The 63,428-nt window shown below is 52.6% G+C and overlaps 2 protein-coding genes across 2 annotated transcripts; both read right to left on the bottom strand.

Moving 5' to 3' along the window:
- Positions 1-11,889: 11,889 nt before the first annotated feature.
- On the bottom strand, positions 11,890-14,749 carry LOC148133960 (uncharacterized). The gene is made up of 2 exons (XM_087985726.1): positions 12,796-14,749; positions 11,890-12,189 (listed from the first exon to the last, which is right to left on the bottom strand). The coding sequence occupies exons 1-2, from the start codon at positions 14,097-14,099 to the stop codon at positions 12,048-12,050; spliced, it is 1,446 nt and encodes a 481-aa protein (XP_087841852.1). The 5' UTR covers positions 14,100-14,749; the 3' UTR covers positions 11,890-12,047.
- A 22,483-nt stretch (positions 14,750-37,232) lies between these two features.
- On the bottom strand, positions 37,233-39,334 carry LOC122545641 (uncharacterized). Its single transcript, XM_087985727.1, has one exon. It carries the CDS (start codon positions 38,844-38,846, stop codon positions 37,338-37,340), a length of 1,509 nt encoding a protein of 502 aa, XP_087841853.1. The 5' UTR covers positions 38,847-39,334; the 3' UTR covers positions 37,233-37,337.
- Between the last annotated feature and the right edge of the window lie 24,094 nt (positions 39,335-63,428).

The following is a 63,428-nucleotide window of genomic DNA, read 5'->3' as shown; positions in this document are numbered from 1 at the left end:
GTTTATATAATATTTACTGATATATTTATTATCACACACACTCACTGTCTCTCTCTGGATTGTTTATATAATATTTACTGATATATTTATTATCACACACACTCACTGTCTCTCTCTCTGGATTGTTTATATAATATTTACTGATATATTTATTATCACACACACTCACTGTCTCTCTCTCTCTCTGGATTGTTTATATAATATTTACTGATATATTTATTATCACACACTCACTGTCTCTCTCTCTCTGGATTGTTTATATAATATTTACTGATATATTTATTATCACACACACTCACTGTCTCTCTCTCTCTGGATTGTTTATATAATATTTACTGATATATTTATTATACACACACTCACTGTCTCTCTCTCTCTGGATTGTTTATATAATATTTACTGATATATTTATTATCACACACACTCACTGTCTCTCTCTCTCTGGATTGTTTATATAATATTTACTGATATATTTATTATTACACACACTCACTGTCTCTCTCTCTCTGGATTGTTTATATAATATTTACTGATATATTTATTATCACACACACTCACTGTCTCTCTCTCTCTCTGGATTGTTTATATAATATTTACTGATATATTTATTATTACACACACTCACTGTCTCTCTCTCTCTGGATTGTTTATATAATATTTACTGATATATTTATTATCACACACACTCACTGTCTCTCTCTCTCTGGATTGTTTATATAATATTTACTGATATATTTATTATTACACACACTCACTGTCTCTCTCTCTCTGGATTGTTTATATAATATTTACTGATATATTTATTATCACACACACTCACTGTCTCTCTCTCTCTGGATTGTTTATATAATATTTACTGATATATTTATTATTACACACACTCACTGTCTCTCTCTCTCTGGATTGTTTATATAATATTTACTGATATATTTATTATCACACACACTCACTGTCTCTCTCTCTGGATTGTTTATATAATATTTACTGATATATTTATTATTACACACTCACTGTCTCTCTCTCTCTGGATTGTTTATATAATATTTACTGATATATTTATTATCACACACACTCACTGTCTCTCTCTCTCTGGATTGTTTATATAATATTTACTGATATATTTATTATCACACACACTCACTGTCTCTCTCTCTCTCTGGATTGTTTATATAATATTTACTGATATATTTATTATTACACACACTCACTGTCTCTCTCTCTCTGGATTGTTTATATAATATTTACTGATATATTTATTATCACACACACTCACTGTCTCTCTCTCTCTGGATTGTTTATATAATATTTACTGATATATTTATTATTACACACACTCACTGTCTCTCTCTCTCTGGATTGTTTATATAATATTTACTGATATATTTATTATCACACACACTCACTGTCTCTCTCTCTCTGGATTGTTTATATAATATTTACTGATATATTTATTATCACACACTCACTGTCTCTCTCTCTCTGGATTGTTTATATAATATTTACTGATATATTTATTATCACACACTCACTGTCTCTCTCTCTCTGGATTGTTTATATAATATTTACTGATATATTTATTATCACACACACTCACTGTCTCTCTCTCTCTCTGGATTGTTTATATAATATTTACTGATATATTTATTATTACACACACTCACTGTCTCTCTCTCTCTCTGGATTGTTTATATAATATTTACTGATATATTTATTATTACACACACTCACTGTCTCTCTCTCTCTCTCTGGATTGTTTATATAATATTTACTGATATATTTATTATCACACACACTCACTGTCTCTCTCTCTCTCTGGATTGTTTATATAATATTTACTGATATATTTATTATCACACACACTCACTGTCTCTCTCTCTCTCTGGATTGTTTATATAATATTTACTGATATATTTATTATTACACACTCACTGTCTCTCTCTCTCTGGATTGTTTATATAATATTTACTGATATATTTATTATCACACACACTCACTGTCTCTCTCTCTCTCTGGATTGTTTATATAATATTTACTGATATATTTATTATTACACACACTCACTGTCTCTCTCTCTCTGGATTGTTTATATAATATTTACTGATATATTTATTATCACACACACTCACTGTCTCTCTCTCTCTGGATTGTTTATATAATATTTACTGATATATTTATTATTACACACTCACTGTCTCTCTCTCTCTGGATTGTTTATATAATATTTACTGATATATTTATTATCACACACACTCACTGTCTCTCTCTCTCTGGATTGTTTATATAATATTTACTGATATATTTATTATCACACACTCACTGTCTCTCTCTCTCTGGATTGTTTATATAATATTTACTGATATATTTATTATCACACACTCACTGTCTCTCTCTCTCTGGATTGTTTATATAATATTTACTGATATATTTATTATCACACACACTCACTGTCTCTCTCTCTCTCTGGATTGTTTATATAATATTTACTGATATATTTATTTTCACACTCACTGTCTCTCTCTCTCTGGATTGTTTATATAATATTTACTGATATATTTATTATTACACACTCACTGTCTCTCTCTCTCTGGATTGTTTATATAATATTTACTGATATATTTATTATCACACACTCACTGTCTCTCTCTCTCTCTCTCTGGATTGTTTATATAATATTTACTGATATATTTATTATCACACACACTCACTGTCTCTCTCTCTCTCTGGATTGTTTATATAATATTTACTGATATATTTATTATCACACTCACTGTCTCTCTCTCTCTGGATTGTTTATATAATATTTACTGATATATTTATTATACACACTCACTGTCTCTCTCTCTCTGGATTGTTTATATAATATTTACTGATATATTTATTATCACACACTCACTGTCTCTCTCTCTCTCTCTCTGGATTGTTTATATAATATTTACTGATATATTTATTATCACACACACTCACTGTCTCTCTCTGGATTGTTTATATAATATTTAATGATATATTTATTATCACACACACTCACTGTCTCTCTCTCTGGATTGTTTATATAATATTTACTGATATATTTATTATCACACACTCACTGTCTCTCTCTGGATTGTTTATATAATATTTAATGATATATTTATTATCACACACACTCACTGTCTCTCTCTCTGGATTGTTTATATAATATTTACTGATATATTTATTATCACACTCACTGTCTCTCTCTCTCTGGATTGTTTATATAATATTTACTGATATATTTATTATCACGCACACTCACTGTCTCTCTCTCTCTGGATTGTTTATATAATATTTACTGATATATTTATTATCTCACACTCACTGTCTCTCTCTCTCTGGATTGTTTATATAATATTTACTGATATATTTATTATCACGCACACTCACTGTCTCTCTCTCTCTGGATTGTTTATATAATATTTACTGATATATTTATTATCACACACACTCACTGTCTCTCTCTCTCTCTGGATTGTTTATATAATATTTACTGATATATTTATTATCACACACACTCACTGTCTCTCTCTCTCTGGATTGTTTATATAATATTTACTGATATATTTATTATCACGCACTCACTGTCTCTCTCTCTCTGGATTGTTTATATAATATTTACTGATATATTTATTATCACGCACACTCACTGTCTCTCTCTCTCTGGATTGTTTATATAATATTTACTGATATATTTATTATCACACACACTCACTGTCTCTCTCTCTCTCTGGATTGTTTATATAATATTTACTGATATATTTATTATCACGCACACTCACTGTCTCTCTCTCTCTGGATTGTTTATATAATATTTACTGATATATTTATTATCACGCACACTCACTGTCTCTCTCTCTCTGGATTGTTTATATAATATTTACTGATATATTTATTATCACACACACTCACTGTCTCTCTCTCTCTCTGGATTGTTTATATAATATTTACTGATATATTTATTATCACGCACTCACTGTCTCTCTCTCTGGATTGTTTATATAATATTTACTGATATATTTATTATCACACACACTCACTGTCTCTCTCTCTCTCTCTGGATTGTTTATATAATATTTACTGATATATTTATTATCACACACACTCACTGTCTCTCTCTCTCTCTCTGGATTGTTTATATAATATTTACTGATATATTTATTATCACACACACTCACTGTCTCTCTCTCTCTGGATTGTTTATATAATATTTACTGATATATTTATTATCACGCACTCACTGTCTCTCTCTCTGGATTGTTTATATAATATTTACTGATATATTTATTATCACACACACTCACTGTCTCTCTCTCTCTCTCTGGATTGTTTATATAATATTTACTGATATATTTATTATCACACACACTCACTGTCTCTCTCTCTCTCTGGATTGTTTATATAATATTTACTGATATATTTATTATCACACACACTCACTGTCTCTCTCTCTCTCTCTGGATTGTTTATATAATATTTACTGATATATTTATTATCACACACACTCACTGTCTCTCTCTCTCTGGATTGTTTATATAATATTTACTGATATATTTATTATTACACACTCACTGTCTCTCTCTGGATTGTTTATATAATATTTAATGATATATTTATTATCACACACACTCACTGTCTCTCTCTCTGGATTGTTTATCTAATATTTACTGATATATTTATTATCACACACTCACTGTCTCTCTCTGGATTGTTTATATAATATTTAATGATATATTTATTATCACACACACTCACTGTCTCTCTCTCTGGATTGTTTATATAATATTTACTGATATATTTATTATCACACACTCACTGTCTCTCTCTCTCTGGATTGTTTATATAATATTTACTGATATATTTATTATCACGCACACTCACTGTCTCTCTCTCTCTGGATTGTTTATATAATATTTACTGATATATTTATTATCTCACACTCACTGTCTCTCTCTCTCTGGATTGTTTATATAATATTTACTGATATATTTATTATCACGCACACTCACTGTCTCTCTCTCTCTGGATTGTTTATATAATATTTACTGATATATTTATTATCACACACACTCACTGTCTCTCTCTCTCTCTGGATTGTTTATATAATATTTACTGATATATTTATTATCACACACACTCACTGTCTCTCTCTCTCTGGATTGTTTATATAATATTTACTGATATATTTATTATCACGCACTCACTGTCTCTCTCTCTCTGGATTGTTTATATAATATTTACTGATATATTTATTATCACGCACACTCACTGTCTCTCTCTCTCTGGATTGTTTATATAATATTTACTGATATATTTATTATCACACACACTCACTGTCTCTCTCTCTCTCTGGATTGTTTATATAATATTTACTGATATATTTATTATCACGCACACTCACTGTCTCTCTCTCTCTGGATTGTTTATATAATATTTACTGATATATTTATTATCACGCACACTCACTGTCTCTCTCTCTCTGGATTGTTTATATAATATTTACTGATATATTTATTATCACACACACTCACTGTCTCTCTCTCTCTCTGGATTGTTTATATAATATTTACTGATATATTTATTATCACGCACTCACTGTCTCTCTCTCTGGATTGTTTATATCATATTTACTGATATATTTATTATCACACACACTCACTGTCTCTCTCTCTCTCTCTGGATTGTTTATATAATATTTACTGATATATTTATTATCACACACACTCACTGTCTCTCTCTCTCTCTCTGGATTGTTTATATAATATTTACTGATATATTTATTATCACACACACTCACTGTCTCTCTCTCTCTGGATTGTTTATATAATATTTACTGATATATTTATTATCACGCACTCACTGTCTCTCTCTCTGGATTGTTTATATAATATTTACTGATATATTTATTATCACACACACTCACTGTCTCTCTCTCTCTCTCTGGATTGTTTATATAATATTTACTGATATATTTATTATCACACACACTCACTGTCTCTCTCTCTCTCTGGATTGTTTATATAATATTTACTGATATATTTATTATCACACACACTCACTGTCTCTCTCTCTCTCTCTCTGGATTGTTTATATAATATTTACTGATATATTTATTATCACACACACTCACTGTCTCTCTCTCTCTGGATTGTTTATATAATATTTACTGATATATTTATTATCACACACTCACTGTCTCTCTCTCTCTCTCTGGATTGTTTATATAATATTTACTGATATATTTATTATCACACACACTCACTGTCTCTCTCTCTCTGGATTGTTTATATAATATTTACTGATATATTTATTATCACACACACTCACTGTCTCTCTCTCTCTGGATTGTTTATATAATATTTACTGATATATTTATTATCACACACTCACTGTCTCTCTCTCTCTCTCTGGATTGTTTATATAATATTTACTGATATATTTATTATCACACACACTCACTGTCTCTCTCTCTCTGGATTGTTTATATAATATTTACTGATATATTTATTATCACACACACTCACTGTCTCTCTCTCTGGATTGTTTATATAATATTTACTGATATATTTATTATTACACACACTCACTGTCTCTCTCTGGATTGTTTATATAATATTTACTGATATATTTATTATCACACACTCACTGTCTCTCTCTCTCTCTCTCTGGATTGTTTATATAATATTTACTGATATATTTATTATCACGCACACTCACTGTCTCTCTCTCTCTCTGGATTGTTTATATAATATTTACTGATATATTTATTATTACACACACTCACTGTCTCTCTCTGGATTGTTTATATAATATTTACTGATATATTTATTATCACACACTCACTGTCTCTCTCTCTCTCTCTCTGGATTGTTTATATAATATTTACTGATATATTTATTATCACGCACACTCACTGTCTCTCTCTCTCTGGATTGTTTATATAATATTTACTGATATATTTATTATTACACACACTCACTGTCTCTCTCTGGATTGTTTATATAATATTTACTGATATATTTATTATCACACACTCACTGTCTCTCTCTGGATTGTTTATATAATATTTACTGATATATTTATTATCACGCACACTCACTGTCTCTCTCTCTCTCTGGATTGTTTATATAATATTTACTGATATATTTATTATCACACACACTCACTGTCTCTCTCTCTGGATTGTTTATATAATATTTACTGATATATTTATTATCACGCACACTCACTGTCTCTCTCTCTCTCTGGATTGTTTATATAATATTTACTGATATATTTATTATCACACACACTCACTGTCTCTCTCTCTGGATTGTTTATATAATATTTACTGATATATTTATTATCACGCACACTCACTGTCTCTCTCTCTCTCTGGATTGTTTATATAATATTTACTGATATATTTATTATTACACACACTCACTGTCTCTCTCTCTGGATTGTTTATATAATATTTACTGATATATTTATTATCACGCACACTCACTGTCTCTCTCTCTCTCTGGATTGTTTATATAATATTTACTGATATATTTATTATTACACACACTCACTGTCTCTCTCTCTGGATTGTTTATATAATATTTACTGATATATTTATTATCACACACACTCACTGTCTCTCTCTCTGGATTGTTTATATAATATTTACTGATATATTTATTATCACGCACACTCACTGTCTCTCTCTCTCTCTGGATTGTTTATATAATATTTACTGATATATTTATTATCACACACTCACTGTCTCTCTCTGGATTGTTTATATAATATTTACTGATATATTTATTATTACACACACTCACTGTCTCTCTCTGGATTGTTTATATAATATTTACTGATATATTTATTATTACACACACTCACTGTCTCTCTCTGGATTGTTTATATAATATTTACTGATATATTTATTATCACACACACTCACTGTCTCTCTCTCTGGATTGTTTATATAATATTTACTGATATATTTATTATCACACACACTCACTGTCTCTCTCTCCGGATTGTTTATATAATATTTACTGATATATTTATTATCACACACACTCACTGTCTCTCTCTCTGGATTGTTTATATAATATTTACTGATATATTTATTATTACACACTCACTGTCTCTCTCTGGATTGTTTATATAATATTTACTGATATATTTATTATCACACACACTCACTGTCTCTCTCTCTCTCTGGATTGTTTATATAATATTTACTGATATATTTATTATCACACACACTCACTGTCTCTCTCTCTCTCTGGATTGTTTATATAATATTTACTGATATATTTATTATCACACACACTCACTGTCTCTCTCTCTCTGGATTGTTTATATAATATTTACTGATATATTTATTATCACACACACTCACTGTCTCTCTCTCTGGATTGTTTATATAATATTTACTGATATATTTATTATCACACACACTCACTGTCTCTCTCTCTCTGGATTGTTTATATAATATTTACTGATATATTTATTATCACACACACTCACTGTCTCTCTCTCTCTGGATTGTTTATATAATATTTACTGATATATTTATTATCACACACTCACTGTCTCTCTCTCTCTCTCTGGATTGTTTATATAATATTTACTGATATATTTATTATCACACACACTCACTGTCTCTCTCTCTCTGGATTGTTTATATAATATTTACTGATATATTTATTATCACACACACTCACTGTCTCTCTCTCTGGATTGTTTATATAATATTTACTGATATATTTATTATTACACACACTCACTGTCTCTCTCTGGATTGTTTATATAATATTTACTGATATATTTATTATCACACACTCACTGTCTCTCTCTCTCTCTCTCTGGATTGTTTATATAATATTTACTGATATATTTATTATCACGCACACTCACTGTCTCTCTCTCTCTCTGGATTGTTTATATAATATTTACTGATATATTTATTATTACACACACTCACTGTCTCTCTCTGGATTGTTTATATAATATTTACTGATATATTTATTATCACACACTCACTGTCTCTCTCTCTCTCTCTCTGGATTGTTTATATAATATTTACTGATATATTTATTATCACGCACACTCACTGTCTCTCTCTCTCTGGATTGTTTATATAATATTTACTGATATATTTATTATTACACACACTCACTGTCTCTCTCTGGATTGTTTATATAATATTTACTGATATATTTATTATCACACACTCACTGTCTCTCTCTGGATTGTTTATATAATATTTACTGATATATTTATTATCACGCACACTCACTGTCTCTCTCTCTCTCTGGATTGTTTATATAATATTTACTGATATATTTATTATCACACACACTCACTGTCTCTCTCTCTGGATTGTTTATATAATATTTACTGATATATTTATTATCACGCACACTCACTGTCTCTCTCTCTCTCTGGATTGTTTATATAATATTTACTGATATATTTATTATCACACACACTCACTGTCTCTCTCTCTGGATTGTTTATATAATATTTACTGATATATTTATTATCACGCACACTCACTGTCTCTCTCTCTCTCTGGATTGTTTATATAATATTTACTGATATATTTATTATTACACACACTCACTGTCTCTCTCTCTGGATTGTTTATATAATATTTACTGATATATTTATTATCACGCACACTCACTGTCTCTCTCTCTCTCTGGATTGTTTATATAATATTTACTGATATATTTATTATTACACACACTCACTGTCTCTCTCTCTGGATTGTTTATATAATATTTACTGATATATTTATTATCACACACACTCACTGTCTCTCTCTCTGGATTGTTTATATAATATTTACTGATATATTTATTATCACGCACACTCACTGTCTCTCTCTCTCTCTGGATTGTTTATATAATATTTACTGATATATTTATTATCACACACTCACTGTCTCTCTCTGGATTGTTTATATAATATTTACTGATATATTTATTATTACACACACTCACTGTCTCTCTCTGGATTGTTTATATAATATTTACTGATATATTTATTATTACACACACTCACTGTCTCTCTCTGGATTGTTTATATAATATTTACTGATATATTTATTATCACACACACTCACTGTCTCTCTCTCTGGATTGTTTATATAATATTTACTGATATATTTATTATCACACACACTCACTGTCTCTCTCTCCGGATTGTTTATATAATATTTACTGATATATTTATTATCACACACACTCACTGTCTCTCTCTCTGGATTGTTTATATAATATTTACTGATATATTTATTATTACACACTCACTGTCTCTCTCTGGATTGTTTATATAATATTTACTGATATATTTATTATCACACACACTCACTGTCTCTCTCTCTCTCTGGATTGTTTATATAATATTTACTGATATATTTATTATCACACACACTCACTGTCTCTCTCTCTGGATTGTTTATATAATATTTACTGATATATTTATTATCACACACTCACTGTCTCTCTCTCTCTGGATTGTTTATATAATATTTACTGATATATTTATTATCACACACTCACTGTCTCTCTCTCTGGATTGTTTATATAATATTTACTGATATATTTATTATCACACACTCACTGTCTCTCTCTCTCTGGATTGTTTATATAATATTTACTGATATATTTATTATTACACTCTCACTGTCTCTCTCTCTGGATTGTTTATATAATATTTACTGATATATTTATTATTACACACTCACTGTCTCTCTCTCTCTCTCTGGATTGTTTATATAATATTTACTGATATATTTATTATCACGCTCTCTCGGGTTGGTTATCTCACGGTTACATGTGTTGTTACTCACTCTCTGTCTCTCGGGTTGTTTCTGGAAGTCTCCTCCCGGTTTTATTCCTATTTTCTGCTTCAGTCGCGAAATGGCGCCGGCTCCAACCGTCACCTTCGGCGTCTTCGCCTTCACTTCCGGCGACGCCCGCCAATCCGCGTCGGCTCCGGCCCGTCAGTCATCCTCCGTCACCGCCTCCTGGTGTCGTCATTGCCTTCTTCCTCCCCCCCCCCGTTCTCGCACGTCCGTCCACCCGCTGGCCTCCTCCTGTCGCTCTATGCTCCGCCCTCTACCTCTCCTCCGATTGGCCTCTCCCGCCCGTCTTTCAACGGCCCTCTCCACTGGGAACCGCGTCTCACCATTGTCCCGCCTATTCGTGCTTAAACGTTGTTTCCCCGCCTCATGCCCTTCCCCGTCTGATTGGATCTCCTACACGCTTGTCATCCTGTGTTGACCTTTCACCCTTTTTCGCCACCATTGTTACGCTCTTTTGCCCATTTTTTTGAACCCCCTGAAGCCCCTGCTCGTGCTATTGGCCATTCCGTCTGTCCATTTTCCTTACCTCCAATCGGTGCTATTCTTCCTTTTTTTCGTCATCCATAATTTGTACCACCCCCATGCCTCAATCCCGTTGGCTTCGGCCAGATGCATTTGGCGAATCATGGGCTCTTCCCTCCCTGTCCCGCCCTCTCCGCATTGCCATTGGCCGAGCCTCACGCCATTCTTCCCGCGATCCGGCGCCGCAGCATTCCCTTTTATCCCGCCTCCGTCTCGCTGCCATTGGACCAGAGACGTTCCGACTGGCATTCCGTCAGCCAATCGAAACTGCGCACCGTCTGTCCTCCAACCATTCACCTCCCTCGACCTTACGTCCATCATCAGCCTGTTCCCACCCACTATCCTCAATGGGTCTTTGCAATGATGTTGAGGTGCTGGGTGTTGGATGGGTGTGGGTGTGGGTGTGGGTGGGGGTGGGGGGGGTGGGGGTGGGGGTGGGGGGGGCGGTGTACAAAGTTCAAACCCTCACCCCACCAGGTTATAGTCCAACAGGTTTCATTGGAAAGACTAGCTTTAGTGATAGTGGAGGGCTCAATCCTAACACACAGACTTTACAGCAAAAACTTAGTGTGATATCACTAAACTTAACAGAAAATCAATGTATGTTTCTATGTATGAGTCTGTCATCTGTTTGAAAACCCTGGGAGCTTCACTTCTTTCACGTTCAAATCACAACACCTTCTTTTATAATAAAACCTTGCACTCTCGGGTTAGCTGTTGACAATGGGTGATAGCTGGACAATGTGTTGAAGGTGTTAGCCCCCTCTGTTCTCGGTCTATGCCATGATGGGAAAATTGATTCCAATCTGAAAAGTGAGATAACAGAGTTTTACATGACTTCACGCAGTTTGTGAGCAAAGTGAAATGTAACCCTGCAAGTGCAAATTCACCCCACAAAATATATGCGTGCATGTGGGTCTTTGTGTGTGTGTGTGTGTCTGTCTGTCTGGGTTGGGGGTTGTGAGTGTGACAAAGTGTGTGTGCATTGAGTGTAGAGTTTCTTAAGTCTGTGAGGGGGTGCATGTGAGAGTGTGGGAGTGTGTGTGTCTGTAAGGGCGTGTGTGGGTGTCTGTGTGTACGTCTGTGTATATGTGTGTGTGTGTGTGTGTATAGGAGTGCCTGTGTGTGTGTGCGTGTGTGAGAGAGAGAGACTCTGTGTGTGTGTATGTCTGTGTCTGTGTGCGTATAGGAGTATGTGTGTGTGTATAGGAGTGCCTGTGTGTGTGAGAGAGAGCCTGTGTGTGTGTAGGAGTGTGTGTGTGTGAGAGAGAGAGTCTGTGTGTGTGTACCTGTGTCTGTGTGCGTGTGTGTAGGAATATGTGTGTGTGTGTGTGTGTGTGTGTGTGTGTGTGTGTGTGTGTGTGTGTGTGTGTGTGTGTGTGTGTGTATATAGGTAGTGCAATGGTGATCACCTGTAATGTGACATGAACCCAAGGTCCCGGTTGAGGCCCTCCCTATGGGTACCGAACTTAGCCATCCGCCTCTGCTCGGCCACTTTCCTCTGCTGTCTGTCCCAAAGTCCACTTTGGAGGATGGTCACCCGAAGGTCCGAGGCTGAATGTCCTGGACCACTGAAGTGTTCCCCAACTGGGAGGGAACCCTCCTGTCTGTTGATTGTTGTGCGGTGCCCATTCATCCGTTGTCGTAGCCTTTGCTCGGTTTCCCCAATGTACCTTGCCTCCGGGCATCCCTGTCTGCAACGTATAAGATAGACAATGTTGGCTGAGTCACATGAGTACTTGCCATGTACAAGGTGGGAGGTGTTCCCACGCCTAATAGTGGTATCTATGTCCACAATCTGACACGTCTTGCAGCGTCCACCGTGACAGGGTTGTATGGAGTTGTCCTGAGAGCCGGGCAGTTTGCTACGAACAATGATCTGTTTGAGGTTTGGCGGTTGTTTAAAGGCAAGTAGTGGAGGTGTGGGGAAGGTCTTGGTGAGGTGCTCATCCTCATTGATAATGTGTTGCAGGTCACGAAGAACATGGTGTAATTTTTCAGCCCCTGGGAAGTACTGAACAACGAAGGGTAGCCTGTCAGTTGCAGCCCGTGTCTGTCTCCTGAGGAGGTCATTACGGTTCCTTGCTGTGGCACGTCGGAACTGGCGGTCGATGAGTTGAACATTGTACCCCGTTCTTGTGAGGGCATCCTTCAGTACTTCCAGGTGTCCGTCACGTTCCTCCTCATGTGAGCAGATCCGGTGTCTGCGTAGGGCTTGTCTATAGGGAATGGCTGTTTTAATATGTTTTGGGTGGAAGCTGGAGATGTGTAGCATTGTGAGGTTGTATGTGGGTTTGCAGTAGAGTGTGGTGCTGAGGTGTCCGTCTTTGATGGAGACGCACGTGTCCAAGAATGAGACAGACAGTCGAGAGTAGTCCATGGTGAGTTTGATGGTGGGATGAAACTTGTTGATGTCACTGTGTAGTTGTATTAGTGACTCCTCGCCATGGGTCCAGAGGAAGAAAATGTCATCAATGCACCTGGTGTACAATGTCGGTTGGAGATCCTGCATTGAGAAGAAATCTTGTTCGAACCTGTGCATAAAAATGTTGGCATATTGGGGTGCAAATTTGGTCCCCATGGCTGTTCCATGTGTCTGGATGAAGAATTGGTTGTCAAAGGTTATGATCGAGCATAAAGCGGATGAGTTGTAGGATGGTGTTTGGAGACTGGCAGTTGTTGGTGTTGAGTACTGAGGCTGTTGCCGCAATGCCATCCTAGTGGGGGATGCTGGTGTAGAGTGCGGAAACGTCCATTGTGACTAGGAATGTTCCCAGTTCGACTGGTCCGTGGGTGCTGAGTTTCTGTAAGAAATCCGTAGTGTCGCGACAGAAGCTGGAGATCCCCTGTACAATAGGCTTCAAGATGCCTTCCACACAGCCGGAGAGATTCTCACATAGGGTCCCATTGCCCGACACGATGGGACGTCCCGGTGTGTTGGCTTTGTGTACCTTTGGAAGGCAGTAGAAGTCGCCTACATGAGAAGTACGTAGGATGAGGGCGCACAGGGAACTCTGAAGGACTGGATCCAAAGTTCTGATCAGTGTGTTTAATTCTCGGGTGTGATCTTTGGTCGGATCAGCTGGTAGTTGCCTGTAGTGTTCTTGGTTATTCAGTTGTCAGTACACTTCCTGTTCTATTCTGAATGACAATGGCTCCTCCTTTATCTGTTGGTTTGATGACAATGTTGTGATTGGTTTTGAGAGCCTGGATTGTGAACGGCTGATGAATCTGGCATTTATATATTTCCTGACAGTTTGAGCATACATGTCAAGCCCAGGGCAGCGGCCCTCCGGTGGGGTCCAAGTTGACACCTTCTTTGGTCTTTGCAACGCCTCTTGTCCGGCCTTCCAGGCTTTCGGCCAATCGCCGAGCTGTCCATCCTTTCCCCCCGAGCCAATAAGCCGCTTGGAGGGACACAATGTGGCCATTCAGTCCGTCTTCCAACCCTACCCCAGTACTGTTCCCCAACCCTCCCGCCATGACACTGGTGACTGTATCGGTGCACCGGGGCACATCGTCCACTCCCACCGCTCCATCCACTCCACTCGGAAAGCTTCCTCCCTCACTCCCTCCCTCACTCCCTCCATCCCCATCCCTCACTCCCTCCGTCCCTCACCCCCACCCTCACTCCCACCATCCCCATCCCTCACACCATCCGTCCCTCACTCCCACCCTCACTTCTTCCATAACCATCCCTCACTCCCTCCGTCCCTCACTCCCACCATCCCCATCCCTCACTTCCTCCGTCCCTCACTCCCACCATCCCCATCCCTCACTTCCTCCGTCCCTCACTCACTTCTTCCATCCCCATTCTCCACCTCTCTCACTCCCTCCATCCCCATCCTCCACCCCTCACTCCCTACGTCCCTCACTCACTCCCACCTTCACTCCCTGCGTCCCTCACTAACTCCCTCACTTCTTCCATCCCCATCCTCCACCCCTCCCTCACTTCCTCCATCCCCAGCCTCCAACTCCCTCACTCCCTCCATCCCTAACTCCTACCATTACTCCTTCCGTCCCTCACTCACTCCCTCTGTCCCTCCCTCACTCCCTCACTTCTTCCATCCCCATCCCTCACTTCTTTCGCCCTTCACTCCCCTCCCTCACTCCCTCCATCCTTATCCTCCACCCCTCACTCCCTCCATCCCTAATTCCCACCCTCACTCCCTCCATCCCTCACTCACTCACACTCTCGGTCCCTCACTCACTCCCACCTTCACTCCCTCCGTCCCTCACTCCCTCCATCCCTCGCTTCCTTCGCCCCTCACTCCACCTCCCTCAGTCCCTAATTCCTAACTCCCACCTTCACTCCCTCCGTCCCTCACTCAATCACACCCTTGGTCCCACACTCACTCCCACCTTCACTCCCTGCGTCCCTCACTCACTCCCTCGCTCCCACCCTCACTCCCTTGGTCCCTCCCTCACTCCCATCCTCCCCTCCTCCACCTCCCTCAGTCCCTCCCTCAGTCCCTCCGTCCCTCACACCCTCAGTTCCTCACTCACTCCCTCACTCCCACCCTCGTTCCCTGCTTCTCTCACTCACACCCACCTTCACTCCTTCCGTCCCTCACTCTGTCCTTCACTCCCATCCTCACTCCCTTGGTCCCTCCCTCACTCCCACCCTCCCCTCCTCCACCTCCCTCAGTCCCTCCCTCACTCCCTCTGACCTTCGCTCCCTCCGTCCCTCACTCCCTCTGTCCCTCACTCCGTCCACACACCCCCCCCACTCCCTCCATCTCCCTCCCTCCGCACCCTCCTAGCATCCCGTCAGAACCCCATCCCGCTCTCCTGGCTCCTCCAGCCGCCTGCGCCCGGACAGATTCCAATCCCAGGCGCCCTTCTCTTTCACACAATGCACTTTTCCCTCCGTCCCCCTCATCCAGGACCCCGCGCCCCCTCCCTCCGTTCCCCACTCTGCACCTCGAAACCCTCCCAATGCCAGAGTGACAATAGACAATATACAATAGGTTCAGGAGTAGGCCATTCTGCCCTTCGAGCCTGCACCGCCATTCAATATAATCATGGCTGATCATTCCGAATCAGTATCCTGTTCCTGCCTTATCTCCATAACCCTTGATTCCACTATCCTTGAGAGCTCTATCCAACTCCTTGTTAAATGAATCCAGAGACTGGTCCTCCACTGCCCTCTGGGGCAGAGCATTCCACACAGCCACCACTCTCTGGGTGAAGAAGTTTCTCCTCATCTCTGTCCATATTTTTAAGCTGTGTCCTCTGGTTCGGTGCACACCCATCAGCGGAAACATGTTTCCTGCTGCAAGAGTGTCCAATCCTTTAATAATCTGAAATGTCTCAATCAGATCCCCACTCAGTCTTCTAAACTCAAGGGTATACAAGCCCAGTCGCTCCAGTCTTTCAGTGTAAGGTAATCCCGCCATTCCAGGAATTGACCTCGTGAACCTACCCTCAATAGCCAGAATGGCTTTCATCCTGCCTGACCTGCTGCGCTTTTCCAGCAACACATTTTCAGCTCTGATCTCCAGCATTTGCAATCCTCACTTTTTCCAGCGAAGCGGGTTACCTCAGATTACAACAGGATCTGGACCAGATGGGCCAATGGGCTGAGAAGTGGCAGATGGAGTTTAATTCAGATAAATGCGAGGGGCTGCATTTTGGGAAAACAAATCTCAGCAGGACTTATACACTTAATGGTAAGGTCCTAGGGAGTGTTGCTGAACAAAGAGACCTTGGAGTGCAGGTTCATAGCTCCTTGAAAGTGGAGTCGCCGGTAGATAGGATAGTGAAGGCAGTGTTTGGTACGCTTTCCTTTATTGGTCAGAGTATTGAGTACCGGGATTGGGAGGTCATGCTGTGACTGTACAGGACATTGGTTAGGCCACTGTTGGAATATCGCGTGCAATTCTGTTCTCCTTCCTATCGGAAAGATGTTGTGAAACTTGAAAGTGTTCAGAAAAGATTTACAAGGATGTTGCCAGGGTTGGAGGACTTGAGCTATAAGGAGAGGCTGAACAGGCTGGGGCTGTTTTCCCTGGAGCGTCGGAGGCTGAGGGGTGACCTTATAGAGGTTTACAAAATTATGAGGGGCATGGATAGGATAAATAGGCAAAGTCTTTTTCCTGGAGTGGGGGAGTCCAGAACTAGAGGGCATAGGTTTAGAGTGAGAGGGGAAAGATATAAAAGAGACCTAAGGGGCAACCTTTTCACGCAGAGGGTGATACGTGTATGGAATGAGCTGCCAGAGGATATGGTGGAGGCTGGTACAATTGCAACATTTAAGAGGCATTTGGATGGGGATAGGAATAGGAAGGGTTTGGAGGGATATGGGCCGGGTGCTGGCAGGTGGGACTACAACCCTTTAACTTCAATCCATGTCTAAGACTGTATGACTGCAGAACTCACGTGACTATCTACGAGGGGAACGCGGTTGATGTGCTAATGACTCTAATATTGTCTCCAGATCCACCTTAAAACTCTGTCTTCCATATTTTTTAATGAAAGTGTAACTCCTCCACTTAAGGAACAAATGGGAAAGTCTGAGGTGATTTTCCTCAATGGTTAGGTTTAGGTTTTGTGTCTTGTATTAAGGATCAGACAGAGAAGCTTTACAAACTGCCGGCACTTTCCGTGTGGACCCTGTTGAGTACAGACACGAGTAACCTGCTGCTAAATTACCCATAGTGCTCAGGGATGAGCAGGTTAGGGTGGGATTGGCCGTGCTAAATTACCCATAGTGCCCAGGGATGTGCGGGTTAGGGTGGGGGATTGGCCGTGCTAAATTACCCATAGTGCCCAGGGATGTGCGGGTTGGGGGGGGGATTGGCCGTGCTAAATTACCCATAGTGCCCAGGGATGTGCGGGTTAGGGTGGGGGGATTGGCCGTGCTAAATTACCCATAGTGCCCAGGGATGTGCGGGTTAGGGTGGGGGATTGGCCGTGCTAAATTACCCATAGTGCCCAGGGATGTGCATGTTAGGATGGGGATTGGCTGTGCTAAATTACCCATAGTGCCCAGGGATGTGCGGGTTAGGGTGGGGGATTGGCCGTGCTAAATTACCCATAGTGCCCAGGGATGTGCGGGTTAGGGTGGGGGGATTGGCCGTGCTAAATTACCCATAGTGCACAGGGATGTGTGGGTTAGGGTGTGGGATTGGCCATGCTAAATTACCCATAGTGCCCAGGGATGTGCATGTTAGGATGGGGATTGGCTGTGCTAAATTACCCATAGTGCCCAGGGATGTGCAGGTTAGGGTGGGGGATTGGCCGTGCTAAATTACCCATAGTGCCCAGGGATGTGCAGGTTAGGGTGGGGGATTGGCCGTGCTAAATTACCCATAGTGCCCAGGGATGTGCGGGTTAGGGTGGGGGGATTGGCCGTGCTAAATTACCCATAGTGCTCAGGGATGTGCATGTTAGGATGGGGATTGGCTGTGCTAAATTACCCATAGTGCCCAGGGATGTGCGGGTTAGGGTGGGGGATTGGCCGTGCTAAATTACCCATAGTGCCCAGGGATGTGCGGGTTAGGGTGGGGGGATTGGCCGTGCTAAATTACCCATAGTGCTCAGGGATGTGCATGTTAGGATGGGGATTGGCTGTGCTAAATTACCCATAGTGCCCAGGGATGTGCGGGTTAGGGTGGGGGATTGGCCGTGCTAAATTACCCATAGTGCCCAGGGATGTGTGGGTTAGGGTGGGGGGATTGGCCGTGCTAAATTACCCATAGTGCTCAGGGATGTGCAGGTTAGGGTGTGGGATTGGCCATGCTAAATTACCCATAGTGCCCAGGGATGTGCATGTTAGGATGGGGATTGGCTGTGCTAAATTACCCATAGTGCCCAGGGATGTGCAGGTTAGGGTGGGGGATTGGCCGTGCTAAATTACCCATAGTGCCCAGGGATGTGCATGTTAGGATGGGGATTGGCTGTGCTAAATTACCCATAGTGCCCAGGGATGTGCGGGTTAGGGTGGGGGATTGGCCGTGCTAAATTACCCATAGTGCCCAGGGATGTGCGGGTTAGGGTGGGGGGAGTGGCCGTGCTAAATTACCCATAGTGCACAGGGATGTGTGGGTTAGGGTGGGGGATTGGCCGTGCTAAATTACCCATAGTGCCCAGGGATGTGCGGGTTGGGGGGGGGGATTGGCCGTGCTAAATTACCCACAGTGCCCAGGGATGGGCGGGTTAGGGTGGGGGATTGGCCGTGCTAAATTACCCATAGTGCCCAGGGATATGCGGGTTAGGGTGGATTGGCCGTGCTAAATTACCCATAGTGCCCAGGGATGTGCGGGTTAGGGTGGGGGTTGGCCGTGCTAAATTACCCATAGTGCCCAGGGATGTGCAGGTTAGGGTGGGGATTGGCCATGTTAAATTACCCATAGTGCCCAGGGATGTGCAGGTTAGGGTGGGGATTGGCCATGTTAAATTACCCATAGTGCCCAGGGATGTGCGGGTAAGTGTGGGGATTGGCCGTGCTAAATTACCCATAGTGCCCAGGGATGTGCGGGTCAGGGTGGGGTTGGCTGTGCTAAATTACCCCTAGTGCCCAGGGATGTGCAGGTTAGGGTGGGGTTTTACCGTGCCAAATTACCCATAGCGCCCAGGGATGTGCGGGTCCGGGTGGGGTTGGCCGTGCCAAATTACCCATAGTGCCCAGGGATGTACGGGTTAGGGTGGGGACTGGCCGTGCTAAATTACCCATAGTGCCCAGCGATGTGCAGGTGAGGGTGGGGGATTGGCCGTGCTAAATTACCCAGAGCGTTCGGTGCATTAGCCACAGGGGGAATGGGTCTGGGTGGGTTACTCTTCGGAGGATCGGTGTGGATTGGTTGGGCCAAAGGGCCTGCTCCCACACTGCAAGGGAATCTAATCGAATTGTAACATCCTCCCCTTCCCCCACATGGCCTGGAAACAGCAAAGCAGAGGGACCTTTCCACCCGAGGCTTAGATGGCCGAGCACTTCGAGGTTACTGAGGGGAATTAGAACGACCGGGGTGCTGGGAGGATCTCCCAAAAGAGCCCTCGGGACTCTGTCTGCGTTCTCTTTAGGGGACTGATGGTTCCCTTCCCCCAGCCAATCGCAACCAGGCATTGGATCACACCGAATCCTACCCCACCAAGGTTCTCCACACCCACCTTTTCTCCCACCTCCCCCCGCTCCCCCACACCTCACTCTTGCAATGGGGCACTTCTCAGTGAGGCCAGACTTAGGGGACAGCTTTTCTCTGGCATCTTAGAGTTTGGTCCAGAGAACAGAGAACAATAGAACACAGAACGTTAGAACCTAGAACATTGGAACCTAGAACAGTAGGACATAGAACCATAGAACCTAGAACATTAGAACAATAAAACACTGAACAATAGAACTTGGACATTGGAACACAGAACATTGGATCACAGAACATTGGAACACAGAACATTGGAACACAGGACATTGGAACACAGAACATTGGAACACAGAACATTGGAACACAGAACATTGGAACACAGAACATTGGAACACAGAACATTGGAACACAGAACATTGGAACACAGAACAATAGAACATTAGAACACAGATCATAGAACAATATAAAATAGAACCATAGATCATAGAGCACAGATCAAAATGACATTGAACAATAGAGCACAGACCAATAGGACATTGAACAATAGAACACAGACCAATAGGACATTGAACAATAGAACATAGACCAATAGGACATTGAACAATAGAATATAGACCAATAGGACATTGAACAACAGAACACAGACCAATAGGACATTGAACAATAGAACACAGACCAATAGGACATTGAACAACAGAGCACAGACCAATAGGACATTGAACAATAGAGCACAGACCAATAGGACATTGAACAATAGAATATAGACCAATAGGACATTGAACAACAGAACACAGACCAATAGGACATTGAACAATAGAACACAGACCAATAGGACATTGAACAATAGAACACAGACCAATAGGACATTGAACAATAGAACATAGAGCAATAGGACATTGAACAATAGAATATAGACCAATAGGACATTGAACAACAGAACACAGACCAATAGGACATTGAACAATAGAGCACAGACCAATAGGACATTGAACAATAGAGCACAGACCAATAGGACATTGAACAATAGAATATAGACCAATAGGACATTGAACAACAGAACACAGACCAATAGGACATTGAACAATAGAGCACAGACCAATAGGACATTGAACAATAGAGCACAGACCAATAGGACATTGAACAATAGAACACAGACCAATAGGACATTGAACAATAGAATATAGACCAATAGGACATTGAACAATAGAATATAGACCAATAGGACATTGAACAACAGAACACAGACCAATAGGACATTGAACAATAGAGCACAGACCAATAGGACATTGAACAATAGAGCATAGACCAATAGGACATTGAACAATAGAACATAGAGCAATAGGACATTGAACAATAGAATATAGACCAATAGGACATTGAACAACAGAACACAGACCAATAGGACATTGAACAATAGAGCATAGAGCAATAGGACATTGAACAATAGAGCATAGACCAATAGGACATTGAACAATAGAATATAGACCAATAGGACATTGAACAATAGAGCACAGACCAATAGGACATTGAACAATAGAGCACAGACCAATAGGACATTGAACAATAGAACATAGACCAATACGACATTGAACAATAGAGCGTAGACCAATAGGACATTGAACAATAGAATATAGACCAATAGGACATTGAACAATAGAGCACAGACCAATAGGACATTGAACAATAGAGCACAGACCAATAGGACATTGAACAATAGAGCACAGACCAATAGGACATTGAACAATAGAATATAGACCAATAGGACATTGAACAATAGAGCACAGACCAATAGGACATTGAACAATAGAGCACAGACCAATAGGACATTGAACAATAGAATATAGACCAATAGGACATTGAACAATAGAGCACAGACCAATAGGACATTGAACAATAGAGCACAGACCAATAGGACATTGAACAATAGAGCACAGACCAATAGGACATTGAACAATAGAACATAGAGCAATAGGACATTGAACAACAGAATATAGACCAATAGGACATTGAACAATAGAACATAGAGCAATAGGACATTGAACAATAGAGCACAGACCAATAGGACATTGAACAACAGAATATAGACCAAGAGGACATTGAACAGAATATAGACCAATAGGACATTGAACAATAGAACATAGAGCAATAGGACATTGAACAATAGAGCACAGACCAATAGGACATTGAACAATAGAGCACAGACCAATAGGACATTGAACAATAGAGCACAGACCAATAGGACATTGAACAATAGAATATAGACCAATAGGACATTGAACAATAGAACATAGAGCAATAGGACATTGAACAATAGAATATAGACCAATAGGACATTGAACAACAGAACACAGACCAATAGGACATTGAACAATAGAGCACAGACCAATAGGACATTGAACAATAGAGCACAGACCAAGAGGACATTGAACAATAGAACACAGACCAATAGGACATTGAACAATAGAATATAGACCAATAGGACATTGAACAACAGAACACAGACCAATAGGACATTGAACAATAGAGCACAGACCAATAGGACATTGAACAATAGAATATAGACCAATAGGACATTGAACAATAGAACATAGAGCAATAGGACATTGAACAATAGAATATAGAGCAATAGGACATTGAACAACAGAACACAGACCAATAGGACATTGAACAATAGAGCACAGACCAATAGGACATTGAACAATAGAACATAGACCAAGAGGACATTGAACAGAATATAGACCAATAGGACATTGAACAATAGAATATAGACCAATAGGACATTGAACAATAGAGCACAGACCAATAGGACATTGAACAATAGAACACAGACCAATAGGACATTGAACAATAGAATATAGACCAATAGGACATTGAACAACAGAACACAGACCAATAGGACATTGAACAATAGAGCACAGACCAATAGGACATTGAACAATAGAATATAGACCAATAGGACATTGAACAATAGAACACAGACCAATAGGACATTGAACAATAGAACACAGACCAATAGGACATTGAACAATAGAACACAGACCAATAGGACATTGAACAATAGAATATAGAGCAATAGGACATTGAACAACAGAACACAGACCAATAGGACATTGAACAATAGAGCACAGACCAATAGGACATTGAACAATAGAGCACAGACCAATAGGACATTGAACAATAGAACATAGACCAAGAGGACATTGAACAGAATATAGACCAATAGGACATTGAACAATAGAACATAGAGCAATAGGACATTGAACAATAGAATATAGACCAATAGGACATTGAACAATAGAGCACAGACCAATAGGACATTGAACAATAGAGCACAGACCAATAGGATATTGAACAATAGAATATAGACCAACAGGACATTGAACAATAGAGCACAGACCAATAGGACATTGAACAACAGAACACAGACCAATAGGACATTGAACAATAGAATATAGACCAATAGGACATTGAACAATAGAGCACAGACCAATAGGACATTGAACAACAGAACACAGACCAATAGGACATTGAACAACAGAACACAGACCAATAGGACATTGAACAATAGAGCACAGACCAATAGGACATTGAACAATAGAGCACAGACCAATAGGACATTGAACAATAGAGCACGGACCAATAGGACATTGAACAATAGAGCACAGACCAATAGGACATTGAACAATAGAGCACAGACCAATAGGACATTGAACAATAGAATATAGACCAATAGGACATTGAACAATAGAACACAGACCAATAGGACATTGAACAATAGAACTCAGACCAATAGGACATTGAACAACAGAACATAGAGCAATAGGACATTGAACAACAGAACACAGACCAATAGGACATTGAACAATAGAGCACAGACCAATAGGACTTTGAACAATAGAACACAGACCAATAGGACATTGAACAATAGAACATAGAGCAATAGGACATTGAACAATAGAATATAGACCAATAGGACATTGAACAACAGAACACAGACCAATAGGACATTGAACAATAGAGCACAGACCAATAGGACATTGAACAATAGAGCACAGACCAATAGGACATTGAACAATAGAATATAGACCAATAGGACATTGAACAATAGAACATAGAGCAATAGGACATTGAACAATAGAATATAGACCAATAGGACATTGAACAACAGAACACAGACCAATAGGACATTGAACAATAGAGCACAGACCAAGAGGACATTGAACAATAGAACACAGACCAATAGGACATTGAACAATAGAACATAGAGCAATAGGACATTGAACAACAGAACACAGACCAATAGGACATTGAACAATAGAGCACAGACCAATAGGACATTGAACAATAGAGCACAGACCAATAGGACATTGAACAATAGAACATAGACCAAGAGGACATTGAACAGAATATAGACCAATAGGACATTGAACAATAGAACATAGAGCAATAGGACATTGAACAATAGAATATAGACCAATAGGACATTGAACAATAGAGCACAGACCAATAGGACATTGAACAATAGAACACAGACCAATAGGACATTGAACAATAGAGCACAGACCAATAGGACATTGAACAATAGAACATAGAGCAATAGGACATTGAACAATAGAACATAGAGCAATAGGACATTGAACAATAGAATATAGACCAATAGGACATTGAACAATAGAACATAGAGCAATAGGACATTGAACAATAGAATATAGACCAATAGGACATTGAACAACAGAACACAGACCAATAGGACATTGAACAATAGAGCACAGACCAATAGGACATTGAACAATAGAGCACAGACCAATAGGACATTGAACAATAGAATATAGACCAATAGGACATTGAACAATAGAACATAGAGCAATAGGACATTGAACAATAGAATATAGACCAATAGGACATTGAACAACAGAACACAGACCAATAGGACATTGAACAATAGAGCACAGACCAATAGGACATTGAACAATAGAACACAGACCAATAGGACATTGAACAATAGAACATAGAGCAATAGGACATTGAACAACAGAACACAGACCAATAGGACATTGAACAATAGAGCACAGACCAATAGGACATTGAACAATAGAACATAGACCAATAGGACATTGAACAGAATATAGACCAATAGGACATTGAACAATAGAACATAGAGCAATAGGACATTGAACAATAGAATATAGACCAATAGGACATTGAACAATAGAGCACAGACCAATAGGACATTGAACAATAGAATATAGAGCAATAGGACATTGAACAATAGAATATAGAGCAATAGGACATTGAACAACAGAACACAGACCAATAGGACATTGAACAATAGAGCACAGACCAATAGGACATTGAACAATAGAATATAGAGCAATAGGACATTGAACAATAGAATATAGAGCAATAGGACATTGAACAACAGAACACAGACCAATAGGACATTGAACAATAGAGCACAGACCAATAGGACATTGAACAATAGAACACAGACCAATAGGACATTGAACAATAGAACATAGAGCAATAGGACATTGAACAATAGAATATAGAGCAATAGGACATTGAACAACAGAACACAGACCAATAGGACATTGAACAATAGAGCACAGACCAATAGGACATTGAACAATAGAGCACAGACCAATAGGATATTGAACAATAGAATATAGACCAATAGGACATTGAACAATAGAGCACAGACCAATAGGACATTGAACAACAGAACACAGACCAATAGGATATTGAACAATAGAATATAGACCAATAGGACATTGAACAATAGAGCACAGACCAATAGGACATTGAACAACAGAACACAGACCAATAGGACATTGAACAATAGAGCACAGACCAATAGGACATTGAACAATAGAGCACGGACCAATAGGACATTGAACAATAGAGCACAGACCAATAGGACATTGAACAATAGAGCACGGACCAATAGGACATTGAACAATAGAACACAGACCAATAGGACATTGAACAATAGAACACAGACCAATAGGATATTGAACAACAGAACACAGACCAATAGGACATTGAACAATAGAGCACAGACCAATAGGACATTGAACAATAGAGCACAGACCAATAGGACATTGAACAATAGAGCACAGACCAATAGGACATTGAACAATAGAGCACGGACCAATAGGACATTGAACAATAGAACACAGACCAATAGGACATTGAACAATAGAACACAGACCAATAGGATATTGAACAACAGAACATAGAGCAATAGGACATTGAACAACAGAACACAGACCAATAGGACATTGAACAATAGAGCACAGACCAATAGGACATTGAACAATAGAGCACGGACCAATAGGACATTGAACAACAGAACATAGAGCAATAGGACATTGAACAACAGAACACAGACCAATAGGACATTGAACAACAGAACATAGAGCAATAGGACATTGAACAACAGAACATAGAGCAATAGGACATTGAACAACAGAACACAGACCAATAGGACATTGAACAATAGAACATAGAGCAATAGGACATTGAACAACAGAACATAGAGCAATAGGACATTGAACAACAGAACACAGACCAATAGGACATTGAACAACAGAACATAGAGCAATAGGACATTGAACAACAGAACATAGAGCAATAGGACATTGAACAACAGAACACAGACCAATAGGACATTGAACAATAGAGCACGGACCAATAGGACATTGAACAACAGAACATAGAGCAATAGGACATTGAACAACAGAACACAGACCAATAGGACATTGAACAATAGAGCACGGACCAATAGGACATTGAACAATAGAGCACAGACCAATAGGACATTGAACAATAGAGCACAGACCAATAGGACATTGAACAATAGAACATAGAGCAATAGGACATTGAACAATAGAATATAGACCAATAGGACATTGAACAATAGAACATAGACCAATAGGACATTGAACAATAGAACATAGACCAATAGGACATTGAACAATAGAACACAGACCAATAGGACATTGAACAATAGAACACAGACCAATAGGACATTGAACAATAGAGCACAGACCAATAGGACATTGAACAATAGAACATAGACCAATAGGACATTGAACAATAGAGCACAGACCAATAGGACATTGAACAATAGAGCACAGACCAATAGGACATTGAACAATAGAACATAGACCAATAGGACATTGAACAATAGAACACAGACCAATAGGACATTGAACAATAGAGCACAGACCAATAGGACATTGAACAATAGAGCACAGACCAATAGGACATTGAACAATAGAACACAGACCAATAGGACATTGAACAATAGAACATAGAGCAATAGGACATTGAACAATAGAAGACAGACCAATAGGACATTGAACAATAGAACATAGAGCAATAGGACATTGAACAATAGAGCACAGACCAATAGGACATTGAACAATAGAACATAGACCAATAGGACATTGAACAATAGAACATAGACCAATAGGACATTGAACAATAGAGCACAGACCAATAGGACATTGAACAATAGAACATAGACCAATAGGACATTGAACAATAGAGCACAGACCAATAGGACATTGAACAATAGAACATAGAGCAATAGGACATTGAACAATAGAGCACAGACCAATAGGACATTGAACAACAGAACACGGACCAATAGGACATTGAACAATAGGATATTGAACATTAGAACAATAAAACATTAGAACATAGAACAACGGAACATCAAACAATAGAACATAGAGCCATAGAACATGGAACATTAGAACATAGAACAATAGAACATAAAACAGCGCAGAACAGGCCCTTGGGCCCTCGATGTTGCGCCGACCTGTGAACTATTGTCAACTCGCCGCCCCTCCCCCCCCCCACTACACTATCCCATCACCATCCATGTGCTTATCTAAGGATTGTTTAAATCTCCCGAATGTGGCTGAGTTAACTATGCCCTTACCACTCTCTGCGTAAAGAACCTGCCTCTGACACCTGTCTTAAATCTATCATCCCCCAGTTTGTAGTTATGCCCTCTCGTACACGCTAACGTCATCATCTTAGGAAAAAGTCTTTCACTGTCTACCCTATCTAATCCTCTGATCGTCGTGTATGTCTTTATCAAATCCCCCCCCCCCCCAGCCTTCTTCTCTCCAATGAGAACAGACCCAAGTCTCTGACCCTTTCCTCATAAGACCTTCCCTTCAGACCAGGCAACATCCTGGTAAATCTCCTCTGCACCTTTTCCAATGCTTCCACATCCTTCCTGGAATGGGGTGACCAGAACTGTACACAATATTCCAAGTGCTGCCGCACTAGCGTTTTGTATAGTTGCAGCATGACATCACGGCTCTGGAACGCAATCCCTCTCCCAATAAAACCTAACGCACTGTGTGCCTTATAGAGCCATAGAGATTTACAGCATCGAAACAGACCCTTCTGTATCCAAATGGCGAGCTCTCCCTGTATTCCGCGAGATCTAACCTTGCTAACCAGTCTCCCATGGGGAACCTTGTCGAACGCCTTACTGAAGTCCATATAGATCACATCTACTGCTCTGCCCTCATCAATCCTCTTTGTTACTTCCTCAAAAAACTCAATCAAGTTTGTGAGACATGATTTCCCACGCACAAAGCCATGCTGACGATCCCTAATCAATCCTTGCCTTCCCAAATACATGTACACCCTGTCCCTCAGGATTCCCGCCAACAACTTGCCCACCACCGAGGTCAGGCTCACCGGTCTATAGTCCCCTGGCTTGTCCATACCATCTTTCTTAAACAGTGGCACCACGTTTGCCAACCTCCAGTCTTCTGGTACCTCCCCTGTGAGTATCGATGATACAAATATCTCAGCAAGAGGCCCAGCAATCACTTCTCTCGCTTCCCACAGAGTTCTCGGATACAGCTGATCAAGTCCTGGGGATTTATCCACCTTTACCCGCGTTAAGACATCCAGCACTTCCTCCTCCGTAATCTGGACATTTTGCAAGGTGTCACCATTTATTTCCCTACAGTCTATATCTTCCATATCCTTTTCCACAGTAAATACTGACGCCAAATACTCGTTTCGTATCTCCCCCATTTTCTGCGGCTCCACAGTTCTGTAAGCGAAACAAAGCAGAGACAAACGGTAACGTAAAACCCACACAGACAGCGTGGAACACTGGCCCGATCGCAATTAAAGCCACCATTTTGGAACCATTCGAATGACAGCTTTCACCACATGCCATCACAAGCACTCAAAAATTCCAACGGGATATCCTTTAAGTTACCAAAACGACCAATCTCTCAGAGGGGCCTGTATCGATGCTGTGGGGTGAGATATTTACTCTCTTGGACGTGCAGAGGGAGCTTGGAGTCCATGAAAGTTGCCACCCAGGTGGATAGTGCTGTGAAGAAGGTATGTTAGGTTTCATTCGGAGAGGGGTTTGAGTTCCGGAGCCATGTGGAGCGCCACCAGGATCGGTGCTGGGTCCTCTACTTTTTGTCGTTTACGTAAATGATTTGGATGCGAGCATAAGAGGTGCAGTTAGTCAGTTTGCAGATGACCCCAAAATTGGAGGGTGTAGTGGACAGCGAAGAGGGTTACCTCAGATTACAACAGGATCTGGACCAGATGGGCCAATGGGCTGAGAAATGGCTGATGGAGTTTAATTCAGATAAATGCGAGGTGCTGCATTTTGGGAAAGCAAATCTTAGCAGGACTTATAAACTTAATGGTAAGGTCCTGGGGAGTGTTGCTGAACAAAGAGACCTTGGAGTGCAGGTTCATAGCTCCTTGAAAGTGGAGTTGCAGGTAGATGGGATAGTGAAGAAGGCGTTTGGTATGCTTTCCTTTATTGGTCAGAGTATTGAGTACAGGAGTTGGGAGGTCATGTTGCAGCTGTACAGGACATTGGTTAAGCAACTGATGGAATATTGTGTGCAATTCTGGTCTCCTTCCTATCGGAAAGATATTGTGAAAGTGTTCCGGAAAGAATTCTAGTTCCCTCAGGGCTGACCCTCCGATAACACTCCCTCAGGGCTGACCCTCCGATAACCCTCCCTCAGCGCTGACCCTCCGATAACCCTCCCTCAGGACTGACCCTCCGATAACCCTCCCTCAGGACTGACCCTCCGATAACACACCCTCAGGACTGACCCTCCGATAACACACCCTCAGGACTGACCCTCCGATAACACATCCTCAGGGCTGACCCTCCGATAACACACCCTCAGGACTGACCCTCCGATAACACTCCCTCAGCGCTGACCCTCCGATAACACTCCCTCAGGACTGACCCTCCGATAACACATCCTCAGGGCTGACCCTCCGATAACACACCCTCAGGACTGACCCTCCGATAACACACCCTCAGCGCTGACCCTCCGATAACACACACTCAGCGCTGACCCTCCGATAACACTCCCTCAGGACTGACCCTCCGATAACACATCCTCAGGGCTGACCCTCCGATAACACACCCTCAGGACTGACCCTCCGATAACACACCCTCAGCGCTGACCCTCCGATAACACACACTCAGCGCTGACCCTCCGATAACACTCCCTCAGGACTGACCCTCCGATAACACATCCTCAGGGCTGACCCTCCGATAACACACCCTCAGGACTGACCCTCCGATAACACTCCCTCAGCGCTGACCCTCCGATAACACACTCTCAGGACTGACCCTCCGATAACACACGCTCAGGACTGACCCTCCGATAACACTCCCTCAGGACTGACCCTCCGATAACACTCCCTCAGGACTGACCCCCCGATAACACTCCCTCAGGACTGACCCTCCGATAACACTCCCTCAGCGCTGACCCTCCGATAACACACCCTCAGGGCTGACCCTCCGATAACACACCCTCAGGACTGACCGTCCGATAACACACACTCAGCGCTGACCCTCCGATAACACACCCTCAGCGCTGACCCTCCGATAACACACCCTCAGCGCTGACCCTCCGATACACACCCTGAGGGCTGACCCTCCGATAACACACCCTGAGGGCTGACCCTCCGATAACACACCCTGAGGGCTGACCCTCCGATAACACATCCTCAGGACTGACCCTCGGATAACACTCCCTCAGGACTGACCCTCCGATAACACACCCTCAGCGCTGACTCTCCGATAACACACCCTCAGCACTGACCCTCCGATAACACACCCTCAGCGCTGACCCTCCGATAACACACCCTCAGCGCTGACCCTCCGATAACACTCCCTCAGCGCTGACCCTCCGATAACACTCCCTCAGGGCTGACCCTCCAATAACACTCCCTCAGGACTGACCCCCCGGTAACACATCCTCAGGACTGACCCCCCGATAACACACCCTCAGCGCTGACCCTCCGATAACACTCCCTCAGGACTGACCCTCCGATAACACTCCCTCAGGACTGACCCTCCGATAACACTCCCTCAGCGCTGACCCTCCGATAACACACCCTCAGCGCTGACCCTCCGATAACACTCCCTCAGGACTGACCCTCCGATAACACACCCTGAGGGCTGACCCTCCGATAACACATCCTCAGGGCTGAACCTCCGATAACACACCCTCAGGGCTGACCCTCCGATAACACACTCTCAGGACTGACCCTCCGATAACACACGCTCAGGACTGACCCTCCGATAACACTCCCTCAGGACTGACCCTCCGATAACACTCCCTCAGCGCTGACCCTCCGATAACACACCCTCAGGGCTGACCCTCCGATAACACACCCTCAGGACTGACCGTCCGATAACACACACTCAGCGCTGACCCTCCGATAACACACCCTCAGCGCTGACCCTCCGATAACACACCCTCAGCGCTGACCCTCCGATAACACACCCTGAGGGCTGACCCTCCGATAACACACCCTGAGGGCTGACCCTCCGATAACACATCCTCAGGACTGACCCTCCGATAACACATCCTCAGGACTGACCCTCCGATAACACTCCCTCAGCACTGACCCTCCGATAACACACCCTCAGCGCTGACCCTCCGATAACACACCCTCAGCGCTGACCCTCCGATAACACACCCTCAGCGCTGACCCTCCGATAACACTCCCTCAGCGCTGACCCTCCGATAACACTCCCTAAGGGCTGACCCTCCAATAACACTCCCTCAGGACTGACCCCCCGGTAACACACCCTCAGGGCTGACCCTCCGATAACACTCCCTCAGCGCTGACCCTCCGATAACACTCCCTCAGGACTGACCCTCCGATAACACTCCCTCAGCGCTGACCCTCCGATAACACTCCCTCAGGACTGACCCTCCGATAACACTCCCTCAGGGCTGACCCTCCGATAACACTCCCTCAGGACTGACCCTCCGACAACACTCCCTCAGCGCTGACCCTCCGACAACACTCCCTCAGGACTGACCCCCCGATAACACTCCCTCAGGACTGACCCTCCGATAACACTCCCTCAGGACTGACCCTCCGACAACACTCCCTCAGCGCTGACCTTCCGAAAACACTCCCTCAGCGCTGACCCTCCGATAACACTCCCTCAGCGCTGACCCTCCGATAACACTCCCTCAGGACTGACCCTCCGATAACACTCCCTCAGCGCTGACCCTCCGATAACACTCCCTCAGCGCTGACCCTCCGATAACACTCCCTCAGGACTGACCCTCCGATAACACTCCCTCAGGACTGACCCTCCGATAACACTCCCTCAGCGCTGACCCTCCGATAACACTCCCTCAGGACTGACCCTCCGATAACACTCCCTCAGCGCTGACCCTCCGATAACACTCCCTCAGGGCTGACCCTCCGATAACACTCCCTCAGGACTGACCCTCCGATAACACTCCCTCAGCGCTGACCCTCCGATAACACACCCTCAGGACTGACCCTCCGATAATATTCCCTCAGCGCTGACCCTCCGATAACACTCCCTCAGGACTGACCCTCCGATAACACTCCCTCAGCGCTGACCCTCCGATAACACTCCCTCAGGACTGACCCTCCGATAACACTCCCTCAGCAGAAACAGACCCTTTGGCCCCTTCCGTCCGTGCTAACCCAGATATCCTCAATCAACCCAATCCCCGTTTAGAGTCGTACGGGACAGAAACAGGCCCCTCGGCCCCTCCCGTTCGTGCTAACCCAGATACCCTCAATCAACCCAGTCCCCGTTTAGAGCCGTACAGAACAGAAACAGGCCCTTCGTCCCCTCCCGTCCGTGCTAACCCAGATATCCTCAATCAATCCAGTCCCCGTTTAGAGTCGTAAGGGACAGAAACAGGCCCTTCGGCCACTCCCGTCCATGCTAACTCAGATATCCTAACCCAATCCATGCCCCCCCAACTCGTTTCCAAGCACTTGGCCCCATCTCCCTCTAACACCCTTCCTATCCCACGATACCGCCCCCATCCTTTTAAACGTCGTCACTGTCCCAGCCTCCCACCATTTCCTTGTCCCACACACGCGCCACCCTCTGCGGCGAAACAGTTACCCCTCGGCGCTCCGAGGTGCCTCATCTCCCACTTTGGCGTCGTCTGCGGAATGCGCCGAGCCTCCCCACATTCCACACGTTGGCCTCCAGGAGGAACTGCCATTTTAAGGGCAGCACCGTACCCGCATGCGAGAGGCTGGATCCATGCAGGTCTCTGGGGTTCTCCAGCTGTTCCCCACTCCTCGCTGAAATTTCCAGGCCACCATGTGGCGGAGAACCTTAGATTAGCCGGTTTGGTTTGGCTGTACTAAATTACCCATGGTGCCCAGGGAGGTGCGGGTTAGGGTGGGGATTGGCTGTACTAAATTACCCATCGTGCCCAGGGATGTGCAGGTTAGGCTGGGCGATTGACCGTGCTAAATTACCCATAGTGCCCAGGGATGTGCAGGTTAGGGTGGGCGATTGACCGTGCTAAATTACCCATAGTGCCCAGGGATGTGCGGGTTAGAGTGGGGGATTGGCCATGCTAAATTACCCATAGTGCCCAGGGATGTGCAGGTTAGGCTGGGCGATTGACCGTGCTAAATTACCCATAGTGCCCAGGGATGTGCGGGTTAGGGTGGGGGATTGGCTATGCTAGATTACCCATAGTGCCCAGCGATGTGCAGGTTCGGGTGGGGATTGACCGTGCTAAATTACCCATAGTGCCCAGGGATGTGCAGGTTAGGGTGGAGATTGACCGTGCTAAATTACCCATAGTGCCCAGGGATGTGCAGGTTAGGGTGGAGATTGACCGTGCTAGATTACCCATAGTGCCCAGGGATGTGCGGGTTCGGGTGGGGATTGGTTGTGCTAAATTACCCATAGTGCCCAGGGATGTGCCGGTTAGGGTGGGGAATGGGCGTGCTCAATTACCCACAGTGCACAGGGATGTGCGGGTTAGGGAGGGGATTGACCGTGCTAAATTACCCATAGTGCCCAGGGATGTGTAGGTTAGGGTGGGGATTCACCAAGCTAAATTACCCATAGTGCCCAGGGATGTGCGGGTTTGGGTGGGATTGGCCGTGCTAAATTACCCATAGTGCCCAGGGATGTGCGGGTTAGGGTGGGCGATTGACCGTGCCAAATTAACCATAGTGCCCAGGGATGTGTGGGTTAGGATGGGGGATTGGCTATGCTAAATTACCCATAGTGCCCAGGGATGTGCGGGTTAGGGTGGGCGATTGACCGTGCTAAATTACCCATAGTGCCCAGGGATGTGCAGGTTAGTGTGGGGGATTGGCCATGCTAAATTACCCACAGTGCCCAGAGATGTGTGGGTTAGGGTGGGGATTGGTCGTGCTAAATTACCCATAGTGCCCAGGGATGTGCGGGTTAGGGTGGGGGATTGGCCGTGCTAAATTACCCATAGTGCCCAGGGATGTGCCGGTTAGGGTGGGGAATGGGCGTGCTCAATTACCCATAGTGCACAGGGATGTGCGGGTTAGGGAGGGGATTGACCATGCTAAATTACCCATAGTGCCCAGGGATGTGTAGGTTAGGGTGGGGATTGACCATGCTAAATTACCCATAGTGCCCAGGGATGTGCTGGTTAGGGTGGGGCATTGACCGTGCTAAATTACCCATAGTGCCCAGGGATGTGTGGGTTAGGGTGGGGGATTGGTCATGCTAAATTACCCATAGTGCCCAGGGATGTGCGGGTAAGGGTGGGGATTGGCCGTGCTAAATTACCCATAGTGCCCAGGGATGTGCGGGTAAGGGTGGGGATTGGCCGTGCTAAATTACCCATAGTGCCCAGGGATGTGCGGGTAAGGGTGGGGATTGGCCGTGCTAAATTACCCATAGTGCCCAGGGATGTGCGGGTATGGGTGGGGATTGGCCGTGCTAAATTACCCATAGTGCCCATGGATGTGCGAGTAAGGGTGGGGATTGGTTGTGCTAAATTACCCATAGTGCCCAAGGATGTGCGGGTATGGGTGGGGATTGGTCGTGCTAAATTACCCATAGTGCCCAGGGATGTGTGGGTAAGGGTGGGGATTGGCCGTGCTAAATTACCCATAGTGCCCAGGGATGTGTGGGTAAGGGTGGGGATTGGCCGTGCTAAATTACCCATAGTGCCCAGGGATGTGCGGGTTAGGGTGGGGGGATTGACCGTGCTAAATTACCCATAGTGCCCAGGGATGTGTGGGTAAGGGTGGGGATTGGCCGTGCTAAATTACCCATAGTGCCCAGGGATGTGTGGGTAAGGGTGGGGATTGGCCATGCTAAATTACCCATAGTGCCCAGGGATGTGTGGGTAAGGGTGGGGATTGGCCGTGCTAAATTACCCATAGTGCCCAGGGATGTGTGGGTAAGGGTGGGGATTGGCCGTGCTAAATTACCCATAGTGCCCAGGGATGTGCGGGTTAGGGTGGGGGGATTGACCGTGCTAAATTACCCATAGTGCCCAGGGATGTGTGGGTAAGGGTGGGGATTGGCCGTGCTAAATTACCCATAGTGCCCAGGGATGTGTGGGTAAGGGTGGGGATTGGCCATGCTAAATTACCCATGATTTACGATGCGGCCTCTGCGTTTTCTCACGGTGTGGCATGGGAAAGGGCATGGGAGGGCACGGGAACCCAGGGCCGAACCCTGAGAGTCAAGAGGAGAACTCTCTCCCTCTTCCCGACCAGGAGAAATGTCGTCGGCCAGAGAGCTGGGGTTGAGCGGGCAGGGGGGTGAGGGAGTCAGTCGATCCATCTAATGCTGAAGGGTCGTCAACAAGACTGGAGCCTCCTCCCAGTTTACAAGGGGAACGCGAAGGAGCGCGCTAGATGGGCCAAACGGCCTGAGCTCTCCTCCCGTGGTTAGATTCTCTCTCAATGGGAACCCCCAGGATGTTGATCGTGGTGGGGGGAGGGGGGATTCTGTGATGGTAACACCATCGAACGTCAAGGGGGGCGATGGTTAGATTCTCTCTCAATGGGAACCCCGAGGATGTTGATAGTGGGGGGGAGGGGGGATTCAGTGACGGTAACGCCATTGAACGTCAAGGGGGCGATGGTTAGATTCTCTCTCAATGGGAACCCCCAGGATGTTGATAGTGGGGGGGGGGGGGGGGGGGGGGGATTCTGTGATGGTAACACCATCGAACGTCAAGGGGGCGATGGTTAGATTCTCTCTCAATGGGAACCCCCAGGACGTTGACAGTGGGGGGGAGGGGGGATTCAGTGACGGTAACACCATTGGACGTCAAGGGGGCGATGGTTAGATTCTCTCTCAATGGGAACCCCCAGGATGTTGATAGTGGGGGGGGAGGGGGGATTCAGTGACGGTAACACCATTGGACGTCAAGGGGGCGATGGTTAGATTCAAATCGCGAGGGACACGCGGGGTGTCAGAGAGCACTGGCTTTATTTTTATTCTTGTACGCAGAGACAAACCCATCGGCCCTTCCTCTCCCTGCCAGCCCAGTCCTCCCAAAACAGCCCCTCCCCCTCCATCAGCCTGGATCCCCGGTGGCCTGATTGACGTCCGGGTTGCGGCGGCCATCTTGGACGCCATCTTGGTCGTCGGCCAGGAGCTCCCGGATGGTGTGGCGCCCCCCGGTGGAGCAGAAGACGTGGTCCAGGCGGGCGGCCCGGTCCCACACCACGCGCCCGCGGTGCTTGAAGTACTGGATGCGGTGCTGGGGGATGGCTAAGGCACCCAGCTCAGCCTCCACCAGCTCTCCCCAGGTGAACAGCTCAAAGGGCTGCTCCACCGTGCCCAGGAAGCGGTCATGGTAGCCAACCGTGAAATCAGCGGGCCGCAGCTCCGGGTCCCAGCGGATCCGGGAGATCACCATACCCGCTGTTCGCATTGGGGCCTTCTTGCCCTCCTGCCGGGGCACCTCCGCCCCTCCTGGGCATCCTGATACCTCTGTCCCGCTCGCCGTGCCCGGCATCTCTGTCCCGCTCGCCGTGCCCGGTATCTCTGTCCCGCTCGCCGTGCCCGGCATCTCTGTCCCGCTCGCCGTGCCCGGTATCTCTGTCCCGCTCGCCGTGCCCGGTATCTCTCCCTCTCTCGCTGTGCCCGGTATCTCTCCCTCTCTCGCCGTGCCCGGTATCTCTCCCTCTCTTGCTGTGCCCGGTATCTCTGACCCGCTCGCCGTGCCCGGTATCTCTCCCTCTCTCGCTGTGCCCGGTATCTCTCCCTCTCTCGCTGTGCCCGGTATCTCTGTCCCGCTCGCCGTGCCCGGTATCTCTCCCTCTCTCGCTGTGCCCGGTATCTCTGACCCGCTCGCCGTGCCCGGTATCTCTCCCTCTCTCGCCGTGCCCGGCATCTCTGTCCCGCTCGCCGTGCCCGGTATCTCTGTCCCGCTCGCCGTGCCCGGTATCTCTGTCCCGCTCGCCGTGCCCGGTATCTCTGTCCCGCTCGCCGTGCCCGGCATCTCTGTCCCGCTCATCGTGTCCAGGTGGAGTATCTCTCCCTCTCTCGCTGTGCCCGGTATCTCTCCCTCTCTCGCCGTGCCCGGTATCTCTCCCTCTCTCGCCGTGCCCGGTATCTCTCCCTCTCTTGCTGTGCCCGGTATCTCTGTCCCGCTCGCCGTGCCCGGTAGCTCTGTCCCGCTCGCCGTGCCCGGTATCTCTCCCTCTCTCGCTGTGCCCGGTATCTCTGTCCCGCTCATCGTGTCCAGGTGGGTTATCTCTCCCTCTCTTGCTGTGCCCGGTATCTCTGTCCCGCTCGCCGTGCCCGGTAGCTCTGTCCCGCTCGCCGTGCCCGGTATCTCTCCCTCTCTCGCTGTGCCCGGTATCTCTCCCTCTCTCGCCGTGCCCGGTATCTCTCCCTCTCTTGCTGTGCCCGGTATCTCTGTCCCGCTTGCCGTGCCCTCGATGGCGCAGAGGGCTGGGTGCTGGTTCCAACAGCGATCCCCAAACGCACAGCGCCCCCGCAGGTGGAAAGTGCACACAGGGACAGAGACGGAATTCCCGCGGGGCTGATGCCCCTCCTGCCGGGTACCATCTGCCATCTGGAGCAGCAGCAGTGCCCAGGGCTACAGGGGGAGACACAAACACAGAGAGGTGGGGGCAAGGCAGGTTACAGAGCTGGGCACACACCGGGCACACACACCCACAGGGCACAGCCTCGTATCACCCTCTCTCTCTCACTAACTCCCTCTATCTCTCACTCCCTGTCCCTCTCACTCTCTTCGATCCTCTCAGACCCCCTCTGTCTGTCTCTGTCTCTCTCTCTCTCTGACCTTCATTCTCGCTCTTAGACCCTCTCTCTCTCTCACACACTCTCCCTCTCTCTAAACCACAAGTGCGCACACAGACACACACACTCTCCCTCTCTCTTACCCACGCACACACACTCTCTCTCCCTCTAAAGCGCACACAAACACACTCTTATTTTCTCTCTCTCTCTGACCTGCTGTCTTTCTCCCAGATCCTCTCTCTCAGACCTACTCTCTCAGATGCTCTCTTTCTCTCCATCGCTCAGACCCTCTCTCTCACACACACACACACACAGACACCTTCCCTCCCTCTCTCCCTCCCAGTCTCTCTCGCTTTCTCTCTCTCTCTATCCCTCCCTCTCTCCCTCTCTCACACACACAGACTCCCTTGCTTTCTCTCTCTGACCCTCCCTCTCACACACACACACACAGACCCTCCCTCCCTCACAGACTCCCTTGCTTTCTCTCTCTCTCTCGCTGACCCTCCCTCTCTCCCTCTCTCTCACACACAGACCCTTCATCCCTCCCTCACAGACTCCCTCGCTTTCTCTCTCTCTGACCCTCCCCCTCTCTCACACACACAGACCCTCCCTCCCTCACAGACTCCCTTGCTTTCTCTCTCTCCCTGACCCTCTCGCTCTCTCTCTCTCTCTCAGACCTTCTCTCTCTCTCACACACACATAACCTCTCTCTTTCTCGCACTGACAGACTCCCTCACTTTCTCTCTCTCTGTCTTTCTCACTCTCTCTCTCGCTCTCAGACCCTCCCTCTCTCTCCTGTCTCTCTCGCTCTCAGAGTCTCTCTCTTTCTGTCTCTCTGTCTCTCACACACCCTCACACTCTCCGTCGCTCCCTGTCTCTGTCCCCGTCTCTCCCTCTCTCTCGCTCTGTCCCCCTCACTCTCTATCGATCTCTCCCTCTCTCCCAGCTCTCTCTCTCTCTCTCTCAGACCAGCACCCCTTCAGTCTCTCTCTCTCTGTCACACCTCACCCCGTTCCCTCTCTCCCCCCAACCCTTCGTTCTCTCTCTCTCTCACTCTCTGTCTCTTTCTCGGTCAGACCAGCCCGCACCCACTCTCTCTCTTGCTCACTTCCCCAGGCCAAGAGAATCCTACCTGGATTCTGCCTCTCCCTGCTGCTCTCAGAGTCAGGAATGTTGAATGCGGAAGTAATGGGGGATGGGCAGGGAGACGTAGATAATAACCCAGTGATCCCAGAGCTCCCGATGCAAAACCGGTCAGTGGTTCCACTCCGAGCAGAGACACGGGATGGGAGTGGGACTGAGGGAGTGGGCACTGTCGGAGGGTCAGTGCTGAGGGAGTGGGCACTGTCGGAGGGTCAGTGCTGAGGGAGTGGGCACTGTCGGAGGGTCAGTGCTGAGGGAGTGGGCACTGTCGGAGGGTCAATGCTGAGGGAGGGGGCACTGTCGGAGGGTCAGTGCTGAGGGAGGGGGCACTGTCGGAGGGTCAGTGCTGAGGGAGCGGGCACTGTCGGAGGGTCCGTGCTGAGGGAGAGGGTACTGTCGGAGGGTCAGTGCTGAGGGAGCGGGCACTGTCGGAGGGTCCGTTCTGAGGGAGCAGGCACTGTCGGAGGGTCAGTGCTGAGGGAGTGCCATACTGTCGGAGGGTCAGTGCTGAGGGAGAGGGCACTCTCGGAGGGTCAGTGCTGTGGGAGAGGGCACTGTCGGAGGGTCAGTGCTGAGGGAGCGGGCACTGTCGGAGGGTCCGTTCTGAGGGAGCAGGCACTGTCGGAGGGTCAGTGCTGAGGGAGCGGGCAGTGTCGGAGGGTCAGTGCTGAGGGAGTGCCGCACTGTCGGAGGGTCAGGGCTGAGGGAGCGGGAACTGTCGGAGAGTCCGTGCTGAGGGAGCGGGCACTGTCGGAGGGTCAGTGCTGAGGGAGCGGGCACTGTCGGAGGGTCAGTGCTGAGGGAGCGGGCACTGTCGGAGGGTCAGTGCTGAGGGAGCGGGCACTGTCGGAGGATCAGTGCTGAGGGAGTGCCACAATGTCGGAGGGTCAGTGCTGAGGGAGTGGGCACTGACGGAGGGTCAGTGCTGAGGGAGCGGGCACTGTCGGAGGGTCAGTGCTCAGGGAGCGGGCACTGTCGGAGGATCCGTCCTGAGGGAGCGGGCACTGTCAGAGGGTCCGTCCTGAGGGAGCGGGCACTGTCGGAGAGTCCGTCCTGAGGGAGCGGGCACTGTCGGAGGGTCCGTCCTGAGGGAGCGGGCACTGTCGGAGGGTCAGTGCTGAGGGAGTGGGCACTGTCGGAGGGTCAGTGCTGAGGGAGTGGGCACTGTCGGAGGGTCAGTGCTGAGGGAGTGGGCACTGTCGGAGGGTCAATGCTGAGGGAGGGGGCACTGTCGGAGGGTAAGTGCTGTGGGAGGGGGCACTGTCGGAGGGTCAGTGCTGAGGGAGCGGGCACTGTCGGAGGGTCCGTGCTGAGGGAGAGGGTACTGTCGGAGGGTCAGTGCTGAGGGAGCGGGCACTGTCGGAGGGTCCGTTCTGAGGGAGCAGGCACTGTCGGAGGGTCAGTGCTGAGGGAGTGCCATACTGTCGGAGGGTCAGTGCTGAGGGAGAGGGCACTCTCGGAGGGTCAGTGCTGTGGGAGAGGGCACTGTCGGAGGGTCAGTGCTGAGGGAGCGGGCACTGTCGGAGGGTCCGTTCTGAGGGAGCAGGCACTGTCGGAGGGTCAGTGCTGAGGGAGCGGGCAGTGTCGGAGGGTCAGTGCTGAGGGAGTGCCGCACTGTCGGAGGGTCAGGGCTGAGGGAGCGGGAACTGTCGGAGAGTCCGTGCTGAGGGAGCGGGCACTGTCGGAGGGTCAGTGCTGAGGGAGCGGGCACTGTCGGAGGGTCAGTGCTGAGGGAGCGGGCACTGTCGGAGGGTCAGTGCTGAGGGAGCGGGCACTGTCGGAGGATCAGTGCTGAGGGAGTGCCACAATGTCGGAGGGTCAGTGCTGAGGGAGTGGGCACTGACGGAGGGTCAGTGCTGAGGGAGCGGGCACTGTCGGAGGGTCAGTGCTCAGGGAGCGGGCACTGTCGGAGGGTCCGTTCTGAGGGAGCAGGCACTGTCGGAGGGTCAGTGCTGAGGGAGCGGGCAGTGTCGGAGGGTCAGTGCTGAGGGAGTGCCGCACTGTCGGAGGGTCAGGGCTGAGGGAGCGGGAACTGTCGGAGAGTCCGTGCTGAGGGAGCGGGCACTGTCGGAGGGTCAGTGCTGAGGGAGCGGGCACTGTCGGAGGGTCAGTGCTGAGGGAGCGGGCACTGTCGGAGGGTCAGTGCTGAGGGAGCGGGCACTGTCGGAGGATCAGTGCTGAGGGAGTGCCACAATGTCGGAGGGTCAGTGCTGAGGGAGTGGGCACTGACGGAGGGTCAGTGCTGAGGGAGCGGGCACTGTCGGAGGGTCAGTGCTCAGGGAGCGGGCACTGTCGGAGGATCCGTCCTGAGGGAGCGGGCACTGTCAGAGGGTCCGTCCTGAGGGAGCGGGCACTGTCGGAGAGTCCGTCCTGAGGGAGCGGGCACTGTCGGAGGGTCCGTCCTGAGGGAGCGGGCACTGTCGGAGGGTCAGTGCTGAGGGAGTGGGCACTGTCGGAGGGTCAGTGCTGAGGGAGTGGGCACTGTCGGAGGGTCAGTGCTGAGGGAGTGGGCACTGTCGGAGGGTCAATGCTGAGGGAGGGGGCACTGTCGGAGGGTAAGTGCTGTGGGAGGGGGCACTGTCGGAGGGTCAGTGCTGAGGGAGCGGGCACTGTCGGAGGGTCCGTGCTGAGGGAGAGGGTACTGTCGGAGGGTCAGTGCTGAGGGAGCGGGCACTGTCGGAGGGTCCGTTCTGAGGGAGCAGGCACTGTCGGAGGGTCAGTGCTGAGGGAGTGCCATACTGTCGGAGGGTCAGTGCTGAGGGAGAGGGCACTCTCGGAGGGTCAGTGCTGTGGGAGAGGGCACTGTCGGAGGGTCAGTGCTGAGGGAGCGGGCACTGTCGGAGGGTCCGTTCTGAGGGAGCAGGCACTGTCGGAGGGTCAGTGCTGAGGGAGCGGGCAGTGTCGGAGGGTCAGTGCTGAGGGAGTGCCGCACTGTCGGAGGGTCAGGGCTGAGGGAGCGGGAACTGTCGGAGAGTCCGTGCTGAGGGAGCGGGCACTGTCGGAGGGTCAGTGCTGAGGGAGCGGGCACTGTCGGAGGGTCAGTGCTGAGGGAGCGGGCACTGTCGGAGGGTCAGTGCTGAGGGAGCGGGCACTGTCGGAGGATCAGTGCTGAGGGAGTGCCACAATGTCGGAGGGTCAGTGCTGAGGGAGTGGGCACTGACGGAGGGTCAGTGCTGAGGGAGCGGGCACTGTCGGAGGGTCAGTGCTCAGGGAGCGGGCACTGTCGGAGGGTCCGTCCTGAGGGAGCGGGCACTGTCAGAGGGTCCGTCCTGAGGGAGCGGGCACTGTCGGAGGGTCAGTGCTCAGGGTGCGGGCACTGTCGGAGGATCCGTCCTGAGGGAGCGGGCACTGTCAGAGGGTCCGTCCTGAGGGAGCGGGCACTGTCGGAGAGTCCGTCCTGAGGGAGCGGGCACTGTCGGAGGGTCCGTCCTGAGGGAGCGGGCACTGTCGGAGGGTCCGTCCTGAGGGAGCGGGCACTGTCGGAGGGTCCGTCCTGAGGGAGAGGGCACTGTCGGAGGGTCCGTCCTGAGGGAGCGGGCACTGTCGGAGGGTCCGTCCTGAGGGAGCGGGCACTGTCGGAGGGTCAGTGCTGAGGGAGCGGGCACTGTCGGAGGGTCAGTGCTGAGGGAGCGGGCACTGTCGGAGGGTCAGTGCTGAGGGAGCGGGCACTGTCAGAGGGTCAGTGCTGAGGGAGTGGGCACTGACGGAGAGTCAGTGCTGAGGGAGTGCCACAATGTCGGAGGGTCAGTGCTGAGGGAGTGGGCACTGTCGGAGGGTCAGTGCTGAGGGAGTGGGCACTGTCGGAGGGTCAGTGCTGAGGGAGTGGGCACTGTCGGAGGGTCAGTGCTGAGGGAGAGGGCACTATCGGAGGGTCAGTGCTGAGGGAGAGGGCACTATCGGAGGGTCAGTGCTGAGGGAGAGGGCACTGTCGGAGGGTCAGTGCTGAGGGAGAGGGCACTGTCGGAGGGTCCGTGCTGAGGGAGCGGGCACTGTCGGAGGGTCCGTGCTGAGGGAGCGGGCACTGTCGGAGGGTCCGTGCTGAGGGAGCGGGCACTGTCGGAGGGTCCGTCCTGAGGGAGCGGGCACTGTCGCAGGGTCCGTCCTGAGGGAGTGGGCACTGTCGGAGGGTCCGTGCTCAGGGAGTGGGCACTGTAGGAGGATCAGTGCTGAGGGAGAGGGCACTGTCGGAGGGTCAGTGCTGAGGGAGTGGGCACTGTCGGAGGGTCAGTGCTGAGGGAGTGCCGCACTGTCGGAGGGTCAGTGCAGAGGGAGCGGGCACTGTCGGAGGGTCTGTCCTGAGGGTGCGGGCACTGTCGGAGGATCAGTGCTGAGGGAGCTGGCAGTGTCATAAGGTCAGTGCTGAGGGAGCGGGCACTGTCGGACGGTCAGTACTGAGGGAGTGCCGCACTGTCGGAGGGTCAGTTCTGAGGGAGTGGGTACTGTCGGAGGGTCAGTTCTGAGGGAGTGCCGCACTGTCGGAGGGTCAGTGCTGAGGGAGTGGGCAGTGTCATAAGGTCAGTGCTGAGGGAGTGGGCACTGTCGGAGGGTCAGTGCTGAGGGAGCGGGCACTGTCGGAGGGTCAGTGCTGAGGGAGCGGGCAGTGTCATAAGGTCAGTGCTGAGGGAGCGGGCACTGTCGGAGGGTCCGTGCTGAGGGAGAGGGCACTGTCGGAGGGTCAGTGATGAGGGAGCGGGCACTGTCGGAGGGTCAGTGCTGAGGGAGCGGGCACTGTCGGAGGGTCAGTGCTGAGGGAGCGGGCTCTGTCGGAGGGTCCGTGCTCAGGGAGCGGGCACTGCCGGAGGGTCAGTGCTGAGGGAGCGAGCACTGTCGGAGGGTCAGTGCTGAGGGAGTGGGCACTGTCGGAGGGTCAGTGCTGAGGGAGTGTGCACTGACGGAGGGTCAGTGCTGCGGGAGTGGGCACTGTCGGAGGGTCAGTGCTCAGGGTGTGGGCACTGTCGGAGGGTCAGTGCTGAGGGAGTGCCACAATGTCGGAGGGTCAGTGCTGAGGGAGTGTGCACTGACGGAGGGTCAGTGCTGAGGGAGTGGGCACTGACGGAGGGTCAGTGCTGAGGGAGTGCCGCACTGTCGGAGGGTCAGTGCAGAGGGAGTGGGCACTGACGGAGGGTCAGTACTGAGGGAGTGGGCACTGTCGGAGGGTCAGTGCTTAGGGAGCGGGCACTGTCGGAGGGTCCGTGCTGAGGGAGAGGGCACTGTCGCAGGGTCAGTGCTCAGGGTGCGGGCACTGTCGGAGGGTCAGTGCTGAGGGAGCGGGCAGTGTCATAAGGTCAGTGCTGAGGGAGCGGGCACTGTCGGAGGGTCCGTCCTGAGGGAGTGGGTACTGTCGGAGGGTCAGTGCTGAGGGAGCGGGCACTGTCGGAGGGTCAGTGCTGAGGGAGCGGGCAGTGTCATAAGGTCAGTGCTGAGGCAGCGGGCAGTGTCATAAGGTCAGTGCTGAGGGAGCGGGCACTGTCGGAGGGTCAGTGCTGAGGGAGCGGGCAGTGTCATAAGGTCAGTGCTGAGGGAGCGGGCAGTGTCATAAGGTCAGTGCTGAGGCAGCGGGCACTGTCGGAGGGCCCATGCTGAGGGAGCGGGCACTGTCGGAGGGTCTGTGCTGAGGGAGCGGGCACTGTCGGAGGGTCAGTGCTGAGGGAGCGGGCACTGTCGGAGGGTCAGTGCTGAGGGAGTGCCACAATGTCGGAGGGTCAGTGCTGAGGTAGTGGGCACTGACGGAGAGTCAGTGCTGAGGGAGTGCCGCACTGTCGGAGGGTCAGTGCTGAGGGAGTGCCGCACTGACGGAGGGTCAGTGCTGAGGGAGCGGGCACTGTCGGAGGGTCAGTGCTGAGGGAGCAGGCACTGTCGGAGGGTCAGTGCTCAGGGAGCAGGCACTGTCGGAGGGTCAGTGCTGAGGGAGTGGGCACTGACGGAGGGTCAGTGTTGAGGGAGTGGGCACTGTCGGAGGGTCAGTGCTGAGGGAGCGGGCACTGACGGAGGGTCAGTGCTGAGGGAGCGGGCACTGACGGAGAGTCAGTGCTGAGGGAGTGCCACAATGTCGGAGGGTCAGTGCAAAGGGAGTGCCACACTGTCGGAGGGTCAGTGCTGAGGCAGCGGGCACTGTCGGAGGGCCCATGCTGAGGGAGCGGGCACTGTCGGAGGGTCAGTGCTGAGGGAGTGGGCACTGTCGGAGGGTCAGTGCTGAGGGAGCGGGCACTGTCGGAGGGTCCGTCCTGAGGGAGCGGGCACTGTCGGAGGGTCCGTCCTGAGGGAGAGGGCACTGTCGGAGGGTCCGTGCTCAGGGAGTGGGCACTGTCGGAGGGTCAGTGCTGAGGGAACGGGCACTGACGGAGAGTCAGTGCTGAGGGAGTGCCACAATGTCGGAGGGTCAGTGCTTAGGGAGCGGGCACTGTCGGAGGGTCAGTGCTTAGGGAGCGGGCACTGTCGGAGGGTCCGTGCTGAGGGAGAGGGCACTGTCGGAGGGTCAGTGCTCAGGGTGCGGGCACTGTCTGAGGGTCAGTGCTGAGGGAGCGGGCACTGTCGGAGGGTCCGTGCTGAGGGAGAGGGCACTGTCGGAGGGTCAGTGCTCAGGGTGCGGGCACTGTCGGAGGGTCAGTGCTGAGGGAGCGGGCACTGTCGGAGGGTCCGTGCTGAGGGAGAGGGCACTGTCGGAGGGTCAGTGCTGAGGGAGCGGGCACTGTCGGAGGGTCCGTGCTGAGGGAGAGGGCACTGTCGGAGGGTCAGTGCTGAGGGAGAGGACACTGTCGGAGGGTCAGTGCTGAGGGAGCGGGCACTGTCGGAGGGTCCGTCCTGAGGGAGCGGGCACTGTCGGAGGGTCCGTGCTGAGGGAGCGGGCACTGTTGGAGGGTCAGTGCTGAGGGAGCGGGCACTGTCGGAGGGTCAGTGCTGAGGGAGCGGGCACTGTCAGAGGGTCAGTGCTGAGGGAGCGGGCAGTGTCATAAGGTCAGTGCTGAGGGAGCGGGCACTGTCGGAGGGCCCATGCTGATGGAGCGGGCACTGTTGGAGGGTCAGTGCTGAGGGAGTGGGCACTGTCAGAGGGTCAGCGCTGAGAAAGTGGGCACTATCGGATTGTCAGCGCTGAGGGAGCGGGCACTGTCGGAGGGTCCGTGCTGAGGGAGCGGGCACTGTCGGAGGGTCCGTGCTGAGGGAGCGGGCACTGTCGGAGGGTCCGTGCTGAGGGAGCGGGCACTGTCGGAGGGTCCGTGCTGAGGGAGCGGGCACTGTCGGAGGGTCAGTGCTGAGGGAGCGGGCACTGTCGGAGGGTCAGTGCTGAGGGAGCGGGCACTGTCGGAGGGTCAGTGCTGAGGGAGCGGGCTCTGTCGGAGGGTCCGTGCTCAGGGAGCGGGCACTGCCGGAGGGTCAGTGCTGAGGGAGTGTGCACTGACGGAGGGTCAGTGCTGCGGGAGTGGGCACTGTCGGAGGGTCAGTGCTGAGGGAGTGGGCACTGTCGGAGGGTCAGTGCTGAGGGAGCGCCGCACTGTCGGAGGGTCAGTGCTGAGGGAGCGGGCACTGTCGGAGGGTCAGTGCTGAGGGAGTGTGCACTGACGGAGGGTCAGTGCTGCGGGAGTGGGCACTGTCGGAGGGTCAGTGCTCAGGGTGTGGGCACTGTCGGAGGGTCAGTGCTGAGGGAGTGCCACAATGTCGGAGGGTCAGTGCTGAGGGAGTGTGCACTGACGGAGGGTCAGTGCTGAGGGAGTGGGCACTGACGGAGGGTCAGTGCTGAGGGAGTGCCGCACTGTCGGAGGGTCAGTGCAGTGGGAGTGGGCACTGACGGAGGGTCAGTACTGAGGGAGTGGGCACTGTCGGAGGGTCAGTGCTTAGGGAGCGGGCACTGTCGGAGGGTCCGTGCTGAGGGAGAGGGCACTGTCGCAGGGTCAGTGCTCAGGGTGCGGGCACTGTCGGAGGGTCAGTGCTGAGGGAGAGGGCACTGTCGGAGGGTCAGTGCTGAGGGAGAGGGCACTGTCGGAGGGTCCGTGCTGAGGGAGAGGGCACTGTCGGAGGGTCAGTGCTGAGGGAGCGGGCAGTGTCGGAGGGTCCGTGCTGCGGGAGTCGGCACTGTCGGAGGGTCAGTGCTGAGGGAGTGCTGCACTGTCGGAGGGTCAGTGCTGAGGGAGCGGGCACTGTCGGAGGGTCCGTCCAGAGGGAGCGGGCACTGTCGGAGGGTCCGTCCTGAGGGAGAGGGCACTGTCGGAGGGTCCGTGCTCAGGGAGTGGGCACTGTCGGAGGATCAGTGCTGAGGGAGAGGGCACTGTCGGAGGGTCAGTGCTGAGGGAGTGGGCACTGTCGGAGGGTCAGTGCTGAGGGAGTGCCGCACTGTCGGAGGGTCAGTGCAGAGGGAGCGGGCACTGTCGGAGGGTCCGTCCTGAGGGTGCGGGCACTGTCGGAGGATCAGTGCTGAGGGAGCGGGCAGTGTCATAAGGTCAGTGCTGAGGGAGCGGGCACTGTCGGACGGTCAGTGCTGAGGGAGTGCCGCACTATCGGAGGGTCAGTTCTGAGGGAGTGGGCACTGTCGGAGGGTCAGTTCTGAGGGAGTGCCGCACTGTCGCAGGGTCAGTGCTGAGGGAGAGGGCACTGTCGGAGGGTCAGTGCTGAGGGAGCGGGCACTGTCGGAGGGTCCGTGCTGAGGGAGTGGGTACTGTCGGAGGGTCAGTGCTGAGGGAGCGGGCAGTGTCATAAGGTCAGTGCTGAGGGAGCGGGCACTGTCGGAGGGTCAGTGCTGAGGGAGCGGGCAGTGTCATAAGGTCAGTGCTGAGGGAGCGGGCACTGTCGGAGGGCCCATGCTGAGGGAGCGGGCACTGTCAGAGGGTCAGTGCTGAGGGAGTGCCGCACTGTCGGAGGGTCCGTGCTGAGGGAGCGGGCTCTGTCGGAGGGTCCGTGCTCAGGGAGCGGGCTCTGTCGGAGGGTCCGTGCTGAGGGAGCGAGCACTGTCGGAGGGTCAGTGCTGAGGGAGTGGGCACTGACGGAGGGTCAGTGCTGAGGGAGTGCCACAATGTCGGAGGGTCAGTGCTGCGGGAGTGGGCAGTGTCGGAGGGTCAGTGCTGAGGGAGCGGGCACTGTCGGAGGGTCAGTGCTGAGGGAGCGGGCACTGTCGGAGGGTCAGTGCTGAGGGAGCGGGCACTGTCGGAGGGTCAGTGCTGAGGGAGCGGGCACTGTCGGAGGGTCAGTGCTGAGGGAGCGGGCAGTGTCGGAGGGTCCGTGCTGCGGGAGTCGGCACTGTCGGAGGGTCAGTGCTGAGGGAGTGCTGGACTGTCGGAGGGTCAGTGCTGAGGGAGCGGGCACTGTCGGAGGGTCCGTCCTGAGGGAGCGGGCACTGTCGGAGGGTCCGTCCTGAGGGAGAGGGCACTGTCGGAGGGTCCGTGCTCAGGGAGTGGGCACTGTCGGAGGATCAGTGCTGAGGGAGAGGGCACTGTCGGAGGGTCAGTGCTGAGGGAGTGGGCACTGTCGGAGGGTCAGTGCTGAGGGAGTGCCGCACTGTCGGAGGGTCAGTGCAGAGGGAGCGGGCACTGTCGGAGGGTCCGTCCTGAGGGTGCGGGCACTGTCGGAGGATCAGTGCTGAGGGAGCGGGCAGTGTCATAAGGTCAGTGCTGAGGGAGCGGGCACTGTCGGACGGTCAGTGCTGAGGGAGTGCCGCACTATCGGAGGGTCAGTTCTGAGGGAGTGGGCACTGTCGGAGGGTCAGTTCTGAGGGAGTGCCGCACTGTCGGAGGGTCAGTGCTGAGGGAGAGGGCACTGTCGGAGGGTCAGTGCTGAGGGAGCGGGCACTGTCGGAGGGTCCGTCCTGAGGGAGTGGGTACTGTCGGAGGGTCAGTGCTGAGGGAGCGGGCAGTGTCATAAGGTCAGTGCTGAGGGAGCGGGCACTGTCGGAGGGTCAGTGCTGAGGGAGCGGGCAGTGTCATAAGGTCAGTGCTGAGGGAGCGGGCACTGTCGGAGGGCCCATGCTGAGGGAGCGGGCACTGTCAGAGGGTCAGTGCTGAGGGAGCGGGCTCTGTCGGAGGGTCCGTGCTCAGGGAGCGAGCACTGTCGGAGGGTCAGTGCTGAGGGAGTGGGCACTGACGGAGGGTCAGTGCTGAGGGAGTGGGCACTGACGGAGGGTCAGTGCTGAGGGAGTGCCACAATGTCGGAGGGTCAGTGCTGCGGGAGTGGGCAGTGTCGGAGGGTCAGTGCTGAGGGAGCGGGCACTGTCGGAGGGTCAGTGCTGAGGGAGCGGGCACTGTCGGAGGGTCAGTGCTGAGGGAGCGGGCACTGTCGGAGGGTCAGTGCTGAGGGAGCGGGCACTGTCGGAGGGTCAGTGCTGAGGGAGGAGCGGGAACTGTCGGAGGGTCCGTCCTGAGGGAGTGGGCTCTGTCGGAGGGTCAGTGCTGAGGGAGCGGGCAGTGTCGGAGGGTCAGTGCTGAGGGAGTGCCGCACTGTCGGAGGGTCAGGGCTGAGGGAGTGGGCACTGACGGAGGGTCAGTGCTGAGGGAGTGGGCACTGTCGGAGGACCAGCGCTGAGGGAGCGGGCACTGTCGGAGGGTCCGTGCTGAGGGAGCGGGCACTGTCGGAGGGTCCGTGCTGAAGGGAGCGGGCACTGTCGGAGGGTCCGTGCTGAGGGAGTGGGCACTGTCGGAGGGTCAGTTCTGAGGGAGTGCCGCACTGTCGGAGGGTCAGTGCTGAGGGAGTGGGCACTGTCGGAGGGTCAGTGCTGAGGCAGTGGGCACTGTCGGAGGGTCAGTGCTGAGGGAGCGGGCAGTGTCATAAGGTCAGTGCTGAGGGAGCGGGCACTGTCGGAGGGTCCGTCCTGAGGGAGTGGGTACTGTCGGAGGGTCAGTGCTGAGGGAGCGGGCAGTGTCATAAGGTCAGTGCTGAGGGAGCGGGCAGTGTCATAAGGTCAGTGCTGAGGGAGCCGGCACTGTTGGAGGGCCCATGCTGAGGGAGCGGGCACTGTCGGAGGGTCAGTGCTGAGGGAGCGGGCACTGTCGGAGGGTCAGTGCTGAGGGAGCGGGCACTGTCGGAGGGTCAGTGCTGAGGGAGCGGGCACTGTCGGAGGGTCAGTGCTGAGGGAGCGGGCACTATCGGAGGGTCAGTGCTGAGGGAGCGGGCACTGTCGGAGGGTCAGTGCTGAGGGAGCGGGCACAGTCGGAGGGTCCGTGCTGAGGGAGCGGGCTCTGTCGGAGGGTCCGTGCTCAGGGAGCGGGCACTGTCGGAGGGTCCGTGCTCAGGGAGCGGGATCTGTCGGAGGGTCCGTGCTGAGGGAGTGGGCACTGTCGGAGGGTCAGTGCTTAGGGAGAGGGCACTGTCGGAGGGTCAGTGCTGAGGGAGAGGGCACTGTCGGAGGGTCAGTGCTCAGGGAGCGGGCACTGTCGGAGGGTCCGTCCTGAGGGAGTGCCACAATGTCGGAGGGTCAGTGCTGAGGGAGTGGGCACTGACGGAGGGTCAGTGCTGAGGGAGTGCCACAATGTCGGAGGGTCAGTGCTGAGGGAGTGTGCACTGACGGAGGGTCAGTGCTGCGGGAGTGGGCACGGTCGGAGGGTCAGTGGTCAGGGTGTGGGCACTGTCGGAGGGTCAGTGCTGAGGGAGAGGGCACTGTCGGAGGGTCAGTGCTGAGGGAGCGGGAACTGTCGGAGGGTCCGTCCTGACGGAGTGGGTACTGTCGGAGGGTCAGGACTGAGGGAGCGGGCTGTGTCATTATGTCAGTGCTGAGGGAGCGGGCACTGTCGGAGGGTCAGTGCTGAGGGAGCGCCGCACTGTTGGAGGGTCAGTGCTGAGGGAGTGGGCACTGTCGGAGGGTCAATGCTGAGGGAGCGCCGCACTGTTGGAGGGTCAGTTCTGAGGGAGTGGGCACTGTCGGAGGGTCATTGCTGAGGAAGTGGGCACTGTCGGAGGGTCAGTGCTGAGGGAGTGGGCACTGTCGGAGGGTCAGTGCTGAGGGAGTGGGCACTGTCGGAGGGTCAGTGCTGAGGGAGAGGGCACTGTCGGAGGGTCAGTGCTGAGGGAGAGGGCATTGTCGGAGGGTCCGTCCTGAGGGAGCGGGCACTGTCGGAGGGTCAGTGCAGTGGGAGCGGGCACTGTCGGAGGGTGGGTCCTGAGGGAGAGGGCACTGTCGGAGGGTCAGTGCTGAGTGAGTGCCGCACAGTGGGAGGGTCAGTGCTGAGGGAGTGGGCACTGTCGGAGGGTCAGTGCTGAGGAAGTGGGCACTGTCGGAGGGTCAGTGCTGAGGGAGCGCCGCACTGTCGGAGGGTCAGTGCGGAGGGAGTGGGTACTGTCGGAGGGTCAGTGCTGAGGGAGCGGGCAGTGTCGTGGGAGCGGGCAGTGTCATAAGGTCAGTGCTGAGGGAGCGGGCACTGTCGGAGGGTCAGTGCTGAGGGAGTGGGCACTGTCGGCGGGTCAGTGCTGAGGGAGTGGGCACTGTCGGAGGGTCAGTGCTGAGGGAGCGGGCACTGTCGGAGGGTCAGTGCTGAGGGAGCGGGAACTGTCGGAGGGTTCGTCCTGAGGGAGTGGGCACTGTTGGAGGGTCAGTGCTGAGGGAGTGCCGCACTGTCGGAGGGTCAGTGCTGAGGGAGCGGGCACTGTCGGAGGGTCAGTGCTGAGGGAGGGGGAACTGTCGGAGGGTTCGTCCTGAGGGAGTGGGCACTGTCGGAGGGTCAGTGCTGAGGGAGTGGGCACTGTCGGAGGGTCAGTGCTGAGGGAGAGGGCACTGTCGGAGGGTCAGTGCTGAGGGAGTGCTACACTGTCGGAGGGTCAGTGCAGAGGGAGCGGGCACTGTCGGAGGGCACATGCTGAGGGAGCGGGCACTGTCGGAGGGTCAGTGCTGAGGGAGTGGGCACTGTCAGAGGGTCAGCGCTGAGAAAGTAGGCACGATCGGATTGTCAGTGCTGAGGGATCGGGCACTGTCGGAGGGTCCGTGCTGAGGGAGCGGGCACTGTCGGAGGGCCAGTGATGAGGGAGCGGGCACTGTCGGCGGGTCAGTGCTGAGGGAGTGGGCACTGTCGGAGGGTCAGTGCTGAGGGAGCGGGCACTGTCGGAGGGTCAGTGCTGAGGGAGCGGGAACTGTCGGAGGGTTCGTCCTGAGGGAGTGGGCACTGTTGGAGGGTCCGTGCTGAAGGGAGCGGGCACTGTCGGAGGGTCCGTGCTGAGGGAGTGGGCACTGTCGGAGGGTCAGTTCTGAGGGAGTGCCGCACTGTCGGAGGGTCAGTGCTGAGGGAGTGGGCACTGTCGGAGGGTCAGTGCTGAGGCAGTGGGCACTGTCGGAGGGTCAGTGCTGAGGGAGCGGGCAGTGTCATAAGGTCAGTGCTGAGGGAGCGGGCACTGTCGGAGGGTCCGTCCTGAGGGAGTGGGTACTGTCGGAGGGTCAGTGCTGAGGGAGCGGGCAGTGTCATAAGGTCAGTGCTGAGGGAGCGGGCAGTGTCATAAGGTCAGTGCTGAGGGAGCCGGCACTGTCGGAGGGCCCATGCTGAGGGAGCGGGCACTGTCGGAGGGTCAGTGCTGAGGGAGCGGGCACTGTCGGAGGGTCAGTGCTGAGGGAGCGGGCACTGTCGGAGGGTCAGTGCTGAGGGAGCGGGCACTGTCGGAGGGTCAGTGCTGAGGGAGCGGGCACTATCGGAGGGTCAGTGCTGAGGGAGCGGGCACTGTCGGAGGGTCAGTGCTGAGGGAGCGGGCACAGTCGGAGGGTCCGTGCTGAGGGAGCGGGCTCTGTCGGAGGGTCCGTGCTCAGGGAGCGGGCACTGTCGGAGGGTCCGTGCTCAGGGAGCGGGCTCTGTCGGAGGGTCCGTGCTGAGGGAGTGGGCACTGTCGGAGGGTCAGTGCTTAGGGAGAGGGCACTGTCGGAGGGTCAGTGCTGAGGGAGAGGGCACTGTCGGAGGGTCAGTGCTCAGGGAGCGGGCACTGTCGGAGGGTCCGTCCTGAGGGAGTGCCACAATGTCGGAGGGTCAGTGCTGAGGGAGTGGGCACTGACGGAGGGTCAGTGCTGAGGGAGTGCCACAATGTCGGAGGGTCAGTGCTGAGGGAGTGTGCACTGACGGAGGGTCAGTGCTGCGGGAGTGGGCACGGTCGGAGGGTCAGTGGTCAGGGTGTGGGCACTGTCGGAGGGTCAGTGCTGAGGGAGAGGGCACTGTCGGAGGGTCAGTGCTGAGGGAGCGGGAACTGTCGGAGGGTCCGTCCTGACGGAGTGGGTACTGTCGGAGGGTCAGGACTGAGGGAGCGGGCTGTGTCATTATGTCAGTGCTGAGGGAGCGGGCACTGTCGGAGGGTCAGTGCTGAGGGAGCGCCGCACTGTTGGAGGGTCAGTGCTGAGGGAGTGGGCACTGTCGGAGGGTCAATGCTGAGGGAGCGCCGCACTGTTGGAGGGTCAGTTCTGAGGGAGTGGGCACTGTCGGAGGGTCATTGCTGAGGAAGTGGGCACTGTCGGAGGGTCAGTGCTGAGGGAGTGGGCACTGTCGGAGGGTCAGTGCTGAGGGAGTGGGCACTGTCGGAGGGTCAGTGCTGAGGGAGAGGGCACTGTCGGAGGGTCAGTGCTGAGGGAGAGGGCATTGTCGGAGGGTCCGTCCTGAGGGAGCGGGCACTGTCGGAGGGTCAGTGCAGTGGGAGCGGGCACTGTCGGAGGGTGGGTCCTGAGGGAGAGGGCACTGTCGGAGGGTCAGTGCTGAGTGAGTGCCGCACAGTGGGAGGGTCAGTGCTGAGGGAGTGGGCACTGTCGGAGGGTCAGTGCTGAGGAAGTGGGCACTGTCGGAGGGTCAGTGCTGAGGGAGCGCCGCACTGTCGGAGGGTCAGTGCGGAGGGAGTGGGTACTGTCGGAGGGTCAGTGCTGAGGGAGCGGGCAGTGTCGTGGGAGCGGGCAGTGTCATAAGGTCAGTGCTGAGGGAGCGGGCACTGTCGGAGGGTCAGTGCTGAGGGAGTGGGCACTGTCGGCGGGTCAGTGCTGAGGGAGTGGGCACTGTCGGAGGGTCAGTGCTGAGGGAGCGGGCACTGTCGGAGGGTCAGTGCTGAGGGAGCGGGAACTGTCGGAGGGTTCGTCCTGAGGGAGTGGGCACTGTTGGAGGGTCAGTGCTGAGGGAGTGCCGCACTGTCGGAGGGTCAGTGCTGAGGGAGCGGGCACTGTCGGAGGGTCAGTGCTGAGGGAGCGGGAACTGTCGGAGGGTTCGTCCTGAGGGAGTGGGCACTGTCGGAGGGTCAGTGCTGAGGGAGTGGGCACTGTCGGAGGGTCAGTGCTGAGGGAGAGGGCACTGTCGGAGGGTCAGTGCTGAGGGAGTGCTGCACTGTCGGAGGGTCAGTGCAGAGGGAGCGGGCACTGTCGGAGGGCACATGCTGAGGGAGCGGGCACTGTCGGAGGGTCAGTGCTGAGGGAGTGGGCACTGTCAGAGGGTCAGCGCTGAGAAAGTAGGCACGATCGGATTGTCAGTGCTGAGGGATCGGGCACTGTCGGAGGGTCCGTGCTGAGGGAGCGGGCACTGTCGGAGGGCCAGTGATGAGGGAGCGGGCACTGCCGGAGGGTCCGTGCTGAGGGAGTGGGCACTGACGGAGGGTCCGTGCTGAGGGAGTGGGCACTGACGGAGGGTCAGTGCAGAGGAAGTGGGCACTGTCGGAGGGTCAGTGCTGAGGGAGTGGGCACTGTCGGAGGGTCAGTGCTGAGGGAGTGGGCACTGTCGGAGGGTCAGTGCTGAGGGAGTGGGCACTGTCGGAGGGTCAGTGCTGAGGGAGAGGGCACTGTCGGAGGGTCAGTGCTGAGGGAGAGGGTATTGTCGGAGGGTCCGTCCAGAGGGAGCGGGCACTGTCGGAGGGTCAGTGCAGTGGGAGCGGGCACTGTCGGAGGGTGGGTCCTGAGGGAGAGGGCACTGTCGGAGGGTCAGTGCTGAGTGAGTGCCGCACAGTGGGAGGGTCAGTGCTGAGGGAGTGGGCACTGTCGGAGGGTCAGTGCTGAGGAAGTGGGCACTGTCGGAGGGTCAGTGCTGAGGGAGCGCCGCACTGTCGGAGGGTCAGTGCTGAGGGAGTGGGTACTGTCGGAGGGTCAGTGCTGACGGAGCGGGCAGTGTCGAGGGAGCGGGCAGTGTCATACGGTCAGTGCTGAGGGAGCGGGCACTGTCGGAGGGTCAGTGCTGAGGAAGTGGGCACTGTCGGAGGGTCAGTGCTGAGGGAGCGCCGCACTGTCGGAGGGTCAGTGCTGAGGGAGTGGGTACTGTCGGAGGGTCAGTGCTGACGGAGCGGGCAGTGTCGAGGGAGCGGGCAGTGTCATACGGTCAGTGCTGAGGGAGCGGGCACTGTCGGAGGGTCAGTGCTGAGGAAGTGGGCACTGTCGGAGGGTCAGTGCTGAGGGAGCGCCGCACCGTCGGAGGGTCAGTGCTGAGGGAGCGCCGCACTGTCGGAGGGTCAGTGCTGAGGGAGTGGGCACTGTCGGAGGGTCAGTGCTGAGGGAGTGGGCACTGTCGGAGGGTCAGTGCTGAGGGAGCGGGCACTGTCGGAGGGTCAGTGCTGAGGGAGCGGGAACTGTCGGAGGGTCAGTGCTGAGGGAGTGACGCACTGTCGGAGGGTCAGTACAGAGGGAGAGGGCACTGTCGGAGGGTCAGTGCTGAGGGAGCGGGAACTGTCGGAGGGTCAGTGCTGAGGGAGCGGGCATTGTCGGAGGGTCAGTGCTGAGGGAGCGGGCACTGTCGGAGGGTGGGTCCTGAGGGAGTGCCGCACTGTCGGAGGGTGGGTCCTGAGGGAGTGCCGCACTGTCGGAGGGTCAGTGCTGAGGGAGTGCCGCACTGTCGGAGGGTCAGTGCTGAGGGAGTGCCGCACTGTCGGAGGGTCAGTGCTGAGGGAGTGCCGCACTGTCGGAGGGTCAGTGCTGAGGGAGTGCCGCACTGTCGGAGGGTCAGTGCTGAGGGAGTGCCGCACTGTCGGAGGGTCAGTGCTGAGGGAGTGCCGCACTGTCGGAGGGTCAGTGCTGAGGGAGTGCCGCACTGTCGGAGGGTAAGTGCTGAGGGAGTGCCGCACTGCCGGAGGGTCAGTGCTGAGGAAGTGGGCATTGTCGGAGGGTCAGTGCTGAGGGAGCGGGCACTGTCGGAGGGTCAGTGCTGAGGGAGCGGGCACTGCCGGAGGGTCAGTGCTGAGGGAGCGGGCACTGCCGGAGGGTCAGTGCTGAGGGAGCGGGCACTGTCGGAGGGTCAGTGCTGAGGGAGCGGGAACTGTCGGAGGGTTCGTCCTGAGGGAGTGGGCACTGTCGGAGGGTCAGTGCTGAGGGAGCGGGAACTGTCGGAGGGTTCGTCCTGAGGGAGTGGGCACTGTCGGAGGGTCAGTGCTGAGGGAGCGGGCAGTGTCATAAGGTCAGTGCTGAGGGAGCGGGCACTGTCGGAGGGTCAGTGCTGAGGGAGCGGGCACTGCCGGAGGGTCAGTGCTGAGGGAGCGGGCACTGTCGGAGGGTCAGTGCTGAGGGAGCGGGAACTGTCGGAGGGTTCGTCCTGAGGGAGTGGGCACTGTCGGAGGGTCAGTGCTGAGGGAGCGGGCAGTGTCATAAGGTCAGTGCTGAGGGAGCGGGCACTGTCGGAGGGTCAGTGCTGAGGGAGTGCCGCACGGTCGGAGGGTCAGTGCTGAGGGAGAGGGCACTGTCGGAGGGTCAGGGCTGACGGAGCGGGCACTGTCGGAGGGTCAGTGCTGAGGGAGCGGGAACTGTCGGAGGGTTCGTCCTGAGGGAGTGGGCACTGTCGGAGGGTCAGTGCTGAGGGAGCGGGCAGTGTCATAAGGTCAGTGCTGAGGGAGCGGGCACTGTCGGAGGGTCAGTGCTGAGGGAGTGCCGCACTGTCGGAGGGTCAGTGCTGAGGGAGTGGGCACTGTCGGAGGGTCAGTGCTGAGGGAGCGGGCACTGTCGGAGGGTCAGTGCTGAGGGAGCGGGCACTGTCGGAGGGTCAGTGCTGAGGGAGCGGGCACTGTCGGAGGGTGGGTCCTGAGGGAGTGCCGCACTGTCGGAGGGTGGGTCCTGAGGGAGTGCCGCACTGTCGGAGGGTCAGTGCTGAGGGAGTGCCGCACTGTCGGAGGGTCAGTGCTGAGGGAGTGCCGCACTGTCGGAGGGTCAGTGCTGAGGGAGTGCCGCACTGTCGGAGGGTCAGTGCTGAGGGAGTGCCGCACTGTCGGAGGGTCAGTGCTGAGGGAGTGCCGCACTGTCGGAGGGTCAGTGCTGAGGGAGTGCCGCACTGTCGGAGGGTCAGTGCTGAGGGAGTGCCGCACTGTCGGAGGGTAAGTGCTGAGGGAGTGCCGCACTGCCGGAGGGTCAGTGCTGAGGAAGTGGGCATTGTCGGAGGGTCAGTGCTGAGGGAGCGGGCACTGTCGGAGGGTCAGTGCTGAGGGAGCGGGCACTGCCGGAGGGTCAGTGCTGAGGGAGCGGGCACTGCCGGAGGGTCAGTGCTGAGGGAGCGGGCACTGTCGGAGGGTCAGTGCTGAGGGAGCGGGAACTGTCGGAGGGTTCGTCCTGAGGGAGTGGGCACTGTCGGAGGGTCAGTGCTGAGGGAGCGGGAACTGTCGGAGGGTTCGTCCTGAGGGAGTGGGCACTGTCGGAGGGTCAGTGCTGAGGGAGCGGGCAGTGTCATAAGGTCAGTGCTGAGGGAGCGGGCACTGTCGGAGGGTCAGTGCTGAGGGAGCGGGCACTGCCGGAGGGTCAGTGCTGAGGGAGCGGGCACTGTCGGAGGGTCAGTGCTGAGGGAGCGGGAACTGTCGGAGGGTTCGTCCTGAGGGAGTGGGCACTGTCGGAGGGTCAGTGCTGAGGGAGCGGGCAGTGTCATAAGGTCAGTGCTGAGGGAGCGGGCACTGTCGGAGGGTCAGTGCTGAGGGAGTGCCGCACGGTCGGAGGGTCAGTGCTGAGGGAGAGGGCACTGTCGGAGGGTCAGGGCTGACGGAGCGGGCAGTGTCATAAGGTCAGTGCTGAGGGAGCGGGCACTGTCGGAGGGTCAGTGCTGAGGGAGTGCCGCACTGTCGGAGGGTCAGTGCTGAGGGAGTGGGCACTGTCGGAGGGTCAGTGCTGAGGGAGCGGGCACTGTCGGAGGGTCAGTGCTGAGGGAGCGGGCACTGTCGGAGGGTCAGTGCTGAGGGAGCGGGAACTGTCGGAGGGTTCGTCCTGAGGGAGTGGGCACTGTCGGAGGGTCAGTGCTGAGGGAGCGGGCACTGTCGGAGGGTCAGTGCTGAGGGAGCGGGAACTGTCGGAGGGTCAGTGCTGAGGGAGTGCTGCACTGTCGGAGGGTCAGTGCTGAGGGAGCGGGCACTGTCGGAGGGTCCGTGCTGAGGGAGCGGGCACTGCCGGAGGGTCCGTGCTGAGGGAGCGGGCACTGCCGGAGGGTCAGTGCTGAGGGAGCAGGCACTGTCGGAGGGTCAGTGCTGAGGGAGCGGGAACTGTCGGAGGGTCAGTGCTGAGGGAGCGGGCACTGTCGGAGGGTCAGTGCTGAGGGAGCGGGAACTGTCGGAGGGTTCGTCCTGAGGGAGTGGGCACTGTCGGAGGGTCAGTGCTGAGGGAGCGGGCAGTGTCATAAGGTCAGTGCTGAGGGAGCGGGCACTGTCGGAGGGTCAGTGCTGAGGGAGTGCCGCACTGTCGGAGGGTCAGTGCTGAGGGGGGGTGGGCACTGTCGGAGGGTCAGTGCTGAGGGAGCGGGCACTGTCGGAGGGTCAGTGCTGAGGGAGCGGGCACTGTCGGAGGGTCAGTGCTGAGGGAGCGGGCACTGTCGGAGGGTTCGTCCTGAGGGAGTGGGCACTGTCGGAGGGTCAGTGCTGAGGGAGTGGGCACTGTCGGAGGGTCAGTGCTGAGGGAGCGGGCACTGTCGGAGGGTCAGTGCTGAGGGAGCGGGAACTGTCGGAGGGTCAGTGCTGAGGGAGTGCTGCACTGTCGGAGGGTCAGTGCTGAGGGAGCGGGCACTGTCGGAGGGTCCGTGCTGAGGGAGCGGGCACTGCCAGAGGGTCCGTGCTGAGGGAGCGGGCATTGCCAGAGGGTCAGTGCTGAGGGAGTGGGCACTGTCGGAGGGTCAGTGCTGAGGGAGCAGGCACTGTCGGAGGGTCAGCGCTGAGGGAGTGGGCACTGTCAGCGGGTCAGTGCTGAGGGAGTGGGCACTGTCGGAGGGTCAGTGCTGAGGGAGCGGGCACTGTCGGAGGGTCAGTGCTGAGGGAGCGGGAACTGTCGGAGGGTTCGTCCTGAGGGAGTGGGCACTGTTGGAGGGTCAGTGCTGAGGGAGTGCCGCATTGTCGGAGGGTCAGTGCTGAGGGAGAGGGCACTGTCGGAGGGTCAGTGCTGAGGGAGCGGGCACTGTCGGAGGGTCAGTGCTGAGGGAGCGGGAACTGTCAGAGGGTTCGTCCTGAGGGAGTGGGCACTGTCGGAGGGTCAGTGCTGAGGGAGTGGGCACTGTCGGAGGGTCAGTGCTGAGGGAGAGGGCACTGTCGGAGGGTCAGTGCTGAGGGAGTGCTGCACTGTCGGAGGGTCAGTGCAGAGGGAGCGGGCACTGTCGGAGGGCACATGCTGAGGGAGCGGGCACTGTCGGAGGGTCAGTGCTGAGGGAGTGCCGCACTGTCGGAGGGTCAGTGCTGAGGGAGTGCCGCACTGTCGGAGGGTCAGTGCTGAGGGAGTGCCGCACTGTCGGAGGGTCAGTGCTGAGGGAGTGGGCACTGTCGGAGTGTCAGTGCTGAGGGAGTGGGCACTGTCGGAGTGTCAGTGCTGAGGGAGCGGGCACTGTCGGAGGGTCAGTGCTGAGGGAGCGGGCACTGTCGGAGGGTCAGTGCTGAGGGAGCGGGCACTGTCGGAGGGTCAGTGCTGAGGGAGCGGGAACTGTCGGAGGGTTCGTCCTGAGGGAGTGGGCACTGTCGGAGGGTCAGTGCTGAGGGAGCGGGAACTGTCGGAGGGTTCGTCCTGAGGGAGTGGGCACTGTCGGAGGGTCAGTGCTGAGGGAGCGGGCAGTGTCATAAGGTCAGTGCTGAGGGAGCGGGCAGTGTCATAAGGTCAGTGCTGAGGGAGCGGGCACTGTCGGAGGGTCAGTGCTGAGGGAGCGGGCACTGCCGGAGGGTCAGTGCTGAGGGAGCGGGCACTGTCGGAGGGTCAGTGCTGAGGGAGCGGGAACTGTCGGAGGGTTCGTCCTGAGGGAGTGGGCACTGTCGGAGGGTCAGTGCTGAGGGAGCGGGCAGTGTCATAAGGTCAGTGCTGAGGGAGCGGGCACTGTCGGAGGGTCAGTGCTGAGGGAGTGCCGCACGGTCGGAGGGTCAGTGCTGAGGGAGAGGGCACTGTCGGAGGGTCAGGGCTGACGGAGCGGGCACTGTCGGAGGGTCAGTGCTGAGGGAGCGGGAACTGTCGGAGGGTTCGTCCTGAGGGAGTGGGCACTGTCGGAGGGTCAGTGCTGAGGGAGCGGGCAGTGTCATAAGGTCAGTGCTGAGGGAGCGGGCACTGTCGGAGGGTCAGTGCTGAGGGAGTGCCGCACTGTCGGAGGGTCAGTGCTGAGGGAGTGGGCACTGTCGGAGTGTCAGTGCTGAGGGAGCGGGCACTGTCGGAGGGTCAGTGCTGAGGGAGCGGGCACTGTCGGAGGGTCAGTGCTGAGGGAGCGGGCACTGTCGGAGGGTCAGTGCTGAGGGAGCGGGAACTGTCGGAGGGTCAGTGCTGAGGGAGTGCTGCACTGTCGGAGGGTCAGTGCTGAGGGAGCGGGCACTGTCGGAGGGTCCGTGCTGAGGGAGCAGGCACTGCCAGAGGGTCCGTGCTGAGGGAGCGGGCATTGCCAGAGGGTCCGTGCTGAGGGAGCGGGCACTGCCGGAGGGTCCGTGCTGAGGGAGTGGGCACAGCCGGAGGGTCCGTGCTGAGGGAGTGGGCACTGTCGGAGGGTCCGTGCTGAGGGAGTGGGCACTGACGGAGGGTCAGTGCTGAGGGAGCGGGCACTGTCGGAGGGTCAGTGCTGAGGGAGTGCCGCACTGTCGGAGGGTCAGTTCTGAGAGAGTGGGCACTGTCATAGGGTCAGTGCTGAGGGAGTGGGCACTGTCGGAGGGTCAGTGCTGAGGGAGAGGGCACTGTCGGAGGGTCAGGGCTGAGGGAGTGGGCACTGTCGGAGGGTCAGTGCTGAGGGAGTGCCGCACTGTCGCAGGGTCAGTGCAGAGGGAGCGGGCACTGTCGGAGGGCCCATGCTGAGGGAGCGGGCACTGTCGGAGGGTCAGTGCTGAGGGAGTGGGCACTGTCGGAATGTCAGCGCAGAGAAAGTGGGCACTGTCGGATTGTCAGTGCAGAGGGAGCGGGCACTGTCGGAGGGCCCATGCTGAGGGAGCGGGCACTGTCGGAGGGTCCGTGCTGAGGGAGCGGGCACTGTCGGAGGGCCAGTGAAGAGGGAGTGGGCACTGTCGGAGGGTCAGTGCTGAGGGAGTGGGCACTGTCGGAGGGTCAGTGCTGAGGGAGTGGGCACTGTCGGAGGGTCCGTGCTGAGGGAGTGGGCACTGTCTTAGGGTCCGTGCTGAGGGAGTGGGCACTGTCTTAGGGTCCGTGCTGAGGGAGTGGGCTCTGTCGGAGGGTCCGTGCTGAGGGAGTGGGCACGGTCGGAGGGTCCGTCCTGACGGAGTGGGTACTGTCGGAGGGTCAGTGCTGAGGGAGCGGGCAGTGTCATAAGGTCAGTGCTGAGGGAGCGGGCACTGTCGGAGGGTCAGTGCTGAGGGAGCAGGAACTGTCGGAGGGTCAGTGCTGAGGGAGTGCTGCAATGTCGGAGGGTCAGTGCAGAGGGAGCGGGCACTGTCGGAGGGCCCATGCTGAGGGAGCGGGCACTGTCGGAGGGTCAGTGCTGAGGGAGTGGGCACTGTAAGAGGGTCAGCGCTGAGAAAGTGGGCACTATCGGATTGTCAGTGCTGAGGGAGCGGGCACTGTCGGAGGGTCCGTGCTGAGGGAGCGGGCACTGTCGGAGGGCCAGTGATGAGGGAGTGGGCACTGTCGGAGGGTCAGTGCTGAGGGAGCGGGCACTGTCGGAGGGTCCGTCCTGAGGGAGTGGGCATTGTCGGAGGGTCCGTCCTGAGGGAGCGGGCACTGTCGGAGGGTCAGTGCTGAGGGAGTGCCGCACTGTCGGAGGGTCAGTGCTGAGTGAGTGCCGCACTGTTGGAGGGTCAGTGCTGAGGGAGTGGGCACTGTTGGAGGGTCAGTGCTGAGGGAGTGGGCACTGTCGGAGAGTCAGTTCTGAGGGAGTGCCGCACTGTCGGAGGGTCAGTGCTGAGGGAGTGCGGCACTGTCGGAGGGTCAGTGCTGAGGGAGCGGGAACTGTCGGAGGGTTCGTCCTGAGGGAGTGGGTACTGCCGGAGGGTCAGTGCT

The sequence above is a fragment of the Chiloscyllium plagiosum genome, unplaced genomic scaffold (genome assembly GCF_037043375.1).
Source record: "Chiloscyllium plagiosum isolate Xiang-an unplaced genomic scaffold, Cpla_swu_hap1 HiC_scaffold_161, whole genome shotgun sequence".
NCBI lineage: Eukaryota > Metazoa > Chordata > Chondrichthyes > Orectolobiformes > Hemiscylliidae > Chiloscyllium > Chiloscyllium plagiosum.
This window is presented reverse-complemented; position numbering and strand designations above follow the sequence as displayed.

Coding starts and splice junctions, on each gene's coding strand:
- LOC148133960 (XM_087985726.1), bottom strand. CDS start 14,099: ATGGCATTGCGGCAACAGCCTCAGTACTCAACACCAACAACTGCCAGT. Junction 12,190..12,795: donor GGGTTCATGTCACATTACAG/GTGATCACCATT, acceptor CTCACTTTTCAG/ATTGGAATCAATTTTCCCAT.
- LOC122545641 (XM_087985727.1), bottom strand. CDS start 38,846: ATGGCAGATGGTACCCGGCAGGAGGGGCATCAGCCCCGCGGGAATTCC.